The sequence below is a fragment of the Mus musculus genome, chromosome X (assembly GCF_000001635.26).
Source record: "Mus musculus strain C57BL/6J chromosome X, GRCm38.p6 C57BL/6J".
In the NCBI taxonomy this organism is placed as follows: domain Eukaryota; kingdom Metazoa; phylum Chordata; class Mammalia; order Rodentia; family Muridae; genus Mus; species Mus musculus.
Window position 1 is genome coordinate 8,175,822 of NC_000086.7, and position 57,482 is coordinate 8,233,303.

Sequence of the window (57,482 nt, forward strand, 5' to 3'; positions counted from 1 at the left end):
GGTGGTTGCCATCCCGCCGCTGTCGTCTCTGTCCAGGTGATAACCGATAGTTACCCGTACCCTAACGTACACCCAACAGTGCGGGCGCCCGCGGCCCCACCTTGCACCAGAGCGCAGGCGCAGAGGTGCTGTAGGACCCTGCCCCTCCCACCTGGCTTGGGCTGGAGGTCGCATCTGAGCATGCGCCTAGAGTGCTCTTGCCTGGAACCCCGCCTCCCAGAGTGGAGAATTTTACTTTTTACTGCCTGTGTGTAAGTGCCTGTCCAGGTCCTGCCTGGCCCGGTCCGTGGCGCCGTTGTTTTGGCAGTTTACTTCCGGATTCATGAACCGCCGCGTTAAACGGACGAGCTTGAGAGAGACAAGAGGGAGGCAAGGAGGCCACAGCGTGCTGACATAAACGTTCCAGAACCGGCTTTGAATTGCCACGTGCCTTTGGTGACAGATGATGTCATCGGTTTCAAATACTTCCCTTCGAATTAATATCCTGAAGGGGGAAAATAGTACTCTAAAGATTTTTTTGTTTAGTTTTTTTCCTTTCTTCCTTTCTTCCTTTCTTTCTAAACAGAATCTCACTAATTTCCCAGAGATAATTTGAACTTCAGTTTTTTTTTTAACCTCAGACTTCCAAGAACTTCCAGGTGTGTGCCACCTTCTCCATGCCCACCTCCCAATCTCTTAATTTACACTTATATTCAAGGATAAAGTTTTACACACGTCTAAATCCTTGTTTATACTTCCTTAAGTAATTTACCAAAAAACAAACATTGTATGCTTTCTGAAGGTCCTACTTCTTTCCTAAACTTTTTTTCCAGGTTTTTTTGTTGTTGTTATTTTTTGTGACATTTTCATATAGTTCAGGCTAACCTTCAGACTCTGTCTCAAAAGTGCTGGACCTACATTGTCTTTGTTTTGTTTTGTTTTGTTTTGTTTTTTCGAGACAGGGTTTCTCTGTATAGCCCTGGCTGTCCTGGAACTCACTCTGTAGACCAGGCTGGCCTCGAACTCAGAAATCCACCTGCCTCTGCCTCCCAAGTGCTGGGACTAAAGGCGTGTGCCACCACTGCCCGACCCTACATTGTCTTTGTTTTACTTAATCATTACAGTTTGTTGAGGTCAGCCCTGTTATAAGCTCTATCTGGTTTATCTCATTGATAGAGCATATGTCTAGTATACAGGAGGTCCACAGCACTTCAGTCACAATAAAAATATGTGTTTGTTAAATATGAGTTAGATCGTTGAACACATCTTATGCTTTTTGTTTATTTATTTGCTTATTTGTTTGTTTTTTCAAGACAGGGTTTCTCTATGTAGCACTGGCTGTCCTGGAACTCTGAAGACCAAGTTGGCTTCAAACTCACAGATATCCTACTGTCTCTGTCTCCTGAGTGTGGGGATTAAAGGTGTGTGGCCACCCCAGCCCAGTGTCTTAAGCTCTTTGAGAAAAAAATGAGATAGGTTTTCACTATGAAGTTCTGGCTGACCTGAGACTCTCCATGTAGACTAAGCTGGCCTGGAACTCTCTTCCTCCAGACTGCTAAGATTAAAAATGGACATTACCACAGCCAGCGGGGGAGTTCAAATCTTTTTCTATATTTATTTACTTATTTATTTATTTAATGTATGTGAGTATAGTGTAGCTTCCTTCAGACACACCAGAAGACGGCATCAGATCCCATTACAGATGGTTGTGAGCCACCATGTGGTTGCTGGGAGTTGAACTCAGAATTTCTGGAAGAGCAGTCGGTGCTCTTAACCATTGAGCCATCTCTCCAGCCCTAAAATTTTTATTACATTTTATTGTATGTGTGCATGTGCCACAGCATGCATGTGACAGACAGTCAAAGGACAACTTTCAGAAGTCAGTTTTCTCCTTCCTCCAGGTCAGTACTGTGCATCCAACTCAGGTCACTAGGCAAGGCAACAAACACCTTATACCCATGGAGCCATCTCATAACCCCTGTCTGTCTATCTATCTATCTATCTATCTATCTATCTATCTATCTATCTATCTATCTATCTATCTGAGATGGTCTCAAGTAGCCCATACTGGCCTTGAACTTGCTATTTAGCTGGAGAAAACCCTGAGCTTCTTGCTCCTGAGTGGCAGGATTACAGGCTGTGCCACCATGCCTGGTTTCATGGGTTGCTAGTGTTGGAGATCAGAGCCAGGGCTTTGGGCAGGCCAGCAATGACTCTATCAGTGACTCTGATTTCTATCTCCAGTGGCTTTTCTCAGTCTGGCATATATTTTTAAAATTTTTTTGGCCTGGGTATTATACATTAAAAAATATATCTCGGGGGGCTGGTGAGATGGCTCAGTGGCACCCGACTGCTCTTCCGAAGGTTCGGAGTTCAAATCCCAGCAACCACATGGTGGCTCACAACCATCTGTAACAAGATCTGACGCCCTCTTCTGGAGTGTCTGAAGACAGCTACAGTGTACTTACATATAATAAATAAATAAATCTTTAAAAAATATATATATATCTCATTCTTTGGAAGCTATAAATAACAGGGATTTTTCTTTGAAAGCCAGCTAGGGTTATTAGTATGTCTTTCCTGTTCCACATGTACTACTTGATGTTTTCTGCTGGGAAAGAGTTGGACGGTCTGCTTCTCATATCAGTTATATTGAGTGCAATAACCAACCCATTAGCATTGACGGCATTTGTGCACCCTTTGGACAGAGTAAGATGTCTTTGTCTTGGGCATAGACACAAAGATACTGGAAGCAAGGAAATAAAAAAGGAGAGACTTGCTCTTTTTTGTTTGTTTGTTTGTTTTCCAAGACAGGGTTTCCCTGTGTAGCCTTGGCTGTCCTGGAACTCACTCTGTAGACCAGGCTGGCCTGGAACTCAGAGATCCGCCTGCCTCTGCCTCCCACGTGCTGGGATCAAAGGCGTGCACCACCACTGCCCGGCGAGAGCCTTGCTCTTATTCTGCGGAGAACATTCCCTTTCATTTGTCTGTTTATTCTTCTACTGAGCAAATACAAAGTATTCATGCTAGACAGACTTCATCTATCAACTCACTTTATCTGCATTCAAAAGTCAATGAGGTAGACATTATTAATAGTACTGTTGTACAGGTCACTCTCCATTGAGAAGTATGTCAGTATTAAAGGCTGTGGAGAGAGAAGTTCAAGGTCAGAGGGTAAAGTAGCACAGAGTAGGTAGAACAATGGACAGAGATTGAGGCTGTGCCTAGTGTGTGAGGCAGTGCAAAGTCAGCAAGTCTTTAAATAGGGCAAGGGATTGAGAGATAACATGTGAAATGAATCGATCGAGGTGAGATGATGCTGGACTTTGGTCTTAACATTTGGCCAGACATTTCATGACTGCCAGTGGTATTCCTGTTGCTGCCATCAGGCTGCCTTTTGGAATGTGTGAATTAAAACTGTTTCCTTGCTTTAAACACAAAAGACATTTCTCCAAACCTACACTGAAAGCCTCAATGAAGCCAGGATTTGAACTGAAGTCCAGCTTTACACGGACAGGGCATAAGGAAGCTCTGTGGAGGCAGTGATGAGGCCTGTGTTAGATGTGGTCCAGAGACTGGAAACGGTGATGAGGACTGGTGACCAAGTGGTGGGTAAGTTGACTGGTGGAGAATCTTGGCAGTAAATAATGGACATTGAGAAGTAAGGGAAAGGGTTAATGATGGAGCCTATGGGACAAAGAATGAGTCTGTAGGGGGGCTGTAGTTGGTTTTTAGGGATCTGTAAGTGACTGATGAGATGCTGTTACTGGTAGCATGAATAGGGGTCTGCAGATACTGTGGTACTGGCCTGTAAGGTTGATGCTGGAATATTGTGTTGTGTGAGATCAGGGAATCATGGTGTAGCTGAGTGAATTATGATAGAGTATTTGTGGGGAGAAGAATGGCAAGGCCCATGGAGTGAGAGATTTGAAGGTTCATGATGGGGTGAGTCTGGAATGAATGATTAGGGGCCAGGAAGCTAAGTGATGAGAGGGAAGGCTCTGAGAGGGGAATGGTGAGTGGTCTGTAGAACGATATGAATGACGTAGTTAGTTATGGGACCCATGCAGGAAGTGATAAGGTCTACGAGGGAGTGGTGTCTGTAGGGCTAGAGACTGGGGATCTTTAGGCTCTGTGGTGGGGACTTTGACTGTGAATAGTGGGTGTTTCTGCGGCTCGATGTAGTAGTGCTGTGAGGTATATGGGATGAATAATCAGGAGAATGCTGCTCTCAAAGAATTTCATGTGCAAGTTCTCATTCCCAGTAACTTAGAGTGTGATTCTATTTGCAGGTAGGGCCTTTAAAGAGGTGATTAAGGTAAAATGAGGCAGGCAGGTTGAACTCTGATGAAACTCTGCCCGGTACCCTGAGAAGAAGCAATTAGGACATGAACATGTACAAAGGAAGACACAGTGCGATATAGCCACCTGCATGTCAAGGAGAGGTGACTCATGACAAAGCAAACCTGACCATGAACTCTCAGCCCCCAAAGAAAACAAACGGCTTCTGGTTGTTGTACTGTGAGTTAAAGGAGGACCTTGCACAAGTACTCAACCATGAATCTTTGCCCCCAGCCCTACTCCCCACCCCCCGTTTTTTTGCAATTGGTTTTGTGAGACAGGGTCCCCCCCACATGTAGCCCTGACTGTCCTGGAACTCACTCTGTAGACCAGGCTGGCCTCAAAACTCACAGATCTGCTTGCCTCTGCCTCCTGAATGATAGGACATGCCTGGTCCTCTCTTCACTTTTTTGTTTGTTTTTTTTTTTTTAAGATTTATTTATTATATGTAAGTACACTGTAGCTGTCTTCAGACACCCCAGAAGAGGGCATCAGATCTCATAATGGATGGTTGTGAGCCATCATGTGGTTGCGGGGGATCCGAACTCACCACCTTCAGAAGAGCAGTCAGCGCTCTTAACTGCTGAGCCATCTCTCCAGCCCCCCTCTCTTCACTTTTTGAGACAGGGTTTTACCAAGTTGTCAAGGCTGACCCGGGACTTGGATTCTCTTACCTTGGCCTATCAAGTCGCTTTACCCAACCATACCCAGGAAATTTCTGTTATCTTAACCACTTGGCAGCCAGATCCAGAGTTCAAGGTCAGCCTCCAATGTATGAGCAACTGCCTATCCCATTGTCCCTCAGCCTCTTGATCTGTGGCACATTGTTAGTACAGACTTGCTATTGAGTAGGATGGATGCTACTAATAGAGACATCTAAAGATGTGGAGGCAATTTAATAACTGAGTAGAGGAAGAGGTTGGGGATATCGTGCTTTAAAAAGGCTTGTTTTTTTTTATAGTCTCAACATTGACTCCCATTCCTATGTTGAAGTCTAATCTTCACAGTGACAATATTAGGAGGTGGATAAAGGATTTAGTAGCCAAATAAGAGACCAGAGTTCTTGCTGTTGTTCTTTTTTTTTTTTTTTTTTTTTCCGGCTTTTTGAGACAGGGTTTCTCTGTGTTGTCTGCCTGGAACTCACTCTGTAGACCAGGCTGGCCTCGAACTCAGAAATCCGCCTGCCTCTGCCTTTCAAGTGCTGGGATTAAAGGCAGGCGCCATCACTGCCCGGCTGAGACCAGAGTTTTAAACCTTCAACTATGTAAAGACACAGTGAAAAAGTAGCCCTCACTAGATGCCCAATCTGTTAGTATTAGCTTCTAGAACTGTAAAAGAAGTTTCTGTTGTTTATAAGATATCTAGCCTACAGTATTTCGTTACAGGAACCCAAGAAGACTAAGACAACAGAATAGCTCTGTATGTTGGTATGGGGTGGAGAGGTAGCTCAGCCATCAAGAGCACTGGTTGCTCTTTCAAACCTAGGCTTGATTTCCACGCACCCATACGGCAGCTCACAGCTGTCTCTAACTCTAGTTCCAGGGTCTGTCTCTAACTGTAGTTCCAGGGTATCCAATACCCTATTCTGATCTCAGTGGGCTAGCCCTGCATGCATGTGGTGCACAGACATACATGCAAGACAAATAACCATACACATAAAATAAAACAAAAAAAAAAGTAAAGACTTAGTAAATCCATGGCCATTAGATGTGCTTCTGTTGAGATCTGACATGGAACTAAGGAACACAGAGAAACTGGAAGGAACACAAAGAACTTGATTGAATTTATTCCAATAAAGGTAGAACTTGTGTGTGATAAACTTGGATTTTTTTAGCCAAGATTCCTAAGAAATGCACTGAAGAATGTTGCTCAAGTCTGTAATCCCACCACACAAGAGGCTGAGGCAAGAGGACTGCCATGAATTTTAGGCAAGTCTGGCTACATAATTAGTTCCAGACCAGCCTGGGTCACAGCATGAGAATCTATCTGGAAAACAAAGGGAAAGAAGCACATCAAAAGAAAGGAAAAGAAGAAAAGGAAAAGTGCTGAAACCTGGTTTCTCCTTGTTGCAATAGAAAATATGAACGGGAACAGAGCAATTGAAAAAGAAGTGTTTGGGGCTGGAGAGATGGCTCAGCAGTTAAGAGCACTGACTGCTCTTCCAGAGGTCCTGAATTCAATTCCCAGCAACCACATGGTGGTTCACAACCATCTGTAATGGAATTTGATGCCCTCTTCTAGTGTGTCTGAAGACAGTAACAGTGTACTCATATACGTAGCAATAAATAAATCTTTAAAAGCATATATATATACACAAATATGTTTACAAAAAAAAGAAGTGCATGGAGCAGGGTGTGGTGCTGGTGCACACCTTCAATCCAAACACTTGGTAAGTTTGAGGTCACCCTGGTCTACAGAGTTCCAGGACAGCCAGGAATACAGAGTACACAGAGAAACCCTGCTTTGGAAAATCTTTTTTTTTTTTTTAAAGGGAGGGAGGGAGAGCAGGATTTAGAACATTTTTAGCCTAACCCATAATGCAAAAACCAAGAAGGTGTTCTAGAGGAAAGACCAAGGGTGTGGTTAAATGACTAGACATTCATAAAAGTCATTGTTGGGTATATTTCATGGATCTAAGCAGCTATCTTATCTGAATCCAGGAGCAGAGGTGGGATAACACCAGCACAGACCGCCAGCTGAGACCGAGGGAGACAGGGATGGGCAAAATAAAGGAAGGGTCTCTCCCTTCTGCACTTCTATAGGATAGAACAGGACGGGTTTCAGGCTGTGCCACGAGGATTCCAGTGGTAAAACTGTCTACTCCTTAGTTCTGAAAGGCAGGCTGTTCCTTGGTTTTAGTGAGACAAGCTGCCACCCAGGGTTGAGAGTGCATTTTCTTCCCAGTAGGTTCAAAGGTAGAAGACAGACCATCATGCCAAGATTTAACCGAGTGGACATTTAACTTACTTGGAACCTGTGATGGTCCCTTTCTCCTTTCAAGTTCTCCATTGTGCAAAGGGATCTCCTACCTCCTCCACTGCTCCCCCAACCCCCCAACCCAGACAGGGGCTCACTAGGGAGCCCTGACTGGCCTGGAATTCCCAAGAGATTTGCCCCCCTCTGCCTCTTGAGCGCTGGGATTAAAGGTGTGTCCTACTGCTGGCTTTGCCTTTTGTAAACACAACACTCATCTTGTTTTGAAGGTTCACAGCAGTTAACTTTCAAACCAGGGACAAAGGCTGAGATGCCTACTTAACATATTAAAGGAGACCTAGCGCCAGCTTTGCCAGGCATCCCTCAGTCTCTACTAGTTACAGGGTGTGGCAGGCATATACCCGACCCTCTCCAGCCCGGGGACTGGGCTGCCCTTCCCTATATGATCCAGCCATTTTGATTACCTGCCCCTTTTGTACCTTTGTCCTCCTGGCTGCTGCATCTGGTTCCCCTCTCTCCCTTCCTATCCCTGTCTCTCCAATGGCCCAGCTCAGTCTGGTCATGGCCACTCTAGACTCTCCCAGGTGTCTCTGGCTTTGCTCTCCCACATCACTACAATAAACTTTCTCCTCCACCATACCTACCAACAATCATATCCTTTCCTTTTTATTCCTCTTTCCCCATTCTACTGCAAAATAGGAGTTCTTGCCTCAGGGTGACTCACACCTCCTTTTAGGCTTATATTCAGGTGAGACTTGGGGTTAAAATCCATGCCAGAGATCAGGGGTTAGGAGCACTGGCTACCCTTCTAGCACTTCTTTTTTTTTTTTTTTTTTTTTTTTTTGGTTTTTTTCGAGACAGGGTTTCTCTGTATAGTCCTGGCTGTCCTGGAGCTCATTTTGTAGACCAGGCTGGCCTCGAACTCAGAAATCCACCTGCCTCTGCCTCCCGAGTGCTGTGATTAAAGGCGTGCGCCACCACACCCGGCTCCTTCTAGCACTTCTATGGTGGCTCACAACCATCCAGTCCCAGGGGATCTGATACCTTCCCCTGGCTTCCACAGGTGTTACACACATGTGGTGCACAGAAAACATTAAAATAAAGGTATAGTTTTAAAAAATCCATGCAAGGAGCTAGGCATGGTAGCACAAGCATGATCTCACTACTGGAGAAACTGAGTTAGAAGAGTCAGGAAGTTCAACTTCAGCCTGAGTTTCATAGAAAGATCAGCCTGTAATACATAGCAAGACCATGTCCCCAAATGAATGAATGAATGAATGAATCAACCAGTCAAAAGCTAGGCTTAGTGGCACATACCTCCAATCCTAGCATAGTGAGTTCCACGGTAGCTTAGGTTATATAATGAGACCATGGCTCAAAAAACAAAACAAAACAAAACAAAATAAAAAAAATGAAAAAGACCATTCATGAGTGACAGACATGGCACAGGGATATAGGTTGTTGTTTCAGACTCTGGATTCTCTTTGATCTCTAGCACTCCAACCTCACCTCCGAAAAGGTGATTCTAGAATGAGCGAAGGATTTGAGGATGAGGGATGGGATAAACAAAGTTTGCATGCAAGGAGGACATGAATTTAGGGAGTCCAGATGGCAGGGATGTATGGACTGAACTGTGCCCTCTTCAAGTTCATATGCTGGAGTCCTTCCTTCCAGAACCTGAGAAGGTGGTCAAGACTATTAGAGCCAGAGTCTTTTAAAAGATGTGATTAAGTTAAAAATGAGGCTATCTTGATAGACCCTAATCCAATCTAAATGGTGTCCTAAGAGGAAAGTTGTTCGAATACAAACAGCAGAAGCAGGGGACACAGGGAGATATGAGAACATCTGAGAACACAGAATGCAGTACTAAGGAAAGAGACTTCAAAAAAAATATTAAAGTCAAACCTTCTGACACCTTGACTGACTGGCTCCAGTCCTGAGGACATTCATGTCTGTTGCTTAAAACGCTCAATCCATATCATTTTGTTACGGCAGCCAAGCTATATGAGAGGACTATGAGGTTACTGGAAGGATTTATGGGGTAAGTAATAGGGTGATCTTGAAGGGAGGTCTGTAGAGTGAGTTCTAGGTTCTACAGGGTAAATTATGACTGTGTGTGGAGTCAGTCAGTGTTAAGGGTTTGTAAGGGCAGACATGGTATATGTATGTGATGATGGAGGTTTATGGATGACGAAGTAATGGGAGAGATGTGTTATATGACATTTCTGAGATTAGTAATTAAATATCTCTCAGTGTTATAGTAAAAGACATTTTATTTCCTGGTTTGGGAAGTTGCCACCGTCACGGACTTGCCACCTTCTCATCCATCTTTTCCCTCAGGTTCCTAGCAGTAGCTCAACTTGTTCCCTTCCTTTTCTGACTCTGGCCCTTTGTGTGCTCACTCATCATGTTTGAGTGGGACAAGTCCGATAGTTCTGACCCCCCCAACCTGTGCGAGGAGGAAGAAGATTTGAGTCTTCTGGGAAGTGAGGAGAGCGCCTCATCAGCAGGGACTCAGCCCACTCTCCGGCTCTTTAGTTATGCTTGCTCTTAATTTTCATGACTTTGCTGTCCAGCACGCTCTGGGCACTAGTGAGATGCTTTATGGCATCAAGCACAAGGATGCTTGGTATCACCAACCATACAGCATTCAGGAAAACAAAATAGAACCAGAAATAAACGGGGTGGCCTATCTCCCCATGCTGGAGTCCTTCGTGTAGCTCTGTCAGGAAGTACAGCACATCCCCGTATATCTGGCCTGTGGGAGGCAAGAGAAGGAAAAGTCCTCGTGAGGATAAGGAAAACAAGCCAGGCTCTACTCCATGGTATTCCCCAAGGCAATTCTTCAAAGAATTCAACCCACATTCTGAAACCAAAGTTGGAAATCGGACATAACGAGGTACAAATTTCAGAAATCAAGAGTCTGGGGATCTTTTTTTCCTTTCTTGCCTTCTTCTCCCCAACCCTCCTTCCCTCCCTCTACCCCTACCTCCTACCCACCCCACCGTGTGTGTGTGTGTGTGTGTGTCAGAGAGAGAGAAAGAGAGAGAGTCTTGCTATGTAGCCTAGGTTGACCTTAACCTCGCAATCATCCTGCCTTAGCCTTCTGCATGGTAGGATTATAAGCATGTACCCATGCACCCCGACACCCAGCAAGAGCATGGAGACTTTAACTCAGGGCAGCTCATAATAGAACTGAAGGCAAGCTTAAAATCCTAGAATGCATGACAACTCAGGATTTCAGAATGAAAGAGAGCTCAAGTAAGCAAACAAAAGAAAGCTAACACTCCGGGGCCTGCTTCTGGAGGACCCAGGAGTGTTGGGCAGCATCGAATACATCACATCGTAACCTTTGTAGGAAACTGATGGAGAAAGAAGAGAAATATACATTTCGGCTGGGAAGGCAAGCACGGAGAGGGATTGAGGTGTGTCAAGACACCAAGGAGCCTATAACTCAGCATGTCTCATCCCTGAATGGACACTTAGGAGCTCTCACCCATGGGGATGTGCCTGTGTCTATGGATTTCCCCAGGAACCCTTGAAGTGCCAGGTATATAGGCTTTCTTACCCATAGACACCACAAGCTGTAGGACAAAGCGGAAGGGCTGTTGGCGGAGAAAGGCAATCACTACCCATAGGCTGAGTGGTCCCCAGAGACAAGCTGTGACAGTCTCCATACAGACGACGAAGCTGTCACTACTGCAAGAGAAAAGAGGACACTGGCATCATTGTGCTCTCATTAATGTCCCCAACTCACCATTGTCACAAACCAATGCAGGTTTCCACTAACACAGGCCAAATACTTACAGGATATATCGGCTATCTCCCTTGGAATACTCTTTCCCTGAGGGAAACAGAGATACATGAAGAATTAAGTCAGGAAACAGAACTTGTATCTATGATAATCACTGTAAGACAGCAAACATTATAATACTGTGTACAGTGGAGGTAGTACTTTTGCTTCTGAAGTGTGTGTTTATATAGTCTGTGTAAAGACTGATATGGAACAATGTTGCAGAGGTTACATGGTATGCAGTATAAAAGGAAGTATAAATGATGGAGCATGTGGCTCAGGCGTAATAGTGCATGTCTGTAATCTTAGCACTGGGGAGGTAGAGGCAGGAAGCTGAGAAGTTCAAGTTCATCCTTTAATTACATAGATACTTAGGAGCCAGCCCAGACTGCATGAAACTCCGTCTGGAAAAAAATAGAAGATGGAGAGTGAGGTGGAGGTTGGAGGGGGACCGAGCAAGTTTGTGCACACATACATATGAACACATACATATGATAGGTGCATGAAAGAGTGAGCAGTTAATTGGAAGATCCAAGAGTGTAGCTCACTGATAGAGCATATCTGAGGCCCTGGGTTCTATCCCCAACACCTCTTCCAAACCATAACCCCAGAACAGGCAAGGGGTTTAAATAGGTTCTTCCCAAAGAATTTCCAAATGGCCAATGAACGTATGGAAGGTGCTCACAGCGTCATTAGTCCTCAAGGAAAAGCCATCACATCTACTACAGGGACTAATTTAGGAAACACATGATGGCACCAAGTGGATGTGGAGGAACCAGAGCTCTGCTGTCATGATGGGACTGTGACTGTACAATCATTTCTGAAAACAGTTTGGTAGGGTTCTCTCGCAACCTAAATGAAGTCCAAGGCCTTGAATGTGCCAAGTAAGCACTAGAGTGCTGAGCTTCGCCCCTAAAACTGTAACCATAGCTACCATAAAAGCCAGCCATTCACCTGTCTATAGTTATTTAAGGTAAATGAGAACAGCTGTGTGTATGTATATGGATGGATGGATGCACATATGTGTGTGCATGTAAAATAGAATGCTCATAGCAGTTTTATTCCTGGGGCCAAAAAGACATTGTCAAGAATATAGAATTCTTGGGGGAAATACCCTTCAGTACTGTACAAGCCAATAATTTTATAATGTTTATGCTTTATGAAATGAGTGACCCCACTTTTTTTGAGACAGGGTGTCTCTGTGTAGTCCTGGCTGTCCTGGAACTCACTCTGTAGACCAGGCTGGCCTCGATCTCAGAAATCTGCCTGCCTCTGCCTCCTGAGTGCTGGGATTAAAGCCATGCACCGCCACTGCTCAGCTGAGTGACCCCATTTTCAAAAGCAACATTTGGAAGTGCAGGTGTGCCACACTATCATTTATATGATGACTCATCAAACAATTAACAGGCTGGGTGTGATGGTAGAGACCTTTAATCCCAGCATCTGGGAGGCAGAGAGGCAGGAGAATTTCTGAGTTCAAGACTAGCCTTGTCTCTCTGGGCAGTGGTGGTACACGTATACCTATACATACATACATACACACACACACACACACACACACACACACACACACACACACAGATAAGATCATTGACTGCTTTTCAGAAGGTCAGGGCATGCACATTGTGACTCATAATCCTTTTTAGCTCTGGTCCTAGGGGGTCCCAATTCCCTCTTTTGATCTGCAGGTATTGCATACATGGATTATACAGACATTTATGTAGGCAAAACACTCATGTACATCAAATTAAAATAAAAAATATTAATTAAAAAAAAGATTGGGCCGGGCGTGGTGGCGCACGCCTTTAATCCCAGCACTCCGGAGGCAGAGGCAGGCGGATTTCTGAGTTCTAGGCCAGCCTGGTCTACAAAGTGAGTTCCAGGACAGCCAGGGCTATGCAGAGAAACCCTGTCTCGAAAAAACAAAAACAAAAACAAAAACAAAAAGATTAGGGCTGGAGAGATGGCTCAGCGGTTAACAGCACTCACTGACTGCTCTTCCAGAGGTCCTGAGTTCAATTCCCAGCAACCACATGGTGGCTCACAGCCATCTGTAATGGGATCTGATACCCTCTTCTAGGGTGTCTGAAGACAGCTACAGTGTTTTATACATAAAATAAATTAATGTAAAAAAAAATTAAAGATTAAAAAAAAAAGCCCAGCCAGGCGTGGTGGCACATGCCTTTAATCCCAGCACTCAGGAGGCAGAGGCAGGTGGATTTCTAAGTTCGAGGCCAGCCTGGTCTACAGAGTGAGTTCCAGGACAGCCAGGGCTACACAGAGAAACCCTGTCTCGAAAAACCAAAAAAAAAAGAAAAGAAAAGAAAAGCCCAGCCATCCTTAATTTCAGTTTCAGGGGATCTGGTGCCTTCTTCCCTCCTCCATGGGTATGTACAAGGCATAAACACTTATGTGCAGGCAGAACATTCATAAACACAAAATGAAAATTAATAAATTTGGGCTGGAGAGATGGCTCAGTGGTTAAGAGCACAACTGCTCTTCCAGAGGTCCTGAGTTCAATTCTCAGCAACCACATGGTGGCTCACAACCATCAGTAATGGGATCCGATGTGTACTGGCTAGTTTTGTGTCAACTTGACACAGCTGGAGTTATCACAGAGAAAGGAGCTTCAGTTGGGAAAATGCCTCCATGAGATCCAACTGTAAGGCATTTTCTCAATTAGTGATCAAGGGGAGAGGGCCCATTGTGGGTGGTGCCATCTTTGGGCTGGTAGTCTTGGTTCAATAAGAGAGCAGGCTGAGCAAGCCAGGGGAAGCAAGCCAGTAAAGAACATCCCTCCATGGCCATCAGCTCCTGCTTTCTGACCTGCTTGAGTTCCAGTCCTGACTTCCTTTGGTGATGAACAGCAGTATGGAAGTGTAAGCTGAATAAACCCTTTCCTCCCCAACTTGCTTCTTGACAATGTTTGTGCAGGAATAGAAACCCTGACTAAGACACAATGCATTCTTCTGGTATGGCTGAAGACAGCAACACTGTATTCATATACATAAAATAAATCATTTAAAAATTAATAAATTTAAAAGATAAAAATGAAGAATCCCAGCACAGAAAACAACTGCTCAGGGTTTAAAAAAAAAAAAAAGTTAACAAAATTAGAAAAAAAAGAGAAAGCATTGGTGAGTGGGTAACTATCAAAGTGAATCTCTACCCAGAAAATTCCCTCCCACAATACAAGAACTCAGGACTCACAGAGTTGGGATAAGAAGGCTTGGTCTTCTAAAAGGATGCCATTGTAGAGAGAGAACCAGCCCTCGATCACAAGGTGAATGAAGGTACACACAGCAAACCAGCACAAGGCCAGTCGCCGCCCAGCTCCAAGTGGGACGACGGAAGCTCGGCTAGACAACAGCCACGTGATCACAATTAGGCCCCCAGAGATGGAGAAGAGGCCAACCAGGATATGCGAAGTCGGGAGGTCATTAGGCACGAAGTTGTCCAGCTTCAGGTGCCTGGGCCAGTACGGGTGCAAGGGGACCGTATTGGTGGTCATGTTTCTATGGCCCGCTGGCAGCTTCGTACATAAACGAGGACAAAGGGACAGAAAAACCTGGGCAAACAGAAAGCACGTGGTGAGATAAACCAAATCCAAATACTTTTCAACAAGAAATGTAAGTGAACTGTATCTATTATTTGACCGAATAACTTATAAGCCTGGATTTTAAAATGACCAAGTTTAGCTGAAGCTGGTGTCACACGCACTTATGCAATGAGGCCCAGACTTTGAAGGCAGGTGGATCTCTGTAAGTTTGACGACAGTCTGGCCTACACAGTGAGTTCCAGGTTAGCCAGGGCTACAAAGTAATACCCTGTCTCAGAAGGAGAAGTGGGGAAAGGAAAGGTGGGGGGGGGGGGGGAGAAAGGGATCTAATTTTGAGGCATTTCAAGAATATAACTGGGGGGGGGGGAAGTGGGGGGCTGAAAACATGGCTCAGAGGTTAAGAGCACTGACTGCTCTTCCAGAGGTACTGAGTTCAACTCCCAGCAACCACATGGTGGCTCACAACCATCTGTAATGAGATCTTATGCCCTCTTCTGGGGTGTCTGATGATAGCTACAGTGTACTCATATACATTAAATAAATACCATTTTTTAAAAAAAGAATATAACTGGGGATGTATCCGTGATTTAGAGCACTTTCTCTTGCAAAGGACCTGAGTTCAATTCCAAGCACCCACATGGTGGCTCACAACCATTTCTAACTCCAGTTCCAGGGGATCCAACACCTTCTGGCTTCTGTGGGCACATACATACATGCAGTCATAATACTCATATAAAATAATACTCATAATAGTCATAATACTCAAATACACATATAAAATAAAATAAATCTTAAAAAGGGACCATAGCTCAGATCTGAAACCTTATAAAGAATAAAGGCTTGGCTGAGGCCCCTGGCAAGTATAGCAACAAGAAGCGGGCCTGGCTTGTGACAGGAGAGCTAGGTAGAAAATCGAGTAGCCATGAGAAGGAAAAAGGTCCTCCTCACTCTCTCGGTAGGAATGGCAGAGATGTTGACGTATTTGACAAGGTCACCTGTAAAAGAACTATAAACCCTTCTGCGAAACAAACAGCACAAACCTGTCAAAACTGGGTAATGGACTCAAATCCAAAGTCCTTGCCAAACATGCATAAAGATTTCTTTGATCAACAAGTTTTCTCTACCATCTTCACCGGCAAGTAAGTACTGAAATCTACTGCTTAAGCACAGTGCATTAAAAAAAAAAAAAGTCCCCAACCACACACTTTCCTTTTTTTTTTTCTTTTCTTTTGTTTTTGGTTTTTTCAAGACAGGGTTTCTCTTTATAGCTCTGACTGTCCTGGAGCTCACTTTGTAGACCAGGCTGGCCTCGAACTCAGAAATCCACCTGCCTCTGCCTCCCAAGTGCTGGGATTAAAGGCGTGCGCCACCACCTCCCGGCTCACACTTTCCTTAATATTTCCACTCAGTTATATAACACTGCATGGTAGCACATACCTGAAATCCCAACATTCTGCGGGGCGAAGCTGAAGCATTGCCATAGCTAGCCTGGTCTACCTAGAAAGTTCGGGGAAGCTGGGCATGGTGGCGCAGGTCTTTAATCCCAGCACTTGGGAGGCAGAAAGTTCAGGGTAGCCAGAACTAAATAGCAAGATACTACATTCAAACAAACTTAGACATTAAGTAGCTTCCAAGACCTCCAAGTCAGATAAAGAGCTTCTGCTGGGTGCCTAGGTGCATTCCTTTCCTTTGTCAAGTGCAGCAGAAACTCTCTAACTTTGCTTCATTGTGATACCCCCTATCGTTTTTTTCTGACACAGCGGGTTTCAAGGCCGCTGGTACACCTAGGCAGAGGCTCCTGAGGCTCTAAAGAGGAATCATCAGATTGTACTGCCAGCATCATCGAGTTGTACTTCTGGTTGCTAGTCACAGAGTATGATCACAGTCTGGTGGGCGAGTCACTGTCAACAAGCCAGGTCCTAGCACTTTGGGGCTCAGTTTGTTGGAAAGACACAGGAATGTAGTCGGGGTGCACTGCAGGGTCCAGTGGCTGAGATTTAACTGGACGCTACTCCCACCCGCAGGGGGCTGCAGAGATGAGGAATCAGAGCTGCGGCCCCAAGCACCACGTTTCAAAAGCAAGAGTCCAGGCAATTAGTGTGCCACCCTGCAACAAGCTAGAAGTAGCAAAAGCAGGGGTCTCACGGGCGGCGCTAACCAAGAGAAAGGAAAACAAAGCCCAGAGACCACCAATCACAACCAGAACCCTCCACTGTAGCTGCCCAACGAGAGGGCGAGTCTTCCGTCGTCTGGACAACCGATTTAGGGCCCGGGTCCCGCGCAAGCGCAGGGTAGGGCAGGACTCGCAGGCAAACCGCTGTCGTGGAGGGTCTGGGCACGTGGAGGGGCTCGGACAAGCTGGCTGGCACTCACCCCAGGCGGCGCGATCGCAGGGCGACTTCCTAACACAGGCTTGCGACTTTCCAGGAAGACCTGCAGGCTCCCTAATAGCCCCAGTTCCGCTCAGCTCTAGCGCTTCCCCGCCCGATGGAGCGGACCAATAGTGAAGTGGAGAAGGTGGCTTCTGCCAATAGGAGTCCTCCGAATGTCGCAGGCCCTGTCCTCGCCTATGGTGTCATCTTCCCTGTTGGCTGAGACCAAGTCAGGAGTAGGGTGGAGACCTCCAAGGTCTGTGGGCGCTTTCTCCCGATAGCAAATCTATGCTATTCTGAGCTTCAATTTCCCTGCCCTCTTATCAATCGCACAAGATGAGGCTGAAATTTGAAACCCTCAACATTTGCTAGTGACCGGAGTTGCGTGGTCTTCTAAGTTTTCTAGGCAACCAATCAGTTCCCGGACCCATTCTTAGCCCAAATGCAGAGAATACGACAGGTGGATTACATTCAGTACAAACAAACCTAGCGCCCACCAGAGCTCAGAACTCTCCAGTCCTAACAGCATCGGTCACCTTCAAACCCTCACTCCTGCTGAGCAGTTGGTGTAGACTCTCAACAGTGCCAGTTCTTAAAAGCCAAACAGAAGGCATGACGGTAAACAAGTTGGCAAACAGACCTCGTCAGCATTTAGTCAGAATATTGATCATCTCAAACTGTCATTTTAATTATTACCTACGGACCAGTAGGCATCAACCCTTCTTCTGTCTTGCCCTACCCCGCCCCGTTCGAATCTGACGAACCAATCAGTACAGGGATCCCCCAGTTTTCCATGAAGTATTACTAAGCCTCCCCCACAAAATCTGTCCCTGCTCTACGCAAGCAGGACCAGGACCCCGCCATCATAGACTCATTAGCCAATCACAGACCATGTTGAATTCATCGCGAATAGATCACAATTTTATTTTCCCTCTCCACGATTTTCAGTTTCCAAACCTTTATGTGTGGTGGAATTTCTTTGCTTTCCCTTTTTCCCCTCTGATCAGTGAAAAAAAAAAAAAAAAACAAAAAACCAAAAAACCGAGCCTGTTGTGTAAGTTCTACTTTTATTCGACAATAACAAACTGCATATAAAAAAGGGAGACGGCAGGCGCAGAGGCCCTGGATCTGCTCCTGTCTGCTTTCCCAAGTATCCATCGTTCCTTGGCCCAATAAGGACCACCCCCTTCCTGCCTGGTGGCGGGGTGAGGATTGACAGGCATAGAAAGTTGTGTGTGTTCCTATGTTGTGTGGAGGGGTGTTGGGGGTCAAGAATGGATAAGGGAAAAGGAGTAGAGAAAGGGTCTTTTCTCATCCCCCATCAGAGTTGGCACCCTAAGGAGGGGTATTGAAGGGGATTATGATGGTCATATGCCTCAGCCTATGAGACGGTAGAAGATCCAGCATCCAAAAGTGACCCAGTGACTGGCCCAGCTGAGCTCTGACCACTTGTGGACAGTGTATGCCATGCCGTAGCCCTGTGGGAGAGAAACAAGTCATGATTTTGAAATTCAACAAGGACAGTGAGTCTCCGGAAAACCCATCTCTTGCCCAGGGATCTTTGGTATTTCATATTCCTGAGTAAAAGAAGGGTCTAGGTGCTTATCAAGGGTGACCAGATACAGTTTGGTTTCTTCTTCTTTAAAGATCATTTTAAGGGGCTGAGTATACAGCTTGATGGGAGGGTCTACATGGGGAGGCCCCAGGTTTTGATTTCCAGCACACCAAAAAGAGTTATTTTAAAAATATGTTGGATGTGGTGGGTCATGCTGATCCCTGAGGTCGTTTGTATATGAGACCACTAGAAATCTGAGTGTCTACCAATACAGGACAAAGTAAACCCTGACAAATTCTTGCAATGAAAAAAAAAAAAAAGGAAGACTGTGTACTTAAAAAATTGGGGGAAGCCAGACGTGGTGATGCACACCTTTAGTCCCAGCACTTAGCACTTGGGAGGCAGGCCGATTTCTGAGTTCGAGGCCAGCTTGGTCTACAGAGTGAGTTCTAGGACAGCCAGGGCTACACAGAGAAACCCTGTCTCAAGGGGAAAGAAATTAAAATATAGAGTGTATGTTTTTGATATGCTTTGAGGAAGTGGGTTAATAGAATAAAATTGAATGTGTGCACATTTTGCAGTGAGTCTCTACAATACTTACTTTTTTGGTTTGTTTTAGGGGTGCTAAAGATCACATTCCAAGCATGGCAGGCAGACAAAGGCTCTACCACTGAGCTATACTCCCAGCCTTAAAGTCTTTTTTTTCAAGGCAGGGTTTGTGTGTGTGTGTGTGTGTGTGTGTGTGTGTGTGTGTGTGTGTGTGTAGCCCTGGTTGGCCTGAAGCTTACTATGTAGACCAGGCTGGCCTCAAACTCACAGAAATCCACCTGCCTCTGCCTCCTGAGTGCTGGGAGTAAAATCATGTACTACCACAGCCAGAACTAAAATGTTTTAAGAAGTGGTAAAGCCTGACATGGTGGTGTGCGCCTATAATGTCGATTTGGGAGGCTGAAACAAAGAGCAACGTTTTCTCTAAAAAGAAACCAAAGTGGGCTTGACGGCTGACTCTCGTAATCTTTCTTTTTCTCAAGACAGCGTTTCTCGGTGTGGCCTTGGCTGTCCAGTAACTTCATCTGTAGACCAGGCTGGCCTTGAACTCAGAGATCCGCCTGCCTCTGCCTCCTGTGTCCTGGGATTAAAGGCGTGTGCCACCACTGCCCAGAGACACAAGTAATCTTCACACTAGGGAGACTGAGATTTGACAAACAAGTTTCAAGTCAGCCTGGACTGAAATGATAATAACAACAAAACAAAACAAAACAAAACAAAAAAAAACACCCAGAGCTTTACCTACTTACTTTTTTTAGGAGACAGGGTTTCTCTGTGTAACCCTGGCTGTCCTGGAACTCAGGCCAGCCTATAGAACTCCATGAACCAGGCTGGCCTTGAGCTCAGAGACAGGGCCTGCCTCTGCCTCCTGAGTGCCTAGCTGCAAATTCAGATTCTCTACACTCAATCTGAAGGAAAAACTTTTTTTTTAAGATTTATTTATTTATTATATGTAAGTACACTGTAGCTGACTTCAGACACACCAGAAGAGGGCATCAGATCTCATTACAGATGGTTGTGAGCCACCATGTGGTTGCTGGGATTTGAACTCAGGACCTTTGGAAGAGCAGTCTGTGCTCTTAACCACTGAGCTATCTCTCCAGCCCAAGGAAAACTTCTAAAAAAATATTTGTAATTAGGAAAGTAACATGAAATTTTATTTTCAATTAAGAATTTAAAAATTGGGGATGGTGAGATGGCTCAGCGGTTAAGAGCATCAACTGCTCTTCCAAAGGTCCTGAGTTCAAATCCCAGCAACTACATGGTGGTTCACAACCATCTATAACAAAAATCCAATGCCCTCTTCTGGAGTGTCTGAAGACAGCTACAGTATACACACATATAATCAATCAATCAATAAATCTTAAAAAAAAGAATTTTAAAATTGGGGAGAGATGGCTCAGCAGTTAAGTACGTTGGCTGCTCTTCCAGAAGTCCAGTATAATGGGCGAGTTCAATTTCCAGCATCACCTACGTGGTGGCTAGCAGCCATCTGTAGCTGTAGTTCCATGCGATATGATGTTTTCCTCTGGTGTATATACATGCAGACGGGATACCCATATATATAAATCTTTTTAAAAAAATTTTAGGGGCTGGAGAGATAGATGGCTCAGCAGTTAAGAGCACTGACTGCTCTTCTAAAGGTCCTGAGTTCAAATTCCAGCAACCATATGCTGGCTCACAACCATCCGATCATGAGATCTGATGCCCTCTTCTGGTGTGTCTGAAGACAACTACAGTGTACTTACATATAATAAATAAATAAATAAATAAATAAATAAATAAACAAATAAAAATAAAAGTACTTTGAGGCTAGCCTGGTCTATATAGTGAGTTCCAGGGTAGCCAGGGCTACACTGAGAAACCCTGTCTCGAAAATAACAACAAAATTAAAAAATTGAACTACTAGAGAGGCTAAGACAGAAGATACTGAGTTTGAGACTCCTATGACATCCTATCTCAAAAGAAAAAAAAAAAAGAAAGAGAAAAAGTAAGACACCCCCCCAAAAAGGGCAAATTTTAGATTTTTCAAAAGCCATATGAACTAATTTTCAAATTGAGAATTTTTTTTCAAAGTAGGGTCTCAGTTATGTTGCACAGGTGGCAACACTCCTGGACTCACAGGCCATCCCTGCCTCAGCATCCCATGTAGCTGGCACCTGGATGTGTGCACTACCACTACAAGGAACATAACATTTTAAAGCAGGATCCAGGGCTATCGACGTAGCTCAACTGGTACATTGACTACTCTGTACACAGGAAGCCCTGGACTCTGCCCCCAGCACAGCATACTGGACCTAGAGGCACAGGTCTATAATGTACCTCAAGGGAGGTGGCGGCAGGATGATTAGAAATTCAAGGTCATCTTTGGCTCCATAATAACCTTGAGACCAGTCTGAGCTACACAAGTCAGTCTCTCCTGTCCTGTCCTGTCCTGTCCTGTCCTCTCCTCTCCTCTCCTCTCTTTCCTATCCCTCTCACGTGTGCACACCCACCCACCCACCCACATCCACACCCATACACAAGGCTGGGGTGTGTAACACAGTAGAGTGCTTACATGCCTTGCATCTCTTGGTTTGGTCTCTAGCAGACCACAAAACTGGGTGTGGTGGTGCATGCCTGTAATCCCAACCCATTAGGAAGTACAGACAGGAGGATCACCTTGGGGAAATACTGAGTTTGAGGCCAGCCTAGAATATCTGAGACCCTGTCTCAAGCAAAGCTACAAACAAAAGTAAAACCTGGGGCTAGGAGGTATAGCAAGTGTATCTAACATGAAGGAGGGCCTGGATTCACAGTTCCTAGTAGTTAAAAAAAGAGAAAAGCCTGGATTTTGTATTCTATTGCAGGAGAATGCATTTTAGAGGGTAAGTAAGTAAATATTGCAGTTTAGTCAAAGGAAAGAGCCAGCAGCATGACTGAATTTGAGAGACAGTGCGAAGATGAAGGAAGGCATTTGTACAAGCTAAGACACATGGTCCTGGCTTGTTCTCACTGCCTTGGCCTTCAAGGTTCCCCCAAACAGTAACTGCCATCCCTGGTTTACCTCCCAGCCCAGGGCCCCACCTCACCTGCTCCTCTGTGGTGTCGTCCACATCGACATCAAACAGGGAGCCCAGGTAGGACAGGTGGAAGATAGCCAGGGCCCCAAAGAGCAAGTTTAAGGCTCGTACCCCCAGGCCCTGTGGTGGACAGATGGATATATTTGGCAGCTGGACTTGGTCACTGTCCCCCACCACCACCTGTGTAGGGAAGCCCAGGGGGAACACAAGGCACTGTGGGTCCCAGGATGCCCAGGGTACCCCAAGATAGGAAAGAGATGGTTCAAGGAGTCTCTTATGGGAGCTCAGAGGTATCCAAGGACGAGGGTGTTGGTAACCACGAGGGCGTCCAGGTTGGGGGAGATGCGAGCGTTCAGGCAGAGGAGCAAGAATGTGGGGTTATGGTGATGAGCATCTTTGCCGGGTGGGAGACAAATGTGAGGTTGTCTGCATTTTTTTTTATGGCAAACAGAATGAAAACAACAACAAAACCAAAACAAACCCCGCCCTGACCTAGAGGGCCCATCTTTCCCTTCCCCCTCACTCTCTGCTCAAGCCACACTGTTGCTCAGAGGCCCACGTTGGGGTGGGGCTTTTTACACTGGGTACCCCCTTTTCCTGAGAAGTTTCCCTCCCTTCCCTTCTTCACTTAGAAGAACTTAAAAGTTGCCTCACCCAGGGAGGCTTTCCTGGCCTTCCAGTGAAAAGGGAAACCACCACCACCATATGTCCCATCCGCGTCCCCTTATGCTTAGTGCCACTCGCAACCTCACAAGCTATTCTTAGCCTTGACTGACTTTCCTGTCTACCCAATTAAAATCTTTGTCCCACAGGGCCAGGACTTTGGCCTGCTTTAGTTCACCACTTTGTCTCCAGCACCTAGAACCAGCAGGTGCTCAATAAATGTTCAGTGGGGGAAACGAATGCCAGGTGAGTATACAGCAGGTGCTCAATAAATGCCTGTTAGAGAAACAGATGCCAGTGAATAGAGGGGAGGCTTTAGGGATGGCTCAGGCACCAGAAGAGGAGGCTGGGTACCCGGAGACAGATACAAGATGGAGACAGAAGTGACATTTTTGAAGGGCAGTGTTAGGTACAAGGTTACCCGTGATGAACCCTCACCAAGCGATGCCGATGTGAACAGTCTGGCAGACAACGCTTTGACAAGATGCAGGCACTGAGGATCTGAGCCAGGCGCTTTCTGAGGACTGGACAGTATGGAAAGGTTAGCCCCAGCCTCCCATGAACCTTCCACCTGTACTGTGCCAGGCTCTGTGTGCACTTACCATGTTCCACATAAGTGATGAATGCCAGGGACAGCAGCACAGCAGCCAGGTGGAAACTGAAGCCCTAGAGACCCGGACAAGGGGACAAGGAGAGTGAAGAGGAGGCTCTGAATCCCCCCACCCACTTCCCCTTGTTCATGGTCTGTCTTGCTTACATGCAGGAGGGCACTGGCTGCATAGGTGACCAGCACAGCAGAGAAGGTCCCCAGGCGAAGGGCATTTTTGAAAACATCTACAGGTGGGAGAGACACAGGTCAAGATTTCTGGAACTCCCACCAACTTTTCCAGAGAATCACAGGTAGGATGATAACCATAATCTGTAGGGGACCCTCAGGATAACATCTTTAGGATGCCCTCAACTGTCACAAGCCTGAAAATGAACTCCCAGTCTGCTTTAGTCGGACTTCCCAAGGTCAGTCAGAGCCAACCCTGCAGGCTTCCAGGTCCTCAGGACAAAGTTCTCCCTTCCCACACAGTCACACTCTTGGCAAATCGAATCAGCTCTTCCTTCAGAAGCCCACTTCTCACCATGGGCTGTTGCCACCACTACTGCTAATCCTCAGTCAGCTACAGTGGGTGGGCCTCACTGCCTTCACCCCATCCATCTTCCCTCCACTTCCCTCCGTCGAGCCAAAGGGGTTCAGTTACGATCCAATATCCAAATGACTCCCCTCTGCCGGGTGATGGTGGCACATGCCTTTAATCCCAGCACTTGGGAGGCAGAGGCAGGCGGATTTCTGTGTTTGAGGCCAGCCTGGTCTACAGAGTGAGTTCCAGGACAGCCAGAGCTACACAGAGAAACCCTGTCTGGAAAAACAAAAAACAACAACAACAACAACAAAAACCAAAACCAAATGACTCCCCTTGGATCCCAGCCTCACCCAGAGTGACTGTCTCTCAAAGAAAAAGCCAAAGACTTCTTAGGTCCCAGAGCCTCTTGAGGATCTCTCTGAACTCATGTCCTACTACTACCCCTCCCTGGGTCTGCCCAAAGACCTTAAGTCTTCCAGTTCTGGGGATGCAACTCTGAGCCTTACAATGGCCCACCATGGAGCCATGTCCCCATGCCCCCAATGATTGTCTTGCCGTCTCTCATATACACCAGGTGAACTCCCACCTCAGGACCTCTGCACCTGCTGTTCTCGCCATCTGTTCCATTCCTTCCCCCACACTCCTTGTTCCTTCACTTTCCTCAGTGAAACGTTCCCTGGATAAATTATGGATAATTCCCAGACCACTCCTTATTCCCTCTTTCTCGTTTCAACATCATTACGATTTACTGTGGCATTGACCACTACCTGACTTACTGCATAATCTTTCTTATTGATTATCCACTCTCCAAATTGACAGTTCTAGCAGGTTAGCAAATGTTGTGTGGTTTTGTTGTTGTCCCTAACATATCTTATTTTTGAGACAGGACCTTACGGATCCAAGGCTGACTTAAAACAGCTCTATACAGCTGAGGATGACCTTGGATTTCTTTTTTTTTAACATTTTTTTTTTAGATTTATTTATTTACATGAGTACACAGTCGCTGTCTTCAGACACACCAGAAGAGGGCATCTGATTACATCCCATTACAGATGTTTGTGAGCCACTGTGTGGTTGCTGGGATTTGAACTCAGCACCTCTGGAAGAGCAGTTAGCGCTCTTAACCACTGAGCCATCTCTCCAGCCTGACCTTGGATTTCTGACTGTCTAGCCTCTACCTCTATAGAGCTGGGACTACAGGCAGGTACACACCCAGTTTGTACGTGGTGCTGGGGGCCAAATCTTGGGCTTCATGAATGCTAGGCAAACACTCTATAAACTGAAATAACACTAACAGCCCCTGGTGCAGCTTGAGTGCCCATCACACAGTAGTTGCTCAGTAAATGTTTGCTGTACAAATGCATGAAAGGCCCTGGGTCACCAACTATTCTGGAGTGGTGACTGGGTGACTCACAATTATTTAACCAATAAGACATGGGCAGGTTCCAGCTTGTGACAACTTCCACCATGGACCGGGGCAGCTCCACATTCAACGGTCTAGAGACTGTCAGGTCCCTGTGGGCAAAAAACAGACATTCCATTACGGTTGGAATCTCAAGCTATCCGGCTGCTATAGTTTTTCTTTTTGTCTTGACTGGTCCCTTCCCAGGAGCACCACCCACCGCCCTACAGTTCCTCCAGGCAGCACCCTGTGGGAGAAGGGGCCCCAAAGCCCTCCCCACCATTCCAGGTGGTCCTTCTCCTCCGTGAAGCCAGCCCCGGCCAATGTGGCTGTGGCCTCAGACAGAAAGCCCACAAAATAGTTGCTGAAGTGGAAGGAGACAGCACTCTCGTAGGCTCGTAGCCACCTGTGAAGGGCCAGGAAGAGAGGCATTACATTTGGGCCCCGACACGATACCCCCCATGTTTCATGGCACCCCGGCCTTACAGACTCACCTTACCATGGTGCCCCTAGGGCCCCAAGGGGTCAGGAATGCAGCAGAGAAGAGAGAAAAGAGAGTCAGAGAGGGCCTGGAAGTTGGCCTGAGTTCTTCATAGATAAGACAGAAACATGGTAGCAAAAGAGGCAGACTATGATGGTCACACACACACACTGTCAGGTGATAGGTTTCATGTGGCCCAAATGAATGGGCGAGCTGGCATATGACATGGCCCTACACGCTAAAATGGCCTCACAGCCAGACAAAAGGTTCTCAGCCTCTCAGCTCTCTAACCAGATTTTGTCACCTTCTAAGACAATAAAATAAAATCGTTGTGAGATACAGAGACAGTTAAACACTCACAGTGCACACACACACTGTCAATTTCCCAGACAGTGTCAAAAGCAGAGAGCATCTTGTACATAGGATTAGGCCTGAGTTTTGTGCCCGGCTGTTTAACTCAGGGACACTGGTCAAGTGATTCCAATTTTTGGAGTCTGTCTCTCCCCTCTCACCTCTCTCTTTTGTTGTTTTCTTTTCCCCCTTTTTTCTTTTTTTGAGATAGGGTTTCTTTGTGTAGCCCTAGCTGTCCCAGAACTCCTTTTATAGATCAGGCAGTCTGGCCTTGAACTAAGAGATCCGTCTGCTTTTGCCTCCCGAACACTGGGATTAAAGATGTGTGCCACTACTGCCCGGTTACTTTTTGGAGTCTTGCTCAGTATCAGACAGAACCAGGAGCCAGTAAGTACAGGAAGAAAGTCACACAATCAAACCGCTAACAAACAGCTAGATACAGTCCTGGACAAACACAGACACAGGCTCACAGCTTGTCACAATCCTTTCCTCGGGTAGCAGCAAGCGGTCTGAGAAGGCAGACAAACTGGCAGAGTCAATCATAAGCGGGCACACTGCATGCTGTACAGGCAAACCAGAGTTACAGATAAGCCAGAATCACCCACCAAGGTTTACCCTAGCCAGTGACAGCCACACAAGCCCACCACTGATGATGCACAGCCCAGCCAGTCAGTATTCTCAGTTCCACACTCAGGGGAGTCAGTGGCCACAGGCAAACAAGTCAAATTATCTGGAGTCACAGACAGTTTAGAGTCACCAACTAATACACACTTGCCGCTTCCCATTTCAGTCATAGAACTTGTTTCTAGTGGTACAACAGAAGGACATCCAGACACAATAGTGTTGGAGTGTCAGTCACACATGGAGTCACAGAGCCAAATCTTGGTCAAACAGACATCCACAGACAGACACACTTGGTCTCTGTGCGGTAATGGGGTAGATGGTCAGCCAGATTCAGATGTCTGGAAGCAATTGGCCCAAGGCCCAGCCCTGGTCAGCCCACTTGCCCTCAGCACCTGCCCTCATTTACCTGGCTTTGCGTTTCTTGCTGTAGTAACAGAAGACAGACAGAAGCATTAAGAGACAGGCTCAGAATTGGGAAGACCCAGCCTTCTACCCAACCCCCTCACTGCTACACGGGGGGCCTTGAAGGCTGTGCTCACTTGCGAAGGAGTCGGTCACCGTCGAGGGGGATGAAGTAGGGGAAGAGGTAGGGGCCCACACAAGTGGACAGTACAAGGCACAGCAGGGCCAGCGCCAGGCTCCGGGCCACCTTCTTCAGCCATCGGCGGCTCTGTGGGATCAAGGATCCATGAGCACTGCCCCATGGCGGCTCCCACAGTCCCTGCCCACCTGGCCACCCAGAAGCTCACCAGTGGGCGGCCTTGGACAGCCTGTAGGTAGCTGTGGAAGGATATCCAGGGCCCAAAGACGATGGTGCCCACAAAGTAGAGGTAGCCCATGAACTCCACAGGTGAGGGCACTGCACCCACCTCGCCCCGGTCCAGGTCGAAGCCCAGAGACACCGCCTTCATGGCCACGATCATCTGGGCCCCTATGTGTGGGGCCCATGGTCAAGTGTATGGATAAGAAAGCATGTCACCATGAAAGATAGGGCGCACCAAGTGTGAGATGAGAGGAGAAGGGAGACACAGTGATAGGTAGAAAGAGACAGAGACAAAGATGTCAGGGGAAAGGGAAGCCTGCACTGTATGGTGGTTGGTTTATGAAGGGGAAGGTCCAGGAGGGCTCTCAGGAGGTGAGGAGGGCAGGTGGGAGGGCAGAGAGCTACCCACCTCGCATCTTGTGCCATGTCACGGTGTCCACCATGTGCATCTCACTGAGGAAAAAAGGTGATGGTCTTGGGCCTATGCCTCCTAGGGCTTTGGACACTACCGGGGGCACGGAGGTATTGAAGGGGTTCTGCCTTCCTAACCCATATAACACATTAAGAAAAAAAAAATCCCCAGGACCCCCTCCTCCAGGGAAAGCCCATGTTCAACCTATCCTGTACAGCCTCACGGAAGGACACGTGTTTCAGGTCTCCTTCTGGAACACTCGTCATCCTCTCTGGTCCCTGACTCCTTCACTTTCTTAGAATCTCATGCCATCCTATCTTGGACCACTTCATCAAGGCCTTGGGGACCCCCCCCCGCCTGCCTTCTGCCAACAAGGGGAGGGTGAGGATGCACACCCATACCCCATGAGCAGGTAGATGAGGATGGTGACGGAGAGGAAGACGCCTCGGTGGGAGGAGTGTCGGCAGAGGAACAGCACGAGGTAGCACAGGAGGCTCAGCAGCACGACCCAAACCATGTGCAGCTGGAAGAAGTGGTAGAGGCTGAAGAAGCCACCTGCCACGGTGCTTGCATGCTTCAGGTAAGACGGTAACCCTTAGGGGGAGAGGGAGAGGGAGAGACAGAGGCAGGGTGGGAAAACAAGAAGCGGGAGGTTGGTAGGCTGGCAAGAGAAGAAGGACTTGGGCAAAAGCCTAGAACATGCTGGGGTCTAAGGGGACCCAAAGCTGGTACTGGAGAGCTGGCACGTGTGGCAAGGCCTGGGTTTAAAAAGCAACATCTACCAAGGACATTTCAGGGACCCTGAAAGGAAAATTTATCAATTGATGTTGGACAGGACTGCATCCATATTAAAATGTCACAGGGGTGGGGATGATGGATGCGGCTAGGGTTCTGTATGGGGTGGGATTGTTCTCAAGGACCATATGCGGAAGGACTTGAGGTGAGGGGTCCTGATGCCATCAGGTTATTGAAATGATTCAGAAAGAGGAGGACGGGATAGACAGGCAGGAAGACAGAGCAGTCTATTGTGGCTAGCTGTGAAACCAGGGTGACTGGCTTTTATATGTAAATGTATATTAATATTGTTTCAGCTTTTCAGTAGCTTTGACATGTCCCAAAATAATAAAGCTGGGGGGGGGGGAAAGAAAGCACCCACTTAAGATGAAGAGGAAAGAGTTGATTAGAGAACGTTTGATTTTCACAAATGCCTGTATCCTAGAGGAATCCTGGGGATTTCAGAACTTTCCCATTTGGATATTGACTTTGCTATAACTGCAGGAACATTATAGAATCAAAGAATCCAGAAATTTCACAATGTCCTGATTATAGACATTCATAATGTCACATTTTTGGAAGTCCAGCATGTGAAAATGTCAACTTGGCAGACTCTTCATACCTAGTAACTAGGACGCTTTGGGATAGGATACTTGTAACAGCAGCATTCCAGGATCTGATTGGAACACCTTGGAACACAGACAGTTCCGGATCCCACCGTCTCAGAGTGCAGGAATGCTGAAGGTCATGTCTTGGTTTAACAGGATGTGGCTTGCCATGGTGTGGCTTGAGGTGGCTGTATGTAAAGGATGTGTTGTGGTGGAATTGGGGCTTAGCTTAATGGGATATGATGGGGCTGGACCTGTAGGGACCTGCTTTGGCATTGCAGGACGTTGCATGGTAAGATGTGGTGGGGTAAGGTGTAGTTTGATATCCATGAATGTCACAGATAAGATAAAATCTGTTGTGGTGGAACACAGTTTGGTAGGCACTTACCCAGCCTCCAAAGGAGGCGGCAGGCGAAGCAGATGGTAAGAAGCAGCCAGATCTGGTCAAGGCCCTGTTGGACAGTAGGCAGGAGACAGCCCTGCAGTAGCTGCTGGAAAAATTCCTGGCGGCTGAAGGTGGCCATTGTGGACCCACACAGATGGATGGACAGATGGAGCTGCCAAAGGGAGGACACAGAGGGAGTGAGATGTCCGTGGTGCTGTCCACAATCAAGGTTGGGATTTGAGCACTCAGGACTTCAGCTTGGGGCTGCCAACCCCCCAGGGTGCTATTGGAAGGCTTTGGGGGAGGATATGAATATCAGGTACATCGGGCTGAGCCACCAACTGTGATATCAGCGGGTGTTCTGGATGCCCTGTGACCCGCAGGGAATGAAGGACCTTGTGTATCTAGAATGTTGTTAACAGTCTTGTTCAATGATGATAAAAATGATATGCATTCTAGACCTATATATCAAATGGGGCGGAAGAAGTGGGCTCCTTCGTTTCCAAGGTAGTCACTCAATGTGGAGTGCAGAAAGGGGGAGTCTGTGACACTTAGGGGCCGTGTGCATCTCTCCTTGTATGGATGTATCTTCCGCGAGCTTCATCTCACCCTACTCAGCAAAAAGCCGGCAACAAAGCCTTGCCCTGGTCGAGGGACTGCAGGAAAGTGGAAGTGCCGGCAGGGAACATAGCAGGGAGGGAGTCCTATAGGTGATGCGGACTAGGTCCCAGGACAAGGGGTATAGATCCGCGCCCCGCAGGCCAGCTTAAGGATGGGAACGTGGGAACCGCGCGCACACTACTGGAGACCTACCTGGCAGAAAGGAAGCCGTGGTCCTGGGGGCCGGGGACGCGCACCGCTGCCACTGTCGCCACCTCCTCCTGGCAGCCTCCCCCGCAGGCCGCAAGGCCGGGACCAGCAGTGGCTCCCAGGGCGGCGCGGCCGAGCGGGCCCTTTAAATCCCGGGGCGGGCTAGCAGCTGAGTTCCTCCAATCCGAAAGCGGGAGCGGGGCGGGGACCAGGAGGAGTGAGCCCGAGCATCGCGAGGAGGAGGAGCAGGATTGAGGGGCGCGGGGCGCTGGAGCACGTCGGCGCACAGAAGGTTCACCGGTACCTTTTTCAGGCCACTTGCCATTCCAGCTCAGGAACGTTCGGGGCGCAAGAATTTCCCAACTTCCAAGAAAACACTTCCTAATGATTATTTTATAAACCTTGAGAATCAGAATGGAAAAGATAGGGAGGGAGGGGGCTAGCCCCTTTTCTGCCAAATGCTCGCCCCAATAGTCCCTCTTGCATTCATACTGGCGTGACCCTTGTCACAGCTGGAAAAAAAAGCCATTGTTTCTCCTTTTCTATCTCTTAAGGAATCTGAAGGAATTTCCAAGTGTTCTTTAGCCCCAGGGAACAGATCGAAGCTTTTGTCCGTAATGACTGTGTCACCTAGGAACACTCACTAAGTGCCTTATCGACCCCCTAAGGGTTAGTAGTCGGCATTTGGTTTATCATTAACTGAATTTGTTTGCTTAATTCCTCAATAGAATGGGCCCTGTAAAGAAACTAGAAGGAGGCTAAGAACACGCGCAAAAAAAGAAATAAAAAAGAAAAAAACCAAAAAAAACCAACCAAACAAACAAACAAAAATCCCAGGATCTGATAAAGATCTGTCTGTATTGGTTTCTGTGTATCAACAAAAGGGTTTGTGCAGCACTATTCTCTACTGAACCTGAGATACAGTCTTGGGCATTCAATTCTATTCTTAGGCTGATGAAACCTTCAACTCCCAAGAAGAGCCCATTTCCCCTAAGGCGCACTTATAGGGCATTAAGGGGGCTTAGCTCCAAATGTGAATGTGAACGGAGAAACACACCCAGGTCAATCTTGACCTCATTCTGACCCCAGGAGCTAAGGAAAACAGGTTCTAATAAGATTAATGCTTGGCTGTATGGAGTTAAGGAAGTTGTGCCCATTCACTCTGGGCGGTGTCCCTTTCTGTTAAACAAAAGGGCGGGATTAGCAATTCTTGGTTAAGAGAAACTGCCTGTTTCTGTCCCTGCTGTCTGAAGATGCAACCCATGGCCTCCTTGTGCTTTCTAGGTAAATGCTCAGTCGCTGAGCTTTTTAACATGTATTCAAATGGAGTAAATTAATAGTCACGTTTACAAATGAAAAAAAATATTTAACACCATGGGTATGTATATATGCATACATACATAAATATTTACATCAGCTAACATTTATGCACAAATACAACGTCCTTTCCTCTAAAGTAATGCAAGGCTGGATGTCTCAGTGCTTAAGAGTACTTGCTACTCTTGCAGAGGACCTAGATTCCCAGAGCTTACATGGTGGCTCACAACTATCTGTAACTCCTAAGTACCCTTGTGCTATGTATTCATACATAAAAGAAATCGAAATAACAGTAGAATACAGCTGGTATGGCTGCACCTGCCTCTAGTCTCATCACTGAGAAGGCAGAGGCAAACTCTGTGAGTTTGAGGCCAACCTGGTTCACATATTGAGTTTCAGGCTTTTCAGGGCTATGTAGTGAGACCCTGTCTCAAAAAAGAAAGAACTCAAAAAAGAAAGACAGAGAGAGAGAGACAGAGAGAGAAGAGAGAGAGAGAATTTTGGGCCATATAGAAAACATGTACAAATCAATAAGAAGAGAAAAACTAATACGATTGATAGTGGAAGCAAACAGGCAATCCAGAGCAGACAATATCTGAAATGGTAAGTGTGTGTGTGTGTGTGTGTGTGTGTCTGTCTGTCCTGTACTTCAAAGTCTGTACATCTTAACTAAATTTGCATGCCTTTGTGGGGAGATGGGTGCAGAGTCTCACTAGTCTTGACTGGTTTGAGTTCACAGAGCTTCACTACTTCTTCCTCCTGAATTCTGGGGTTAAAGGTGAGCACCCCCACAGTTATTTGTTTTGAGGCAGGGTATCACTATTTCACTGGGGCTGTCCTACCTGGATAGAGCAGGGTGGCCCTGAACTTACAGAGATCTGCCTGCCTCTGCCTGGGATTAAAGGGATGCCCCTTTGTGCCCAGGTCCATTTTATTCAACTTACTTATAAATAAATTTATGGATTACCTTTTATGTGTACGGGTGTTAGCCTTCCTCTGTGTCTGTGTGTCACAGGTGTCCCTAGAGCCCAAGCAAGTCAGGTCAGAAAAATGCATTGGATACTCTGAGACTGGAGTTACAACTGTGAGCTGAGCTGCTATGTGGGTGCTTGGAATTGAACCCAGGTCCTCTGGAAGAGGAGCCCAGTGTGCTTAACCCATGACTTATGTATGTCTCCAACCTCCCTTAATTTAATTGATTAAAAATTTTATCGATGGGGAGGATGGATCCACATCTGCCATGACAGATGTACGGAGATCAGAAGCCAGTTTGGCAACCAGAGCCTTTATCCTCTGAGCCATCTCAACAGCATCCCTGACACTCCTTCCCATCCTTTTTTTTTTTTTTTTCGTTTTTTTTTTTTTTTTTTTTTTTCCAGACAGGGTTTCTCTGTGTAGCCCTGGCTGTCCTGGAACTCACTCTGTAGACCTGGCTGACCTCAAACTCAGAAATTTGCCTGCCTCTGCCTCCCAAGTGCTGGGATTAAAGGTGTGCGCCACCATGCCCAGCCCCCTCATTTTTCTTAAAACAGGGTCTTATGTATCCCAGTCTGGACTCAATATATAGCTGAAGATAAACTTATGATCCTCTTGCCTGTACCACTCAAGTGCTGGAATAAGAAGTCTCATGAGCTGTGTTATACTATTAGTTTTCTGTTGGTTTCGGTCTCCAATTTATTTTATTTCATTTCATTTTTGAGACGAGGTTTCTCTGTGTAGCCTTGGCTGTCCTGAAAGCTCCTCCTTGCCTCTGCCTTGCAAATGCTGGGATTAGAAGCATTGCCACCACTGCCTGGCTAGCCTCAGTGTTTTCTTATCTTTTAAGATCTTGATGGGTTTTCCCATTTGTTTTGTTTTTGTTTGTCTGGATGTTTATGCAGGTCCGTTCCTGAAAGGAATGTTCGTCATTGTGGATTTATCTGATATGATTAGATTCATATGTATTTAGGGCAAGAATTCCACAAAGGTGATGCTGTGTGCTTAGTTAGCAGGAGGCACAAGATAGTGAACTGTCTCAATACTGTTGGTATTTGCATTGGTCAGTTAATTAAGGCAGTATCCTACAGGTTTCTTCATGTCACACGTACTTTTCCTTGTATCTAGTGTCTTCCTGGGAGCCTTTTTTTAAAGACAGGACTTCCTTATCTCCAACTACTAGGAGATACTGGAGATTGTGCAATTTGTTTCTCAACTCCAGAGTAGACACACAAATTTAGCATCCATTGGCGGTTCTTGCCAGAGGCAATGTCTAATCTGATGGTGGCCATAAGATAAAAGAGCTCTTTTTTTTTTTTCCAAGACAGGGTTTCTCTGTGTAGTCCTGGCTGTTCTGGAACTTGTTCTGTATCCTCAAACTCACAGAGATCTGCTTGCCTCTGCCTGCCTAGTGCTAGGACTGAAGGTGTGTGCTACCACCACCTGGTTTATGATAGCTTTCTTTTACATGGTATAGCTGGGATCTTAAGGCCTTTCTGTATAGCACTCATAAACTTATTTTAATTGACAGGTTAAAACTAGTATTTACTTGCTTTTTTTTTTTTTTAGGGATAATATCTTGCTAGGTTGGCCCCAAATTCCTAGGTCCAAGTATAGTGCCAGGGAAGGGTTAGTGATCCCCCCCAAAACAGTCAGGAGCCAATCTGATGCAAATCACAGCAGGATCTTTATTTTATTTGAGCTAGCTCGGGCCCCCCAGAGCACCACATCATGCAGGACAGTATTGGGGGTGGGAAATCCTGGACATCTATCGGGGCAAGGCTTTTTGTTTTTTGTTTTTTTCGAGACAGGGTTTCTCTGTATAGCCCTGGCTGTCCTGGAACTCACTTTGTAGACCAGGCTGGCCTCGAACTCAGAAATCTGCCTGCCTCTGCCTCCCAAGTGCTGGGATTAAAGGCATGCACCACCACGCCCGGTGGGGCAAGGCTTTATAGAATTCTATAAGCAGGGGTATGTGTGTGTTTAAGCATCTAATTGGAGAGCTACCATGGCCTTTGGCTGGTGCTGGGAGTCATATCATAAACTTAACTTCTGGGGGATTTGTGGAGGGGTAACTGGTAAGTGGGATATCATTTGAGATATAGATGAATGCGATGATTTAAAAGAAAAAACCTTAATTTCTATTTCCCTCTGCATTGGTGGTTGTTAGGCTTGTAACCTGGGGATGCAGATCTGTTGGGGGAATAACCTGGAGATGCTGGTCTTGTTGGGGATGAGCCTAGAGGCTGGAGCTAGGTTAGGGTTTTGTTGAGGTGGCAGGGCAGTGGCGGGGGCGGGGGGTGGGGGGTGTAACTTGGAAACTATTGCTAGGTACCTGCCTATTGGTTTACCTGATAACTTAGGCTAGGTTCTCTGAAATGAGGCTTAAACCTAAAGCATCTAGCCTCTCCCAAGCTCTCTTCCTTCCTTGCCTTGCTTCCTGAGTAGCTAGGACCACAAAGATGCCCACCATTGCCCTGCTCAGTTTCCACGTTAAAAGAGAAAAGTTGCTTGGCATGGTGGCACACATCTTTGATTTCCAACACTTGGAAGGCAGAGGCAGGTGGATTTCTGTGAGTTCAAGGTCAGCCTGGTCTACACAGCTAACTCCAGGACAGCCAGGGCTGCACAGAGAAACCCTGTCTCAAAAAGCCAAAACAACAACAACAAAAAAGTTCAGATACATGTTTACTCATAAGTCAGCCAAATATGTATGACTCCCCTCGGGGGGGACAAGAGAGGGTGTCAGATCCCCTGGCGCTGCAGTTACTAGAGGCTGTGAGCCACCCTATAATGAGGTGGTGAAAACCATTAAATTCAGGTCCTTTGGAAGAGCAGTATTTTTCTCTTCATTCTCAGCAGTTAAGAGCTGCTGTTACTGAAGATTCAGATTCTAGCACCCACATGGCAGCTCACAGCTATCTGAAATTCCAGTTTCCCAGAATCCACTGCGTGCACAAGGAGTACGTTGGGGTTCAGGAATTATCACACAAAACATATGAGCCCTGATCTCTGTTAAGCAAGAACAGCTTATTGAATGCACACTCTAATACTGGTCAAGCCACGGATATAGCTCAGAATTATCTGAACTATGACAACGGATATCTTTTTCTGTCAGCTTATAAAGGAAAAAAAAACCCATACAAATCATGAGTTCATACACGGGTGTAGGAAGTGCTGCCTGGTGGTCAGCTCTGACTCAAGGTATTTCAGACATAACAGTTCATAGTGACCTTGGATTTGATGGGTCCTACGAAAAGCTTTGTGGAATTTCTTAAGATTAGCAAACTTCATACAGAACATTCAGAGCATACAGGGTATGTGGACAGCCTGTCCTTGCTCTGAGCCAAGTTACTTCACTGTGTCAATAACTAGCAGGCATGTTACAGCAACAATATGAAATAGCTGACAGGGATGGAACCAAATGACCACAGCTATTCTGAGTCCGGGAGGGGTAGACCATAGCAGGTTATGCAGGTAAAACACTCATACCCAGAAAATCAAAATAAATAAATTTTTAAAAAGAGAGAGAGAGAATGAGAGAGAAGGCTGGACATGATGGCACATGCCTTTAATCCCAGGACTCAGGAGGCAGAGACAGGTGGATCTCTGTGAGTTTGAGGCCAGCCTGGTCTACAGAGTGAGTTCCAGGACAGCTGAAGTAACACAGAGAAAGCCAATCTCAGAAAAACCACCATCATCTCCATCACCACTACTACCACCCATCTCCAGAACTCTTCATCTTCACACACTGAAATTATAAACTTAAACGCTGATTCTCAATATCTCTATCCTCTGCCACTGGTTATTGTCTTTGGGCTGTGGAGAGCACCCTCTCAGAGGCAAAGGGGAGAAGGGATGGTATGAAGAACTCTTGGAAGGGGGACCAGGAAGGGGGGCAACATTTAGAATGTAAATAAATGAAACAATAAAAAGGAAAATGTTTATTTTTATTTAATGCACTTGGGTGTGTGTGTGTTGTCCTCAGGGGCCAGAGAAGGATATCAGATCCTTGGGAACTAGAGTTTCAGTTGTTGTTAGCCATCATTTGAGTACTGGGAACTGAAGCCAGGAACTCTGTAAGAGAAAATGCTCAAGAACTGAGCCATCTCTCTAGCCACCCTTGCCTTCCTCCATTGTACTTTTGTCCAAGATTTTGATTGTCCTAAGCACCTCATAGAATGATATTTGCACTCTTGTGGCTGGTTTATTTCATTTAGGGTAATGTCCTCTAGGTTCATCTTTGTCATAGTATGCAGCTTGCTAGACTGTGCGCCATCATCTACACTACATCTTGTTTATCCATTCATTCATCAAAGGACATTTGGCTTGTTTCTCCTTTTGGGTCATTGGGCTGCTATGAAGATGACTGAAAACATTTCTTTAGGTCTCTGCTTTCAAAAGCTTTGGAAATATATGAATATATGGTATCAAGATTAATGGATCTGGGGGTGGGTGGGTATGGGGGACTTTTGGTATAGCATTGGAAATATAAATGAGCTAAATACCTAATAAAAAATGGAAAAAAAAGATTAATGGATCATATAGTAGTTAATTTTTTTGTTTTTTGTTTTTTGAGACAGGGTTTCTCTTTGCAGCCCTGTCTGTCCTGGAACTCACTCTGTACACATACATGTATACATACACACATGTACACATATATGTACACATACACACATATGCACATACATGTATGCACACACATGCACATACATGTATATATACACATATGCACATACATGTATACATACCACATATATACACATACATGTATACATGCACACATATTTAAATGAAGTTACACCATTAGGGTGATGATGCTTCTTTTTTTGTTTTTTTGTTTTTGTTTGTTTTGTTTTTTCGAGACAGGGTTTCTCTGTGTAGCCCTGGCTGTCCTGGAACTCACTCTGTAGACCAGGCTGGCCTCAAACTCAGAAATCTGCCTGCCTCTGCCTCCCAAGTGCTGGGATTAAAGGTGTGGGCCACCACCGCCCGGCTAATTTTTAATTTCTTGAGGAAGCTCTATAACTTTTTCCACAGCTGGGGCACCTGTTCATATCCCCTTTTCACTTTCGGTTATTTTACTTATTTTCAAAGTGTATGAAACATTCAGGTGGTTTCAAAAGGCAAAATCATACGAAAAAAAGTAGTGTCTTCTCCCAGCCTTGAATTTTTTGAGACAAGGTCTCAAAGTTTCTATGTATCCAAAAATGACCCCCAACTCCTAACCCTCCTGTCTCCCACCTCAAGTACTGTGATTACTGGACCTAGCTACTGCACACATCCTTCCTTTCTTTAAGATAGTGTCCTGCTGTATAGCCTTGGCTAGCCTGGAAGCTGGAGTGATCTTCCTACCTCTGTCTCCTCAGTATTGAGAACACAGGGATATGGCATGGAATCCTCTTCCTTCTCTCTTATCTTTTTTGTTTGTTTGTTTTGAGAGAGGGTCTCTTTCTGTAACCTCGGCTATCCCGGAAGTTGTTCTGTAGACCAGGCTATCAGGCTCTGGCCCGGAACTCACAGAGAACTGCCTGCCTCTGCGCCCTGTGATTAAAGGTGTACAACCCACCACCTCCACCACCTGAGATAGTTTCACTATGTAGCCATGGCTAGCCTGAAACTTGCTATGGAGCTATGTAGAGTTTGAGGCCACCTGCCTATGCCTCTCTAGTGCTGAGATTCTCAGAGTTTGCCATGATACCTAGTAAATCACATCTATTGATTTATTGATTTGTGTCTTGAATGATTATGACTGTGGCTGTCATAAAACAGTAGACTACTTTTGGGATGGACTCACTGTGTAGCTGTGACTTGCCTGCAACTCGCTTTGTAGACCAGGCTGACCTTGAATTCACAGATTCACTTACCTCTGTGCCATGGTTTGAATATGCTTGGTCCAGCAGTGGCACTATTTGGAGGCATGGCCTTGTTGGAATAGGTGTGTCACTGTGGGCCTGGGCTTTAAGACCTTCATCCTAGCTGCCTGAAAGTCAGTCTTCCACTAGCAGCCTTCAGATGAAGATGTAGAACTCTCAGCTCCTCCTGCACCATGCCTGCCTGGATGCTGCCATGCTCCCACCTTGATGATAACGGACTGAACCTCTGAACCTGTAAGCCAGCCCCAATTAAATGTTGTCCTGTATAAAGCTTGCCTTGGTCATGGTATCTGTTAACAGCAGTAAAGCCCTAAAACACTCTGTTTCCTGAGTGCTGGGGTTACAAGTGTGCACCACTACACCCAGCTAGGTTTATTGATTTATTTTTGAGACATGGGATCATGTAGCCCAGCCTGGCCTGGGATCGGCTCAATAGCTGCAAATGTCCTAGAGCTCCTGACCAGTGCTGCAATTGGCTGGGATTACTCCGTTCCATTTCTTTCTTCTTCCTACCCATTGTCTTGAGGAACTGACCTCAATAGGTTTGATTTGGTTTTTTTTGTTGTTGTTGTTTTGTTTGGCCTTTTGATCTATTTCTATTTTCTTTCTATAAAGAATAGGTATATGTACATATTTTATTTTTTTTAAGAATTATTGATTTCATATATGGGTGTTTTTTCTGCATTTGTTTATGTGCACTATGTGTGCCTGGTGCCTGAGTCAAAAGAGGGTGTTGGATTCCCCCTGGAACTGAAGTTAAGGGTGGTTGTGAGCCACCATGTGGGTGCTGGGAACTGAACTGAGATCCTCTTCGGTAAGAGCAACAAGTGCTTTGCACAGCTGAATCTTCTTTCTTTTTTTTCTTCTCTTTCTTCTCTTTCTTTCTTTCTTTCTTTCTTTCTTTCTTTCTTTCTTTCTTTCTTTCTTTCTTTCTTTCTTTCTTTCTTTCTCTTTTTTTCGAGACAGGGTTTCTCTGTATAGCCCTGGCTATCCTGGAACTCACTCTGTAGACCATGCTGTCCTCGGACTCAGAAACCCACCTGCTTCTGCCTCCCAAGTGCTGGGATTAAAGGCATGTACCACCACTGCCTGGCTGAAAATTTCATTTTTTAAATGATTTTTTGACATAATTTTTTAAAAAAAGATTTTATTTATTTATTTATTTATTACATGTAAGCACACTGTAGCTGTCTTCAGACACTCCAGAAGAGGGCATCAGATCTTGTTATGGATGGTTGTGAGCCACCATGTGGTTGCTGGGATTTGAACTCTGGACCTTCAGAAGAGCAGTCGGTGCTCTTAACCACTGAGCCACCTCTCCAGCCCGACATCATTTTTTTTTAAATTTACTTTTACTATTTTATGTGATGAGTGTTTTGCTTGCATGTATGTTTATGTATCACATGCATACCTGGTGCCCAAAGAGGTAGTGAGCCTCCGTGTGGTTACTGGGAGTCAAACTCAGGTCCTTTGCAACAAAAACAAACGCTCTTGACCACTGAGCCAACTCTCCAGACCCCTGAAGATTTCATTTTTTTTTTTTTAAAGATTTATTTATTTATTATATGTAAGTACACTGTAGTTGTCTTCAGACACACCAGAAGAGGGAGTCAGATCTCGTTACGGATGGTTGTGAGCCACCATGTGGTTGCTGGGATTTGAACTCCTGACCTTCAGAAGAGCAGTCGGGTGCTCTTACCCACTGAGCCATCTCACCAGCCCAAGATTTCATTTTTTATTTATGTGCATGTGTCTGAATGAATGCCACATGTGTTGCAGGTACTCTTGAAGGCCAGAAGAGCTGGAGTTCCAGGTGGTTATAAGCTGCCTGACTTGGGTGCTGGGAACTGAACTCAGGTCCTAGGGACGAGCACTAAGTGCTCTTAACAGTAAGCCATCTTATGGCTCATGTTTATTACATCATCTTGTTTCTTTTCTTTTCTTTTCTTTTTTTTTTTTTTTTGGTTTTTCGAGAGAGGGTTTCTCTGTAGCCCTGGCTGTCCTGGAACTCACTTTGTAGACCAGGCTGGCCTTGAACTCACAAATCCACCTGCCTCTGCCTCCCAAGTGCTGGGATTAAAGGTGTGTGCCACCACCGCCTGGCCATCATCTCCTTTCTTAACCAAAGGCTTACATATTACATATATGAAAAACAAAAACAAAATGAAACAAACAAACAAACCAAAAACCTTGGCTGGGCAGTGGTGGCACACGCCTTTAATTCCAGGCAGGGCTACATAGAGAAACCCTGTCTTGAAAACAAACACTAAAACCACAAAAACTGTATACTTCCTTTTTGTTCTGGGAAAGCATCTATGCTAATTCAAGCTGGCTTTGAATCCTTGAGATGAAGAGATTCTCTTGCCTCAGACTCCCAAGTAAATGAGCTCAGGTGTGTCTTTGTGTGTGTGTGTGTGTGTGTGTGTGTATGTGTGCCATAAACATGCCTGAAAAGCACTGTAACATGGAGCCAGGCTCCTAGTCCTGGTTTCTTGACACAATGTCCTCCTATGGAGCTGGTTTTGACGCTGAGCTCCTGCCTCTGCCCAGTGACTTGATGGTACAGGTGTTTGTGACCATGCCCAGTAGAAATAGGGAGGCAGAGGCAGGCGGATTTCTGAGTTCGAGGCCAGCCTGGTCTACAAAGTGAGTTCCAGGACAGCCAGAGCTACACAGAGAAACCCTGTCTCAAAAAAAAATCACTTTAAAATGTATTGTGTGTATGCGTGATGAGCAGGGACATATGCCATGGCACATGGAGTCGGTTCTCTCCTTCCATCTTTATGTGAGTTTCGGGGTTCAGAACTCAGGTTGCCGGGCATTGAATGGTAAGTGCTATTACTCCCTGAACCATCTTAGCACCTCAAAACCAGTCTTTCTTGCTGCCATCTAATAGGCCGGGTTGGTTTGAAGATTGAGGGATTTAATTTCACAAAGACTTGTTTTTGCAGAGCAATTATCACATTGTTGAAGCCTTGGCTGGTGCCTACACCCTCCCACACAGGACCTCACGCTCCCATAGAAGCCACCCACAGAGGCAGCACCTTAAAGTGTGATGTGGTGAGCAACGCAAGTGGCCATCTGTGGATAGACATATATGACTTGAAGCCGGCTCAGGGGCTGAGTAGCTAGCTAGCTAGAGCATTTGCCTGGTACATATCTAAAGCCTCGGGTTCTAATTAAATCCTCTGAACTAGAGGCAGCTTTAGAGAGTAAGCTTTTCTTTTCTCTCTCTCCGCAGGATCCCAGATTTCCCAAGGCTTCCTTTCGACTACGACAAAGTGTGACAAAAACAAGATCTGTCTGTAATCTTGTCTGGGAACAGAGAAATAAACATTGTTCCAAAAAGAATAAATGGCCAAATATCTCCTAATCCTGCTGGTATGATCTGTTTCTTTTTTCCTGCAGTGCTGGGGATGCAACCCAGAGCCTTGTGTGTGTCTAGCAAGTCCTCCGCCACTAAGCTATGTGCCCAGTCCCCCCAACCCTGGCTAAGAAGCTTTCTTACCACCGATCACAGCTTTAGCCTCCCCTGTACTCTACTATCTCCTTGTTGTGACTTAGCGAGGCACTCGCTAAGTCCTACCCAGAGCAATTCTTTAAACATCCTTACCTGGACTGGTTGTGGTGCCGGGTACTCAGGAGGCTTCCCCCCTCCCTACCCCAGTTTATTATACAGCTCTGGCTCAAACTCAACAGTGATCAACCTGCTTCAGCCTCCAAGTACTGAGATAACAGGAATGTGTCACCATGCCCAGATAACAGGGGTCTCTTGAGGTCAGACATTCAAGAACCAGCCTGGGAAACGGAAGATCTTATCTCAAGAATTAGTGAAGTGTGGTTGGCAAATGTCTGTAATCCCAGCACTTAAGAAACCAGTGTACCAGTTAAGAGCACTGATTGCTCTTTCAGAGGTCCTGAGTTCAATTCCCAGCAACCACATGGTGTCTCACAGTCATCTGGAATAGTCCTCTTCTGGTGTCTCTGAAGAGAGGGACAGTGCACTCATATACATAGAATAAATACATTTAAAAAGAAAAGAATTCTATGAAACAGGTCCAAACACTCGGGTCCAGACAGCTTACTTTATATCCCAGGTTGGGCTAAGCCTCCTGGGATATTTACAGACGTGCATCACCGTACTCAGTTCCTTAATGACTTATTCAAGTCCCACAGTACACTAGTAGCTGTGTGGAGGGGTGGGGGGTATGTCCAAAACACATGGGTCTGGTCCCTAGGCCTATCCTGGTCAAGAATGGGTCACGGACCTCCCTGACTTTGTCCCCAGCCCCACCAGTTTCTCTGTCCGATGCGGTAGTGAGACCTCTAAGTGGAGGTAAAGGGACACTCAGGCGCTGACATCTTGGATCCAAAGATCCTTATCTTCTGTCCCTATCTGCCATCGAGTGTTTTTCCCAGAGCCTGTTACCAGGAGCAGAGCAGACCTCATTCCTTTGCCTAGACTTTCTTCTGACACCTCTGTGCTTTGGCCTGTGCAGTGCCTTCCAACCGGAATGCCGTCTCTTCCCTTCTCATCTGGAGCTCATGCCTTTTCTGTCAAGACTCAGCTCCACATTACCTCTGAGATAATGCTACCTGTGAGGTTGAGAAGGCCTTCCAATTTCCTGTCCCACTTTCTGGATTTCCTCACCACGAACCCCTTTGACCTGCCCATCTCCCCAAGTACCCATCTCTGGCCCAGTGTCCACACTGCGCTCCCCCCCCGCCCCCGCCCCCGCCCCGCCCCCGCCCCAGCGAATGTAGACTGCCAGACCCCATCAACGAACAGTAAGGCTACTACTGGGGCCTCTTTCTGTTTGGCGAGCGTTTGTGCAGAAAGGACAAACTGCAGCAGTATGCTATGGCACTGGGGTAGCCCCAAGGCCTATTTTTGCCCATGGCTTTCTGTTTCACTGTCCCTGCATGCTGTTGCCCGGTTCCAGACTAATGGGACCTCTGTATTAAACCTGGCTCCTGTCAGGGTGTAACATCTAGAAGTCCTCGAGATGACTTCCAGTGGAGCCAATCAGGCCCAGTGCCCAGCGCCCCTGACACAGGTCTAAAAGATGGTCATTTTTGTTCTCGTTGGAAACAAAGTTTCACAGAATCTAGGTTGGCCTTCAGCGTACTGTGTAGCAGACCTTAAACTGCCGATCCTTCTGCTTCTTTGCTTCTGACCGTCAGGTCCAACGGAAACTCCACTCCAAATACCGGCTCCCAGCTCAGTCTCCCGTTCTCCTCTACCTAAGGAGCCATTTCCTTATCACTGAGAGGAGGAACAAAGGGCTACTGTGGTGCCCATTAGCACTCTAAAGTGCATGCTGGCCCCCAGGCTCCCAGTCTCACAAGTACCTCACCCTCCTCCCGGCCACCTCTTGAGCTTCTCATTCTTATGTTATTTCAGCCCCTCCCTCCGTTCCTCTCCCTTCTTCTCCCTCCCTCTCCCTCCTCTTTTGGCCCCTTCTCTTTTGATCCTCTTTTGATCTCCTTTGCCCACAAGTTATTTGTCTGACTTTCTTGCTCTTTTTCACCCCTCAAGGCCAGGTTCAGTCTACCGGCCGAGTGTATGTAGTTCACTACTTCCTCTCTCTGTTCTGGACTCTTCCAGATGCTTCTGGCTGTGCTTTCCCTCAGATCTACAATAAAAACCTTCACCTCGACCATACCTTGGTGTGGTCAATTTATCCTGGGATTAATTATACAGCGAAGAGCTGGGATCAGAGATATTTACTACCATACTGGAATCAGGGGTAATTTTTTTTTTCCGAGACAGGGTTTCTCTGTGTAGCCTTGGCTGTCCTGGAACTCACTTTGTAGACCAGGCTTGCCTCGAACTCGAGATCTGCCTGCCTCTGCCTCCCAAGTTCTGGGATTAGGCGTGTGCCACCACGCCTGTCAGGGGTAATTTTTTAAATTTATATTTTATTTACTTATTGTATGTATGTGTGTGTATGTGTGTGTGTACACATGAGTGTGCCACAGCACACACATGGAGGTCAGAGGACAACGTGGGGAGTCAGTTTTCTCTTACCATGTGGATTCTGGAGATGAAACCCAGGTTGTGGGACTTAGTGTCAAGTGTCTTTACAGCCTTCTTGCTGGTCCTAGGATAGTTTTGTTGTTGTTGTTTTAGTTTTTTTTTTTAATTATATGTGGAGCTGAAGAGATGGCTCAGAGGCTAAGAGCACTGACTACTCTTCCAGAGGTCCTGAGTTCAATTCCCAGCAACCTCATGGTGGTTCACAACCATCTGTAATGAGATCTGATGCCCTCTTCTGGTGTGTCTGAAGACAGCCACAGTGTACTCATGTAAATAAAATACATAAAAATTCTAAAAAAAGCCGGGCAGTGTTGGAGCATGCTTTATTTCCAGCACTTGGGAGGCAGAGGCAGGCAGATTTCTGAGTTCGAGGCCAGCCTGGTCTACAAAGTGAGTTCCAGGACAGACAGGGCTATACAGAGAAACCCTGTCTCGAAAAACCAAAAAAAAAAAAAAAAATCTAAAAATATTTTTAAAAATTATGTGTATAGGTATGGGTGGGTATGCATTGAGCATTGGTGCCCACAGAGGTCAGAGGTGTCAGATCCTCTTGGAGTTGGTGGTTGTGAGATAGTGGTTGTGAAATGCATGACTTGGGTGCTGGCAACTCAACGTGGGTCCTTAGCAAGACGCGCTTGAACTCTTAACCACTCAGCCATTTCTCTGGTCCCGTTCCCCGCTCCCTAAAGATGGGAGCCTCACTATATAACTTCAGCTTGCCTTGCAGCCTTGAACTCAGAGATCTGCCTGCCTGGACATCCAGAGGGTGAGGATTAACAGCATGTGCCACCATACCCAACCCTATGACCCTATGACACTGAGCTGCATTCAGGGATAATCTCAGGGCCCCCAGCTGGAGGAAGTTCTCTAAATGTTGTCTCCAGACTGTCTGTTTAGTGTTTTGTCAACTTGACACAAGACAGGATTATCTGGGAAAGGGTTATCTGCAGTTGAGAAAATGCCTCCTATAAGATAGCCTGTAGACAAGCCTGTGGTCTTTTCTTCTCTTTTCTTCTCTCTTTTCTTCTCTTTTCTTCTCTTTTCTTCCCTTCCCTCCCCTCCTCTCCTTTTCTTCTTCTTCTTCTTCTTCTTCTTCTTCTTCTTCTTCTTCTTCTTCTTCTTCTTCTTCTTCTTCTTCTTCTTCTTCTTCTTTTCTCTCTCTCTCTCTCTCTCTCTCTCTCTCTCTCTCTCTCTCTCTTCTTTTTGATACAGGGACTCTTTGTGTATCTTTGGCTGGCCTGGAACTCAACCTGTAGACCAGGCTGGCCTTGAACTCAGAGATTTGCCTGCCTCTGCCTCTCAAGAGTTAGGATTAAAGGTGTGTGCCACCACAACTGGCTCCTGTTTCCCCTCCTTTCTTTTCTTCTTCCCTCCTTTCCTCCCACCCTTCAGTCTGGTCTCAAACTCAGAGATCAGCCTGCCTCTGCCTCCTGATTGCTGGGACCACACTATTGGCGTGTGCCACTACACCCAGGTCTGTGGGATATTTTCTTGATTGATGATTGAAATGAGAGGGACCACCCCACTGTGGGTGGCATTCCTGTGCAGGAGGTCCTGGGTTTTTTAAAAAAGCAGACCGAGCAAGCCAGGAAGCAACTGTTCCTCCTTGGCCTCTGCTTCAGCTCCTGCCCTCACTTCTGCCCTCACTTCTCAGTGCTATAAAATATAAGCTGAAACAAACTCTTTCCTCATCTTGGTCATGATGTTTATCATAGCAATAGAAACTTTCATAACACAACCAACATCAGAGCAGAATCAAGCTGCCAGGCTCAGAGAGGGACAGATGGATCCCCAGGGGAAGGGAGAGCCATCTGCTCTCCATGGAGACATGATAGGAAGGAGGCTGCTTTTTCCTCTTTCTGCCACCTTTGCAACTCTAGCTAGGTCTTCCGAGCAGTAGGAAGCTTCCCAAGAGATCCACCCCCACCCCCGATTCTTTTCTGCACTGCCCTAAATTCTGCCAGAAGACAAACTCCCTTCCTTTTATAGACAGTCTCCGCCACAGATGTGGTTCACCACTTTTGAGAATCCTTGCCATTCCATACAGAGTCATTGCCATCTGTCCTGGGTGACAGAATTTCTGGGGCCAAAGAGAGATGAGACAACTTGTGGGATAAAACTGAGGACTTCTGGTGTGGTGAGGGGCCAGGAATGCCTGTGGGTTTGCTGAACGACTCATTGGTGGTATATTGTTGCAGGCATACACTCTATTTGCCAACTCAACTCTATTTAAACACCACAGTCCTCTTTCTTCCTATCTCCTGAAACATTACTGCTGAGGATGAAATTTGGGAATAAATGAGTGAGCCAAGCCAGACCACGTGACCTGAAACTGGAACAAAGGGATCCAAGCTTGCCCGTGGCCTGAGGCTCCTCACTTTGTGGAAAAGTCTGCTGAGCTCCGGGAATTGCAGGCAAAGCAAATCCCCCCTTCACTGCTGCCAGTTGAGGAGTCTTTGGGCAAGCTGCTCAGATCGAGTGCTCACTTGGCTCTGGCTGCTCCTATCATCTTGTAATTCCTTTCTCCCTTAAGCCAGTTTTTTCTTGGGTTTCTGCCCCTTGCCACCCACATATTACCAAGGAAGGAGTACATCTGCTTTCCTGCCTGTCAGGTCAGGTAAGGCTGCCGTGCCATTTCCCAGATTGGTTGTCTGATGTCAGGGCACGTTAATGTCATAGACAGGAGTTGTGACTAAGAGATTTCTCAAGCTACTGGAATCCACTCCCAGTCTCTCATGTGATCAGCAGGCAGGACTCAGGAATAGCCTAGATCCAAATATCCTGCTCCCTGGTTGAGAAACTTGGCCAGCCTGTGCTTTTGCTGCTCAGGCTGCTAGGTCACGTTCCTGCTGGGGATGTTTTATAGAATGCCTTAAGCACTTGTCTGGTGGACTTTGTCTTCAAGGGTCCAGGCTCAGGGGTTCTCAGTTGCTAGCTGAGACCAACTGCTTCCCCCCCACCCCCCGAAAAGATGGCTCAAAGGTCCTCAGTAGTCCACAGTGCCAAAGAGGATGTGCAAACTAAGGCCCGAGAGGCACCCTATAGGTACCTATCCTTGTGTGTCTCCACTTTTGTGTATTCGCTATCGCTAGCATTGCAGGGTGAATGTCTAACTCTATGGTTTCAAAGATAAAGGCATAGTCTGTCTGTAGAATCAGATAAGCCTCGGTCGGCTGGGGATTTGGGTCAGTGGTACAACACTTGCTTGTCTTGGGAGGCAAGGGTTGAGAAAAGAACCTGCTTTAAAGCCAGGCAGAGGTTGTGCATGCCTTTAATCCCAGCACTCGGGAGGCAGAGGCAGGCGGGTTTCTGAGTTCGAGGCCAGCCTGGTCTACAGAGTGAGTTCCAGGACAGCCAAGGCTATACAGAGAAACCCTGTCTCAAAAAAAAAAAAAAAAACCACCAAAAAACAACAACAACAACAACAAAAAAAACCACTAACAACAAAAAACAAAAAAAAAAACCAACTGCTTTAAGTCCACAGTGGTCATGCACACATGGCAAGATAGGGCAGGCCAAGGCCAGTCTGGATATATAGTGGCACAAATCTCAAAAAGAATTAGATAAGTCTTAAGGGTCTGCTAGACCCCTACACAGCATTCCCTTGAAAAGGCACCTACCCAGGCTGACCTATACACACACATGTATTGGAGCAAATTGGACTTGACAAGTTCAAAAAAGAGAGAGAACACAAAGTTGGATAGGGAGGGAGGGAGCGGTGGATCTGGAGGAGTTGGGAAAGGGAATAGGCTCAAAATATATTGTAGGAAATTCTCAATAAAATATTATTTTAAAAAGGCACCTTGGGAAAGATCTTTGTCCATTGAAAAGCTTTTCATAATTCTTCCTAACTACTATACTAAACCATACAAGACAGTGGCTTGTGAGACAGTGGACTGTGCCACTAGACAGAATAACTGAGTAACAAGGCTCAGAAACAACCCCCACCCTGTAAAACGCATAATTGAGAATGACAGTTCAAATTAGCTCCTGACCAGGTTCCTGCCCTGGAGCACGTGATCATGACACCCCACTAAGAGGACCATGACACAGGTCATGTAGCATAGAACTTAGAGTTCTCCATGCTAATGAGCTATCTAAAGGGGCCCCAAGTGTTTGGCCAATGAGCTTCCTGGGCATCCCTTCCTGCAAAAGGTATTTAATCTCTGGTTTACCCTGAATAAGTTACCAGTCATGAATAAAGCAGTTTGGGCAAGCAAAAGAATGTCTCTTTGATCCAGAACCACCGCAGGGGGAAGCCTTCATTATACAGAGCCCCTCCATACTCCTGGTCCTCACCCAGAGTTAAGGTGGAATTCCCCTGCCCTGGGCTCATCACAGGCCTGGGGGCCCCCACTTTCAACTCCTCTTGATCCCCTGCAGCGCCTGGGTGCACAGGATGAAAACCAATGCTCTCCATTGTTCGAGGTTCCCAGCGGCGTCTAGGTGCACAGGAGTTTGAGAACCACAGCCTCCATCCCAGTCCCCACCATTTCTCACCCGGAGAAACACAGGCTGGGTCCCCTATGTTAGACTGTGTTTCGCCTCCCTGAGCGGCCTGACACTCCAGCGGAAACGCAGACCTGTGTTGGCTGTGCATTTTTCCCCCTTGTCAGAGCTACCCCAGGCTGAGGCCGGCCCATCCCTCAGGCTCCGTCCACTTCTGCCTTATCTCCAGACCTCGTCTGTCATTGAAGATCTGGATGTTGGATTGCTAGATGACTCACTAGGTAAAGGTGCTTGCTGCTAAGCACAACAACCTGCGTTTGATCTCTGGGACCTACACGGTAGCAGGAGGGAGCTGAGTCCTCTGACCTCTGACTTCCAGATGCCCCTTCTCTAAAAAAGATAAACGAATAGACAGGCAAATAAATGAATGTAAAAAAGCTTTTAAGCCTGGCGTGGTGGCGCACGCCTTTAATCCCAGCACTCCGGAGGCAGAGGCAGGCGGATTTCTGAGTTTGAGGCCAGCCTGGTCTACAAAGTGAGTTCCAGGACAGCCAGGGCTATACAGAGAAACCCTGTTTCGAAAAAAAAAAAAAAAAAAGCTTTTAAAGGCCTGGATGCTGAAGGTCCTCACTGGTTTATGCAATGCTTTGGACATAGAGCAAAGCTAGGACCACCCCCTCCCCCTCCCCCTGCCCAGGAATGCTAGAAGAGCCATGATATATATATATATATATATATATATATATATATATATATATATATATATATATATATATATATATATATCGAGCTCATGATATATATATATTAAAGGCGCCCAACCAATAAATCTTTTTTTAAAAAAGAAAGAGCCGGGCGGTGGTGGCGCACGCCTTTAATCCCAGCACTCAGGAGGCAGAGGCAGGCGGATTTCTGAGTTTGAGGCCAGCCTGGTCTACAAAGTGAGTTCCAGGACAGCCAAGGCTATACAGAGAAACCCTGTCTCGGAAACAAAAAGAAAAAAAAAGATTTATTTAATGTATATGAGTACACAGTAGCTGTACAGATGGTTGTGAGCTAGGAATTGAATTCAGGACCTCTGCTCACTCCGGCCACACTTGCTCGGGGCCCCGCTTGCTCCAGCCCAAAGATTTATTTATTGTTATATGTAAGTACACTGTAGCTCTCTTCAGACACATCAGAAGAGGGCAGCAACTCCCATTACAGATGGTTGTGAGCCACCATGTGGTTGCTGGGAATTGAACCCAGGACCTCTGGAAGAGCAGTAAGTGCTCTTACCCGCTGAGCCACCTCTCCAGCCCCTTGGTTTTCTTTCAAGGAGTCTTTTGTTAGGGCACATCTCTCACAGCTTTGTATCGTGGCCCACTGCTGCCTGACATTCTGTAGTCAGTATTTTTTTTTCAAAGATTTACTTATTTATTGTATGTGAGTACACTCTAGCTATCTTCAGACATCTGAGAAGAAGGTGTCAGATCTCATTACGGGTGGTTTTGAGCCACCATGTGGTTGTTGGGATTTGAACTTAGGACCTTCGGGAGAGCAGCCAGTGCCATCTCACCAGCTCCCGTGGTCAGTATTATGGCTCTGTTGAAGGCTCTAGATGCAAGCTGTTGTTGGAGTTGAGGTAGAGGCACAGGGTGGTCTTAATACTGCACCTGGGGGCTTTTGGTAAGTGCAGGTGTGTGTGTGGGGGGGGGGTCGGTAAGGATGAAATGTCAAGATTAGATGGGGAGATCCCTCAGTCCTTGCTCTGAACCAGATTGGGAATTTAGGGGCAGCTGTAATCTTTCCTAGCCAGGGGTAGGAGGAAGTCTCTGTTTCCCTACAGTGGCCAAGTGGGTCATTGTGGTGTAGGACTAGCAATGAACGTTTCTCTTAGCCCAGTCCCACCAGGCTTGGCTTCTCCCATAATGGGCTGGAAGGGTAGCTATGACTACCCTACTCTATTTCCATGGCTTGTCCTCAGGGAGGTTACAAAATGGCAGGAGAGTAGGAGAGAGGCTGAGTTTAGGGAGCAGCCACTTTGTCTATGCGCTGCCCACAGGCTACTCTTTCAGGCCAAATGTCTGCCTTGGCAGCAAGCATGTTGGCCATTTGGCGACTTAGAATACTGAGGCTCAGGAAAGGCAGACAACACACAGTAGGCGCCAGGGGCTTGTGGGATCCTGGGTTGTTCTTTGAGGTATGCTTGAGTAATAGATGGACTCTTCCTACCCATTCTTTCAAAGCCTCCCTGTCTCCGGGCCCCTTCTAGGCCTGGGCATTTGTTTTTCTACAACTGATTAGTGAGCCAGGCACAGTTTCTTGGTCAAACTCCCCACTCCTAGGTCTCAGGTGTCTGGGTACCTACCTCCTACCTTGGTTTTGGTCCCCAGACTCTGGATTTGCATGCCCAGCATCTCCCCAACACTGGAGGCCATTTTCGGCATCTTTTCAGTCTAGCCTGTAGGAATTCTCTCGCAAGCATCACAGACTCTCTTTTCCATGCTCTGACAAGCTGGCTTCCTGGCACCTCTCCCTCATACATTAGTGGCTTACAAGCCATCTCACCTTCTTACATACATCTCAGGGTTATCACAGAACTCTTAGAATGGCTCAGTACAAGGGCGGGGTAGGTGGGGTGGGTAGTAGATGAAGGAAGAAAGCAATGCTTTATCAAGATTGATCCTTGTTCCAAAAGATAATGTTTGAGACGAACCAAATGCTGTCAAAGTTTACTCCTGTGGCTCTGCCAAAACCTGGATTCTTAGAGGAGGTGCATTCCTTGGTTCCCCTGACACCCCTCAGCTAAGTGTAAATCTCACAACCATCCTCCCATGAGGCCTTGGTCTTCAGGGGTACTTTTTCATAGACACAAAGACCCAAGGTCCTATAGGTATATCTGGACACAGGGGCACGTTCATCCAGAGCCCTTAGGGAGTATGTGTACCTTCATGACCAGACCTACACCCAAGGCCTGGACCTGACATGTACACAGATAAAAACATGGATCCTGAAGTTTCACATGTAGATCTGCACAGGCCTAGGCTGTAGGCATACCTATGTCACATATATGGGTATCAAGAGATAAATATTCACAGGTACTAAGGGATGGGTTCATGTGCATATTTGATCACTTCCATATATATCCATGCATTCATATGAAGTTTATGTGTACAAACACCTAATCATAGGCCTATGGAAAAATGATCACTTGTGCATACATTTATATCTAGGGAGTACACACACACTTGGTCCTAGGACGATGGAAATCCCTGTGGTACAGACTTTCTCTCTCTCTGTCTATCTGTCTGTGTTTCTCTGTCCCTCTGTCTATCTCTCTCACCCATGCCTGTATGCAAGTTCCCAGAAATGTATATGCACAGACATCCAGGTCCAAGCTTGTATGTAACCTATTCACTCACAATTACGCACACATAGGCACCCAAAGGTATGTATGCACACACACTAGAAACACCAGTCTCAGTCAGTGGGCTCCTCTGAATGCATACATAGCTATGTATAAGCACTTTGGTAGGCCGGTATACACATACAGACAGGAACACTAGGCTGCACACATGACTAGTATGCATTTGCACATAGAAATGTATTTGCACAACTACTTTTTATAAGGTTCCCATGCATCTGCTAGGCATATCTGCACACCCATAGTCCAGAAAATATATACTTATGCTTGTAGTACAAATTTGTACAAAACCACATCATCTGTATCCCAAACAGCAAAGCATGAACACTACACACCTTGATAGAAAGGTACCAAAGTATTATAACTATGTGCACACATGTGTGGGAGAATACTGTGGGATGCACAACTTTACACACTCTAGAAGGTACATGTACCTTCATGTGCACATGAACATCCAATTATCCTTGGATGTTCCTCTCTACCAACCCTGCCTAGATGGTTATGGCTCCCAGTTCCTACAGCTGGCAGAATTCTTTGGTGAGGCACAGCCTATGACTCATGCATTTAGCTCAGCTTTTCCAGACACTTGTTCCTTCCCTTGGGCTATCACTAAGCCTAAGAAGACAACAGTGTGCCTACTTTTCTGAACTGAGGCATGAGTGCTGTCTTAGTTAGGGTTTCTGTTTTTTTTGTGTGAAGAGAAACCATGACCATGGTGACATTTATAAAGGAAAACATTTCATTGAGGGTGGCTTACAGTTTCAGAGGTTTAGTTCATTATCATCATGGCAGGAAGCATGTCAGTGTTCAGGCAGACATGGTGCTGGAGAAGGAGCCCAAGAGTCCCATATCTTGATACATAGAAAGCAGAAGGAGACTGTGTGCCACATTGGGCATAGCCTGAGTATAGGTGACCTCAAAGCCCACCCCCACAGTGACACACTTTCTCCAATAAGGCTACACCTTCTCCAACAAGACCACTCTTAATAGTGCCACTCCCTGGGCCAAGCACACACACACACACACACACACACACACACACACACACACACACACACACACCTATGGGGCCATTCCTATTCAAACCACAAGTGCCTATAACTATAAAGACGTTCAGCAGGAGAATAACTTGGTATAAACCAAGTTTGGTGGAACACTAGAAGGGGATTTTGAGCAGTTGTAAAAGCTCTCCAATCTCTCCATTTTCCTAACCAGCAGTGTGGCCAAGGATGGCCCATGGGCACAGCTTCTAGAACCCCCTGGAATGCTGCAGATTTCATCCTCGAATTTTCCTGAGCTGCTGCAGTTTCCTCTCAGCTCCGTACCCGGTTTCAACCTATCCAGAGGATAAGTCAAAATTTCCCTTCCTTCAAGTGAGTGCTCTCTTCTCTCACACACAGTCAAAAACCAGTGTCCTGAAATTAGCCTGGAAAGTGGGAAGTATTGGTTCCAGCCATTATAATAAAGTGCTATCGGCTATGAGGCTCAATACACGCGGTGGTTTGAATAAGAATGACTCTGTACGCTCATATATTTGAATGTTTAGTCACTAGGGAGTGGCACTATTGGGAAAGACTTGGAAGGATGCGATTTGAACTGTGGGGTTCTAGCTCAAGAAGCTTCAGAGGAGAATATTAGTAAGGGACTTAGAGGCCAGTCTTGTGACATTTTGGGGAAGAATATGGCTCTTTTTTTCAAATACAATCGGCCTGAGGGTAAACAGAAGAGTTTTGGACTAAGGAAAGCCTGATTCTAAATGGAGAAATGGGAAGGAGAGCCTCAAGGCTAGACCCTGTCCAGCTCAGCCAACGTGTAGAAAGAAATTAAAGCAAAGCTTAAACAGCGAAGGAAAGCATCGGAAGTGGAAAGCTGGGGAAAATTGATTTGAAGGAGGGAGCCTAGTTCCAGTCCCAGCAAGTGGCAGACCTTGGCAGCTTTAGCCAAGTGATTCTGGCTGTACTTGAGAGGGTTTAGGAGGTGTGGCCTTGTTGGAGTGGGTGTGGCCTTGTTGGAGTGGGTGTGGCCTTGTTAGAGGAAGTGTGCCACTGGGGCTGTGCTTTGAAGTTTCAAAAACCTGAGCCAGGCCTAACACCACTTTCTTGCTGCTGCCTGTGGGTCCAGATCTAGCGTTCTCAGCTATTTCTCCAGCACCATATCTGCCTGTGTGCTACTAGGCTTCTGTCATGCTTCCCACCATGATAACGGCCTCAACCTTGGAAATGGTAAGCCAGCCCCAATTTTCATTTTCTTCTTTAAGAGTTGTCACGGGCTCTTGCTGACTTGTCTTCTTGCTCCAGCTCTGTCCGCTCACCCCTACCCCCTCTCCCCATTCCCTTCCCCTACCCTCTTAACTCCCCTCCCCATGCCCTGAATCAACTCTACTCTATCCAAAAAAAAAAAAAAAAAAAAAAAAGAGTTCCCGTGGTCGGGCTGGAGAGATGGCTCAGCGGTTAAGAGCACTGACTGCTCTTCCAGAGGTCCTGAGTTCAATTCCCAGCAACCACATGGTGACTCACAACCATCCGTAATGAGATCCCATGCCTTCTTCTGGTGTGTCTGAAGACAGCGACAATGTACTCATATACATAAAATACATAAATCTTAGAGAAAAAAGAGTTGCCACGGTCACGGTGTCTCTTCACAGCAACAGAACACTGGCTGACTCAGATGTCCCTGCTTTCTTCACAGCTCTGGAAGGCTAAAGTCAGGCAAGAACAACAGCAGGGTTGCTTTCTGGTAAGGGGTCTCTCCGTCGGCTGGAGAGATGGCTCAGCAGTTGAGAGCACTGACTGTTCTTCCAGAGGTTCTGAGTTCAATTCCCAGCAACCACATGGTGGCTCCTAACCATCTGTAATGGTATCCGATACCCTTCTTTGGTGTGTCTGAAGACAGCTACAAGTGTACTCATATACATAAAATAAATAAATCTTTAAAAAGGGGGGGTGTCTCTCCCTGAAGGTTGTATATAGCCATATAGCCATCTTCTTTCTCAGTTCTCACTTGGCTTTTTTTTTTTTTTTGCTGTGGATGTACACAAAGGGTGTGGTCTGTGTTCTCTTTGAGGACACCTGTCCTAATAGGACATCTGTACCTTATAATTTTTTTTTTTTTTTTGCTTTTTTCAAGACAGGGTCTCTCTGTGTAGCCCTGACTGTCCTGGAACTCACTTTGTAAACCAGGCTGGCCTTGAACTCAGAAATCTGCCTGCCTCTGCCTCCCAAGTGCTGGGATTAAAGGCTTGCTCCAGCACCGCCCCGCTGTACCTTATATTTGTGACTTCATTTAGCCATCTCCTTAAAGGGCAGCTTTCCAAACGCAATCAGTATTTTAAAGGATTCCACACATATTAAGTCAACCAATCTCAGACTAAAATATTCAGAATAACAATTGTGTCTGCGCTGACTTTGGGCAGACCTTTCTCCATTGTCATTTTCCTTATATAATACAGTGTCACATCTATACGCACAGCATTAACACTGTACTACAGTCTTGTGGGGAGCACTGTCGTATATGCTGGGGAGCATATATTACGTGGCATAAGATACATATGTGCATGCATATGCTTATATGTGTGGTGTATACTTTTTGGTAAATAAAACAATGTGATTCCTTTGTGCTTTTTCCAATAACCTTGGTGTTATTTGTCTCTGGTCCCTCCTCCTCTTGTATTTACCTCCTTTCTCATGTTTTTTTTTCTATTTCTCACTTTATATCATCCATATTCTGCTATTTCCCTCTCAAGCCCCTACTACTTTCTGTCTCTCTATGCTTTCATGGTTTCTGTGATTACTAAAAGCCCCAGTACCAGGCATGAGACCTTTCATGTGGTTGGTCAGGGTGGCCCAGTAACTCCCAAAACTATATTGCCGGGTGCCTCTCAGAAGTTGAAGGTAAAGCCCCATATCGCTGAAGACACCATACATTTAGAACATAAGCCTTGAATGATTTGGGCTGGATCTAACCTGAAAGCTTCCATGGTCCCGGAAAATACCATGCTTCCCAAGTGGTAGAATTATAGGTTCATGCCACATAGACCAGCCACTATAATTTTTTTGCTTTTTCAGATAGTGTCTCTTTCTATGTAGTCCTGGCTGTTCTGGAACTTGCTATGTAGACCAGGCTGGCCTCACAGAGACCCCCAACTCCCTCCTCCCACCTATCCAACTTTATATTCTTTCTCTTAAAAAAAAAAAGCCGGGCGTGGTGGGGCAGCATGCCTTTAATCCCAGCACTCGGGAGGCAGAGGCAGGTGGATTTCTGGCTGAGGCCAGTCTGGTCTACAAAGTGAGTTCCAGGACAGCCAGGGCTATACAGAGAAACCCTGTCTCAAAAAACCAAATAAATAAATAAATAAATAAATAAATAAACAAACAAGCTAGGTGTGGTGGCACAAGCCTTTAATTTCATCACTTGAGAGCTAGAAGCAAGATCTGATTGTAGTGGCCAATAAGGCCTGCTCTGGAGTGTGGTTAATATAGATAGTATCACTCCATTAAATAAAACTGATTTTTCCTCTCCTGTCAGCTATCATTTGTGGGAGGGACTTTGTGCCCACGTCCCCTCCTCTCTGGCCGGGGGTTTGCCTAGCTTGAGGTTGTCCAGGTTGGTGCTGTCACAGCCTCTGTGCGTTTATGTGTGCAACTGTCCTGTTCCTTCTGGAAAACTGTCCTTAACATTGTCTTCCACTTCTGACTTACAATATTTCATCTCCATCTGCATAGATCCCTGAGGTTTGAGGGTAGGGGTTTGATAACAAGACATCCCATTAAGGCTTAGGGCTTCAAAGTCTCTTACTCTCAAAGTCTCTTACTCTCTGCACATTCTCCAGTTGTGGGTCTGTCTTCATTACTATTTACTGCGAGAAGATTC

The 57,482-nt window shown here is 46.2% G+C and overlaps 3 protein-coding genes and 1 long non-coding RNA gene across 23 annotated transcripts in view; 1 reads left to right on the top strand and 3 right to left on the bottom strand.

The window, feature by feature from the left end:
* Positions 1-360, bottom strand: part of Tbc1d25 (TBC1 domain family, member 25) — a 21,712-nt gene extending 21,352 nt beyond the window's left edge. Inside the window, exons 1-2 of one of the 3 annotated variants that reach the window (NM_001166437.1) lie at positions 236-360; positions 1-28 (exon numbers count right to left, since the gene is read on the bottom strand). The exon at positions 1-28 is cut by the window's left edge and continues 111 nt beyond it. In NM_001166437.1, coding sequence (NP_001159909.1) covers positions 1-28; positions 236-324 — 117 coding nt within the window. In that variant the 5' untranslated portion in view covers positions 325-360. Of the gene's footprint in view, positions 120-235 lie in introns of those variants that run through there. The other 2 variants (XM_030251294.1, NM_172478.4) reach the window with 2 other exon arrangements.
* Positions 361-9,507: 9,147 nt separating this feature from the next.
* Ebp (phenylalkylamine Ca2+ antagonist (emopamil) binding protein) lies at positions 9,508-17,691 on the bottom strand. Its single transcript, NM_007898.3, has 5 exons — positions 16,980-17,691; positions 14,258-14,615; positions 11,062-11,098; positions 10,823-10,953; positions 9,508-10,012 (listed from the first exon to the last, which is right to left on the bottom strand). Exons 2-5 carry the CDS (start codon positions 14,556-14,558, stop codon positions 9,789-9,791), a joined length of 693 nt encoding a protein of 230 aa, NP_031924.1. The 5' UTR covers positions 14,559-14,615; positions 16,980-17,691; the 3' UTR covers positions 9,508-9,788.
* Positions 17,692-18,024: 333 nt separating this feature from the next.
* On the bottom strand, positions 18,025-30,727 carry Porcn (porcupine O-acyltransferase). 14 transcript variants are annotated; one of them, NM_023638.4, is made up of 15 exons: positions 30,554-30,704; positions 29,744-29,912; positions 28,375-28,567; positions 27,971-28,014; positions 27,548-27,729; positions 27,338-27,468; positions 27,205-27,222; positions 25,837-25,851; positions 25,623-25,748; positions 25,355-25,455; positions 23,565-23,641; positions 23,410-23,473; positions 23,246-23,331; positions 22,154-22,264; positions 18,025-18,456 (listed from the first exon to the last, which is right to left on the bottom strand). In NM_023638.4, exons 2-15 carry the CDS (start codon positions 29,877-29,879, stop codon positions 18,355-18,357), a joined length of 1,386 nt encoding a protein of 461 aa, NP_076127.1. In that variant the 5' UTR covers positions 29,880-29,912; positions 30,554-30,704; the 3' UTR covers positions 18,025-18,354. The 14 variants fall into 14 exon arrangements, 9 of the variants coding, with proteins under 9 accessions (NP_076127.1, NP_665914.1, NP_665915.1 ...); XR_878030.3 differs by having other exon boundaries at positions 18,027-18,456; positions 22,154-23,083; positions 30,554-30,727; NM_145907.4 differs by lacking the exon at positions 27,205-27,222.
* Gm33135 lies at positions 29,886-42,091 on the top strand. 5 transcript variants are annotated; one of them, XR_878043.1, is made up of 3 exons: positions 29,886-29,969; positions 41,670-41,870; positions 41,960-42,091. It is a non-coding gene; the product is annotated as a predicted gene, 33135 (long non-coding RNA). The 5 variants fall into 5 exon arrangements; XR_386882.4 differs by lacking the exon at positions 29,886-29,969 and adding an exon at positions 30,675-32,470; XR_878042.3 differs by lacking the exon at positions 29,886-29,969 and adding an exon at positions 30,675-30,850.
* The last annotated feature ends 15,391 nt before the right edge of the window (positions 42,092-57,482 follow it).

Bases quoted from the DNA above. Each gene is read 5' to 3' on its own strand.
- Ebp (NM_007898.3), bottom strand. From the start codon at position 14,558: ATGACCACCAATACGGTCCCCTTGCACCCGTACTGGCCCAGGCACCTG. The intron at 11,099-14,257 runs GTGAGTCCTGAG...TGTTTCCCTCAG, and splicing joins AGCCTTCTTATCCCAACTCT to GGAAAGAGTATTCCAAGGGA. The intron at 10,013-10,822 runs GTAAGAAAGCCT...TGCCTCCCACAG, and splicing joins ACAGCTTGTGGTGTCTATGG to GCCAGATATACGGGGATGTG.
- Porcn (NM_023638.4), bottom strand. From the start codon at position 29,879: ATGGCCACCTTCAGCCGCCAGGAATTTTTCCAGCAGCTACTGCAGGGC. The intron at 23,642-25,354 runs GTGAGTCACCCA...TCCCACCTGTAG, and splicing joins GTCTTATTGGTTAAATAATT to ATGTTTTCAAAAATGCCCTT. The intron at 22,265-23,245 runs GTGAGGGTTCAT...TGTCCACCACAG, and splicing joins GTTCACATCGGCATCGCTTG to GGCCTGGGGGTACGAGCCTT.